At 48.4% G+C, this 71,626-nt stretch overlaps 1 protein-coding gene across 1 annotated transcript; it reads left to right on the forward strand.

Moving 5' to 3' along the window:
* The first annotated feature begins 7,996 nt into the window (after positions 1 to 7,996).
* Positions 7,997 to 46,804, forward strand: LOC140492667 (proteasome subunit beta type-6-like). Its single transcript, XM_072591709.1, has 6 exons — positions 7,997 to 8,176; positions 19,001 to 19,068; positions 20,503 to 20,634; positions 30,954 to 31,083; positions 33,206 to 33,350; positions 46,340 to 46,804. The coding sequence occupies exons 1-6, from the start codon at positions 8,054 to 8,056 to the stop codon at positions 46,465 to 46,467; spliced, it is 726 nt and encodes a 241-aa protein (XP_072447810.1). The 5' UTR covers positions 7,997 to 8,053; the 3' UTR covers positions 46,468 to 46,804.
* The last annotated feature ends 24,822 nt before the right edge of the window (positions 46,805 to 71,626 follow it).

The raw sequence follows: 71,626 nt of genomic DNA on the forward strand, positions 1-71,626 counted from the left end.
ATATAATGCGGTGACCAGAATTTTATGCAATACTCCAAATGTGGCCGCATCAGAGTTTTGTACAGCTGCAGAATGACTTCATAGCTCTGAAATTCAATCCCTCTTCCAATAAAAGCTAACATACCATACGCCGCTTTAACAACCCTATCAACCTGGGTGGCAACTTTCAGGGATCTATGTACATGGAAATCGAGATCTCTCTGCTCATCCACATACCAAGAATCTTACCATTAGCCCAGTACTCTGATTCCTGTTGCTCCTTCCAAAGTGAATCACCTCACACTTTTCCACATTAAACTCCATTTGCCACCTCTTAGCCCAGCTCTGCAGCTTATCAATGTCCCTCTGTAACCTGCAACATCCTTCAGCACTATCCACAACTCCACTGACCTTATTGTCATTCGCAAATTTACGAACCCAAACTTCTACGCCCTCATCCAGGTCATTTATAAAAATGGACACAGCAGTGGCCCCAAAACAGATCCTTGTGGTACACCACTAGAAAATAAACTCCAGGATGAACACTTCCCATCAGCCACCACTCTGTCTTCTTTCAGCTAGGCAATTTCTGATCCAAACAGCTAAATTGCCCTCAATCCTATGCCTCCATAGTTTTTGGAATAGCCTGTAGTGGGGAACCTTATCAAACGCCTTACTGAAATCCATATACACCACATCAACTGCTTTACCCTCATCCAACTGTTTCATCACTTTCTCAAAGAGGCAGTAAGGTTTGTAAGTCACGACCTACCCTTAGCGAACTACCATGTTGACTATCCCCAATCAAATTATTCCTTTCTAAATGATTATAAATCCTATGTCTTATAATCCTTTACAAAACTTTACCCACAACAGAGGTAAGGCGCACTAGTCTATAATTACCAGGATTGTCTCTACCCCCCATTCTTGAACATGGGAATAACATTTGCTATCCTCCAATCTTCTGGCACTATTCCTGTATACAATGATGACATAAAGATCAAATCCAAAGGCTCTGCAATCTCTTCCATAGCTTCTCAGAGAATCTTAGGATAAATCCCATCTGGCCCAGGAAACTTCTCAATTTTCACTCTTTCCAGAATTGCTAAAAACGTCCCCTTGTGAACCTTAATCCCATCTAGTCTAATTGTCTGTATCTCAGTATTCTCCTTGACAACATTATCTTTTTATTGTGTGAATACTGACAAAAAATATTCATTTAGCATCTTTCCTATCTCTTCAAACTCCACACACAACTTCCCACTGCTATCCTTGATTGGCACTAATCTTACTCTAGGCATTCTTTTATTTCTGACATACCTACAGAAAGCTTGAGTGTTTTCCTTGATCCTAACTGCCAAAGACTTCTCATGTTTCCTCCTGGCTCTTCTTAACTCTCTCTTTAAGTCTTTCCTGGCTAACTTATATCTCACAGGTGCCCTAGCCAAGCCTTCACTCTTCCTCTTTACATAAGCCTCCTATAGAAAACTCCCAGCAGGGTGAGCTCTCCTTTGCTGTTTCTAACATCAGCTCATATTACCTTTGTAGACAAGTTCTTATCAAACATCCTTTCTGCCACTGTAATGCTGTCCTTGACTAACGATGTCAAACCTCCCCCTCTTGACAAGAGAGTCAACTTCTTTTGTAAACCACGGCTCCCTCACTCAACCACTTCCTCCCTGCCTGACAGGTATACACTTATCAAGGACATGCAGTAGCTGTTCCTTGAAAAAGCTCCACATTTCAATTGTGCCCATCCCATGCAGTATCCTTCCCCATACTATGCATCCTAAATCTTGTCTAATCGCATCATAATTGTTTTACCCCCAGCTATAACTCTTGCCCTGCAGTATATACCTATCCCTTTCCATTGATAAAGTAAACGTAACCGAATTGTGGTCACTATCACCAAAGTTCTCACCTACCTCCAAATCTAAAATCTGGCCAGGTTCATAACCCAGTATCAATTCCAATGTGGCCTTGCCCCTTGTTGGCCTGCCTACACACAGGAAACCATCCTGCACACATTGAACAAAACCTGACCCATCTGAAGTACTTGAACTATAATATTCCCAGTCAATATTTGGAAAGTTAAAGCCCCCATTACAACTACCCTATTATTCTTGCTCCTGTCCAGAATCATCTTTGTAATTCTATCCTCTACATCTCTAGAACTTTTTGGAGGCCTATTCCGGAACCTGCAACAACCATTCCTGTCCATGTCTCTGACATCGAAGTCCCAGATACTAACCCATGCTGCAAGTTTACCCTCCATATTCTGGATGCTCCTGGCATTGAAGTAGACACACTTCAAACCACCTTCCTGCTTACTGTGACCATGAATCCTCACTACTCTCAACCTCCTGGACACTGGAACTACAATTTAGGTTCCCTACCCCCTGATGAATTAGTTTAGACCCTCCCGAAGAGCATTAGCAAATTTCCACTCCCCCAGGATATTGGTATCCCTTTGTTCAGGTGTAGACCATCCTGTTTGTAGAGGCCCCACCTACCCCAGAATGAGCCCCAATTATCCAGGTATAGAACATAGAACATAGAACAGTACAGCACAGAACAGGCCCTTCAGCCCACGGTATCGTGCCGACCATTGATCCTCATGTAAGGTAAACCTAATGTACGAACCCTCAAATTCCTGTGACCAAATGCATGTCCAGCAGTCTCTTAAATATCCCCAATGATCTCGCTTCCACAACTGCTGCGTCAATGCATTCCATGCTCTCTCAACTCTCTACGTAAAGAACCTGCCTCTGACATACCCTCTATAATTTCCGCCAAACAGCTTAAAACTATGACCCCTAGTGTTAACAATTTCTGCCCTGGGAAAAAGTCTCTGGCTATCAACTCTATCTATGCCACTCATTATCTTGTACACCTCAATTAGGTCCCCCCTCTGCCTTCTTTTTTCCAATGAAAAAAAGTCCGAGCTCAGTCAATCTCTCTTCGTAAGATAAGCCCTCCATTCCAGGCAGCATCCTGGTAAACCTCCTCTGCACCCGCTCCAAAGCATCCACATCTTTCCTATAATAGGGCAACCAGAACTGGACACAGTATTTCAAGTGCGGTCTAACCGAGGTTTAACAAGATCTCACGGCTCTTAAACTTAATCCCCCTGTTAATGAAAGCCAAAACACCATATGCTTTCTTAACAACCCTGTCCACTTGGGTGGCAATTTTAAGGGATCTATGTACCTGCACACCAATATCCCTCTGTTACTCCACACTGTCAAGAATCCTGTCTTTAATCCTGTACTCAACTTTCAAGTTTGACCTTTCAAAATGCATCACTTCGCATTTATCCAGGTTGAACTCCATCTGCCACCTCTCAGCCCATCTCTGCATCCTGTCAATGTCCCACGGCAGCCTACAACAGTCCGCTATACTGTCAATGACACCTCCAACCTTTGTGTCGTCTGCAAACTTGCTAACCCATCCTTCAATCTCTTCATCCAAGTCATTAATAAAAATTACAAACAGTAGAGGCCCAAGAACAGAGCCCTGTGGAACACCACTCACCACTGACTTCCAGGCAGAATACTTTTCTTCCACTACCACTCGCTGTCTTCTGTCGACCAGCCAATTCTGTATCCAGACAGCTAAATTTCCCTGTATCCCATTCCTCCTGACCTTCTGAACAAACCCACCATGGGGAACTTTATCAAATGCCTTGCTGAAGTCCATATACACCACATCCACCGCTCAACCCTCACCAACTTGTCTAGTAACATCCTCAAAAACCCTCCCTCCTGCACCATCCCCTGTAGTCATGTATTCAACTCCTCTCTCTCCCTATTCCTCACCTACCACCACATGGCATGGGCAACAAACCACAGATAAGTTCCGATGAAGGGCTTTTGCCTGAAACGTCGATTTTCCTGGTCCCTGGATGCTGCCTGACCGACTGTGCTTTTCCAGCACCACTCCAATGTAGACTCTGATTTCCAGTATCTGCAGTCTGCACTTTTGCCCAACAAACCACAGATAACAATTCTGTTTGTTCTAGCTCTCAGCTTCCACCCTAATTCCCAGAATTTCTGCATTAAGTCCCCATCCCTTTTCCTACCTAGTCATTAGTGCCTGTGTGGACTACGGCTTGGGGCTGCATTTCTTCCCCCTTAAAGATCCCCAAAACACGACCTGAGACATCATGAACCATGGTAACTGGGTTATCTGTGGTTTGTTGGGCAAAAGTGCAGACTGCAGATACTGGAAATCACCCCTGGTAAGATTCCACCCCCCGCCTCCCCAACCCCCCCAGCAACAGTATCCAAGATGGTATACTCACTATTGAGGGGAATGGCCACAGGGGATCCCTGCACTGCCCGCCGGTTCCCTTTCCGTCCCTGATGGTAACCCATCTGCCTTTTCTTGTATCTGAGGTATGACTACCTCCATGTAACTCCTCTCAATAGCCCCCTCAGCCTCCTGAATGATCTGAAGTTCATCCAGCTCCAGTTCCTTAATGCTGTTTCTGAGGAGATGGAGTTGGGTGCACTTCCTGGTGATGAAGTCTGTGGAAACCCTAGTGGTGACTCTTACCTCCCACATTCTACAGGAGGAGTATTCAACTGCCCTGACCTCCAATCCCACTGTTCTGAATCACCAAAGAGACTGTTGAAAAAAAATCTAGTGACCTTACCAATCTGGCGCACAGAACCCTTTTTTTGGTTAGAGGAGGAGGATGGGTGGGAGACACTACCTCAATAGTGTTTTGGGTAAAGCAGCTGCCCAAATATATAACCTCACTTACTCAATAGTCCCATGTCTGTTCCTGCTCAGTGAGTGCTCTGCCTACACATGAGGTCAGTTTTTAAAGGATTAATTTACCTTCTCAGCAGCCCCCTGGTCCTCGTTCTCAATGCACCTGCTGCAGTTGCATAAATAGGGGCCGCTGGACCCATAAGGTAAGTTTTTAAAAGATTAATCTATCTTTCTGGCAGTCCCCGGTCCTCACTCTTACTCATTTGCTATACATATAAGTGCGTCATTGTTGGATCTGATTGTTGTATCAAATCACTATTTTTATTCTATCATAACATTTAAATGAATTGATTAGTGCTATAAAGTGGTACAAAGTTAAAAATCACAACACCAAGTTATAATCCAACAGATTTATTTGGAAGCACTAGCTTTCAGAGCACTGCTCTTTCATCAGGTAGTTGTGAAGCAGGAACTTGTGCAGGACCTTAACAGGACCTCAGCATCACAATTACCTGAAGAAGGAGAAGCGCTCCGAAAGCTAGCGTTTCCAAATAAACCTATTGGACTATAACCTGGCGGTGTGTGATTTTTAACTTTATCCAACCCAGTCCAACACTGGCTCCTCCACATCATAAAGTGGTATTGCTTTGCAGTAATGTGCTCCCTGATGTAGTTTGAATTCTGCTAAGATGTGTCTCCAGATCTAATTTCAACACCAGTTTCAAATGGATGCAAGCCTACAACTCCCAAGGTGAGGCGAGTAGGATTGCCCAGATGTAAACACAGCGTTCGATCTGATTGTAACATCCAGGAATCCTGCAAAAATTATAGTCAATGACAATTGAGAAATTCTATTGGTTAGATTTTGCCTCACTTGGCAAAAAAATGTTGGCTGTGCTTATTGGAGGTCAGTCATTTCAACTCCAAGGTATTTTTGTAGGAGTTCCTCAGGATAGTGTCCATGGCCCAGCTATCTGCATCTGCTCCATCAATCATAGAATCATAGAATCTCTACAGTATGGAAACAGGCCATTTGGTCCAACAAGTCCACACTGACCCCCTGAAGGGTATCCCACCCAGATCCATTCTGCAATTGGTCTATATTTCCCTTGACTGATGCACTTGGCCTACACATCCCTGAACACTATGGGCAATTTAGCACAGTCAATTCACATAACCTGCACATCCCTGGACTGTGGTAGGAAACCTGAGCACCCGGAGGAAATCAACGCAGACATGGAAAGTGGGGATGCACAATAGTTAGCCCCAACTGCAACTCCTCCGACACTGAAACAATCCATATTTAAATGCAGCTCACACATCCCATGTCAAATACGGATTACAATTTCCTTATTCAAACAGAAGAAGTCGAGTAGATTGACACCTGGTATGAGCAGTTGCCTTATAATATAATGTTGAAACAGATTGGGTTTATTTCCACTGGAGTTCAGAAGAGTGAGCATCTTGACACCGTTGATGTGGAAAGGATGTTTCCTCTTATGGCTGAAACAAGGTTATTTGTTTAAAAGTTGGCATTCAAATGAGGAGGTTTTCTAGAGTAAGCATGCAGGTGCATCCGGTGGTAAAGAAAGCAAATGGTATGTTGGCTTTCATTATGATATAGAAGTCATGATTTGGAGATGCTGATGTTGGACTGGGGTGTACAAAGTTAAAAATCACACAACACCAGGTTATGGTCCAACAGGTTTAATTGGAAACACTCGCTTTCGGAGCACTGCTCCTTCATCAGGTGGTTGTGGAGGGCTTGATCGTAACACAGAATTTATAGCAAAAATTTGCAGTGTGATGTAACTGAAATTAATTTTTCAATGTATAATTTCAGTTACATCACACTGCAAACTTTTGCTATATATTCTGTGTTACGATCGAGCCCTCCACAATCACCTGATGAAGGAGCTTTGCTCTGAAAGCTAGTGTGCTTCCAATTAAATCTGTTGGACTATAACCTGGTGTTGTGTGATTTTTAACTTCATTGTGAAAGGTTTCGAGTACAGGAGCAGGGATATGTTGTTACAGTTATACAAAGACTTGGTGAGGCCACACCTAGAGTATTGTGTGCAGTTTCAGTCTCCTTTTCTGAGGAAGGATGCTCTTGCTCTCCACTGAGTGCAGTGAAGGTTTCCCAGGCTGATTTTAGGGATGGTGGGACGGACGAATTGACTAGGTTAGGATTGTTTCTGCTGGAGTTCAGACGAGTGAGAGGGGATTTCATAAAGACTTATAAAGTTCTAACAGGATTAGATAGGATAGATGCTGGGAGGATGTTCCTGATGGTGGTTGTGTCCAGAACCAGGCATCACAGTCTAAGGATTCGGGGTGGACCATTTAGGACAGAGATGAGGAGGCATTTCTTCACCCAAAGAGTGGTGAACCTATGGAATTCATTACTGCAGGGAGTAGTGAATGCCAAAACGTTGAATGTATTCAAGGGGCAGTTAGATGTAACTTGAGGCGAATAGGATCAAAGGTTATAGGGAGAAAGCAGAATTCGACTGTTCAGTTGGATGATCAGCCATGATCGTGATGAATGGTGAAGCTGGCTTGAAGGGCTGAATGGCCCTATCTTCTATGTTTAGAGTCTTCTCTGACGAATTAGAAACATAGATCAACCATGCTCTGATTGAATAGCAGAGCAGACTTGAGAGGCTGAATGGGTTTGTTGGCCCTCTGGCAGTGCATTGCAGATCCTAACCATTCGCCGTGTGACAATGCTCCTCCTCATGCCCTCTGCCCCTCCATCCTTCCATTAACGGGAACAGTTTCTCCATCCTCTGTATTTAATTGGATTACACCCTCTGGCGAATTATCTCCCTCAATGTCAAATTGTTCTTTCGATAATCATCCTGGGAAACACTTTGGGAACACTTTACTGTTAAGTGCACATTCTGGTCAGGGAGTTCTTGTGATTAAAATATTGATCAAATATGATGTGGAGATGCTGGTGTTGGGCTAGAGGTGGGCAAGGTCAAAACTCATACAACACCGAGTTATAGTCCAACAGGTATATTTGGAGCACTGCCCCTTCAACAGGCGCCAGTGAGCGACCCTTTGACTTTTTCCTTATAAATTCAGTGACTAAGGTCTTCCTTTCTCACTAGCACCTGATGAAGGGGCAATACCCCAAACGCTAATATTTTCAAGTAAACCAGTTGGACTATAACCTGGTATCATGTGATTTTTGATCTTATTCAGCAATTAAACTACATTTCCCGGCAAACCCCACGGCACCTGGTCCTCCGCATTCCCGGCAAGCCGTACGGCGCTTGGTCCTCCGCGTTCCCGGCAAGCCGTACGGCGCTTGGTCCTCCGCGTTCCCGGCATCCTGTTTGTGTCCATGCAGATGGCGACCTTGTTTGAGACCGTGGCGCCGGCTATGAGCCGTCACTTCGTCCCCGATCCAGCTCTGTGTGGGTCCAGTCTCTACCCTGAATGGATGAGCCCGGAAGTCAGCACGGGAGTGAGTATGAGAGCGGGGTCCCAGGGCGGGAGGCTGCAGTTTGTGGGTCCCCCCCCCCCCCCCCCCCCCCGATGATGCAGCAGTTTTTTGGGAACATGGAATGGGGCTGGCGGGGCTGGTGAGGGGATGGTGAGGGGCTGGTGAGGGGGGCTGGTGAGGGGATGGTGAGGGGCTGGTGAGGGACTGGTGAGGGGGGATGGTGAGGGGGGCTGGTGAGGGGGGATGGTGAGGGGGGATGGTGAGGGGGGATGGTGAGGGGGGCTGGCGAGGGGGGATGGTGAGGGGCTGGCGAGGGGGGATGGTGAGGGGCTGGCGAGGGGGGATGGTGAGGGGGGATGGTGAGGGGCTGGTGAGGGGGGATGGTGAGGGGCTGGTGAGGGGGGCTGGTGAGGGGGGATGGTGAGGGGGGATGGTGAGGGGGGATGGTGAGGGGGGCTGGCGAGGGGGGATGGTGAGGGGGGATGGTGAGGGGGGATGGCGAGGGGATGGCGAGGGGCTGGCGAGGGGGGATGGTGAGGGGCTGGTGAGGGGGGCTGGTGAGGGGGGATGGTGAGGGGGGATGGTGAGGGGGGATGGTGAGGGGGGCTGGCGAGGGGGGATGGTGAGGGGCTGGCGAGGGGGGATGGTGAGGGGCTGGCGAGGGGGGATGGTGAGGGGCTGGCGAGGGGGGATGGTGAGGGGCTGGCGAGGGGGGATGGTGAGGGGCTGGCGAGGGGGGATGGTGAGGGGCTGGCGAGGGGGGATGGTGAGGGGCTGGCGAGGGGGGATGGTGAGGGGCTGGCGAGGGGGGATGGTGAGGGGCTGGCGAGGGGGGATGGTGAGGGGCTGGTGAGGGGGGATGGCGAGGGGGGATGGTGAGGGGGGATGGTGAGGGGGGATGGCGAGGGGATGGCGAGGGGCTGGCGAGGGGGGATGGTGAGGGGGGCTGGCGAGGGGGGCTGGTGAGGGGGGATGGTGAGGGGGGATGGTGAGGGGGGCTGGTGAGGGGGGCTGGTGAGGGGGATGGCGAGGGGATGGTGAGGGGGGATGGTGAGGGGGGATGGTGAGGGACTGGTGAGGGGGGATGGTGAGGGGATGGCGAGGGGGGATGGTGAGGGGGGATGGTGAGGGACTGGTGAGGGGGGATGGTGAGGGGGGATGGTGAGGGGGGATGGTGAGGGGGGCTGGTGAGGGGGGATGGTGAGGGACTGGTGAGGGGGGATGGCGAGGGGGGATGGTGAGGGGATGGTGAGGGACTGGTGAGGGGGGATGGTGAGGGACTGGTGAGGGGGGATGGTGAGGGGCTGGTGAGGGGGGATGGTGAGGGGGGATGGTGAGGGGATGGTGAGGGACTGGTGAGGGGGGATGGTGAGGGACTGGTGAGGGGGGATGGTGAGGGGCTGGTGAGGGGGGATGGTGAGGGGCTGGTGAGGGGGGATGGCGAGGGGGGATGGTGAGGGGGGATGGCGAGGGGGGATGGCGAGGGGCTGGCGAGGGGGGCTGGTGAGGGGGGCTGGTGAGGGGGGCTGGTGAGGGGGGATGGTGAGGGGGGCTGGTGAGGGGGGCTGGTGAGGGGGATGGCGAGGGGGATGGCGAGGGGATGGTGAGGGGGGATGGTGAGGGGGGATGGTGAGGGGGGATGGTGAGGGACTGGTGAGGGGGGATGGTGAGGGGATGGCGAGGGGGGATGGTGAGGGGGGATGGTGAGGGACTGGTGAGGGGGGATGGTGAGGGGGGATGGTGAGGGGGGATGGTGAGGGACTGGTGAGGGGGGATGGCGAGGGGGGATGGTGAGGGACTGGTGAGGGGGGATGGTGAGGGGGGATGGTGAGGGGATGGCGAGGGGGGATGGTGAGGGACTGGTGAGGGGGGATGGTGAGGGGGGATGGTGAGGGGATGGCGAGGGGGGATGGTGAGGGGCTGGCGAGGGGGGATGGTGAGGGACTGGTGAGGGGGGCTGGTGAGGGGGGATGGTGAGGGGCTGGTGAGGGGGGATGGTGAGGGGGGATGGTGAGGGGGGCTGGTGAGGGGCTGGTGAGGGGGGATGGTGAGGGACTGGTGAGGGGGGATGGTGAGGGACTGGTGAGGGGGGTGGTGAGGGGGGATGGTGAGGGGCTGGTGAGGGGGGCTGGTGAAGGGCTGGTGAGGGGGGATGGTGAGGGGCTGGCGAGGGGGGATGGTGAGGGGCTGGCGAGGGGGGATGGTGAGGGGCTGGCGAGGGGGGATGGTGAGGGGGGATGGTGAGGGGCTGGTGAGGGGGGATGGTGAGGGGCTGGCGAGGGGGGATGGTGAGGGGCTGGCGAGGGGGGATGGTGAGGGGCTGGCGAGGGGGGATGGTGAGGGGCTGGCGAGGGGGGATGGTGAGGGGGGCTGGCGAGGGGGGCTGGTGAGGGGGGCTGGTGAGGGGGGATGGTGAGGGACTGGTGAGGGGGGCTGGTGAGGGGGGCTGGTGAGGGGCTGGTGAGGGGGGATGGTGAGGGACTGGTGAGGGGGGCTGGTGAGGGACTGGTGAGGGGGGATGGTGAGGGGGGCTGGTGAGGGGGGCTGGTGAGGGGCTGGTGAGGGGCTGGTGAGGGGGGATGGTGAGGGGCTGGTGAGGGACTGGTGAGGGGGGATGGTGAGGGGGGCTGGTGAGGGGGGATGGTGAGGGGGGCTGGTGAGGGGCTGGTGAGGGGGGATGGTGAGGGGCTGGTGAGGGACTGGTGAGGGGGGATGGTGAGGGGGGCTGGTGAGGGGGGATGGTGAGGGGCTGGTGAGGGGGGATGGTGAGGGGCTGGTGAGGGGGGATGGTGAGGGACTGGTGAGGGGGGCTGGTGAGGGGGGATGGTGAGGGGGGATGGTGAGGGGGGATGGTGAGGGGGGATGGTGAGGGACTGGTGAGGGGGGCTGGTGAGGGGGGATGGTGAGGGACTGGTGAGGGGGGCTGGTGAGGGGGGATGGTGAGGGACTGGTGAGGGGGGCTGGTGAGGGGGGATGGTGAGGGGGGATGGTGAGGGGCTGGCGAGGGGGGCTGGTGAGGGGGGATGGTGAGGGGCTGGTGAGGGGGGATGGTGAGGGGCTGGTGAGGGGGGATGGTGAGGGGCTGGCGAGGGGGGATGGTGAGGGGATGGCGAGGGGGGATGGTGAGGGGATGGCGAGGGGGGCTGGCGAGGGGGGCTGGCGAGGGGGGCTGGTGAGGGGGGCTGGTGAGGGGGGCTGGTGAGGGGGGATGGTGAGGGACTGGCGAGGGGGGATGGCGAGGGGCTGGCGAGGGGGGATGGCGAGGGGCTGGTGAGGGGGGATGGTGAGGGGATGGCGAGGGGGGATGGTGAGGGGCTGGTGAGGGGGGATGGTGAGGGGCTGGCGAGGGGGGATGGTGAGGGACTGGTGAGGGGGGATGGTGAGGGGGGATGGTGAGGGGCTGGTGAGGGGGGATGGTGAGGGACTGGTGAGGGGGGATGGTGAGGGGGGATGGTGAGGGGCTGGCGAGGGGCTGGCGAGGGGGGATGGTGAGGGGCTGGCGAGGGGGGATGGTGAGGGGCTGGTGAGGGGGGATGGTGAGGGGCTGGCGAGGGGGGATGGTGAGGGGGGATGGTGAGGGGCTGGCGAGGGGGGATGGTGAGGGGATGGCGAGGGGGGCTGGCGAGGGGGGATGGTGAGGGGCTGGCGAGGGGGGATGGTGAGGGGATGGCGAGGGGGGATGGCGAGGGGATGGCGAGGGGATGGCGAGGGGCTGGCGAGGGGGGATGGTGAGGGGCTGGTGAGGGGGGATGGTGAGGGGATTGTGAGGGGGGATGGTGAGGGGCTGGTGAGGGGGGATGGTGAGGGGCTGGCGAGGGGGGATGGTGAGGGGATGGCGAGGGGCTGGTGAGGGGGGATGGTGAGGGGGGATGGTGAGGGGCTGGTGAGGGGGGATGGTGAGGGGGGATGGTGAGGGGCTGGTGAGGGGCTGGCGAGGGGGGATGGCGAGGGGGGATGGTGAGGGGATGGCGAGGGGGGATGGTGAGGGGATGGCGAGGGGCTGGCGAGGGGGGATGGTGAGGGGCTGGTGAGGGGGGATGGTGAGGGGGGATGGTGAGGGGCTGGTGAGGGGGGATGGTGAGGGGGGATGGTGAGGGGATGGCGAGGGGGGATGGTGAGGGCCTGGCGAGGGGGGATGGTGAGGGGATGGCGAGGGGGGATGGTGAGGGACTGGTGAGGGGGGATGGTGAGGGGGGATGGTGAGGGGATGGCGAGGGGGGATGGTGAGGGCCTGGCGAGGGGGGATGGTGAGGGGATGGCGAGGGGGGATGGTGAGGGGATGGCGAGGGGGGATGGTGAGGGACTGGTGAGGGGGGATGGTGAGGGGATGGCGAGGGGGGATGGTGAGGGACTGGTGAGGGGGGATGGTGAGGGGGGCTGGTGAGGGACTGGTGAGGGGGGTGGTGAGGGGGGCTGGTGAGGGGCTGGTGAGGGGGGATGGTGAGGGGCTGGTGAGGGGGGCTGGTGAAGGGCTGGCGAGGGGGGATGGTGAGGGGCTGGCGAGGGGGGATGGTGAGGGGCTGGCGAGGGGGGATGGTGAGGGGCTGGCGAGGGGGGATGGTGAGGGGCTGGCGAGGGGGGATGGTGAGGGGGGATGGTGAGGGGCTGGCGAGGGGGGATGGTGAGGGGCTGGCGAGGGGGGATGGTGAGGTGCTGGCGAGGGGGGATGGTGAGGGGCTGGCGAGGGGGGATGGTGAGGGGCTGGCGAGGGGGGATGGTGAGGGGCTGGCGAGGGGGGATGGTGAGGGGATGGCGAGGGGGGATGGTGAGGGGATGGCGAGGGGGGATGGTGAGGGGATGGCGAGGGGCTGGCGAGGGGGGATGGCGAGGGGGGCTGGCGAGGGGGGCTGGCGAGGGGGGCTGGCGAGGGGGGCTGGTGAGGGGGGCTGGTGAGGGGGGATGGTGAGGGGCTGGTGAGGGGGGATGGTGAGGGACTGGTGAGGGGGGCTGGTGAGGGACTGGTGAGGGGGGCTGGTGAGGGGGGCTGGTGAGGGGGGATGGTGAGGGGCTGGCGAGGGGGGATGGTGAGGGGCTGGCGAGGGGGGATGGTGAGGGACTGGTGAGGGGGGATGGTGAGGGACTGGTGAGGGGGGCTGGTGAGGGGGGATGGTGAGGGACTGGTGAGGGGGGCTGGTGAGGGGGGATGGTGAGGGACTGGTGAGGGGGGCTGGTGAGGGGGGCTGGTGAGGGGGGCTGGTGAGGGGGGCTGGTGAGGGGATGGTGAGGGGGGATGGTGAGGGGCTGGTGAGGGGGGATGGTGAGGGGGGATGGTGAGGGGGGATGGTGAGGGGGGATGGTGAGGGGCTGGCGAGGGGGGATGGTGAGGGGCTGGCGAGGGGGGATGGTGAGGGGATGGCGAGGGGGGCTGGTGAGGGGGGCTGGTGAGGGGGGCTGGTGAGGGACTGGTGAGGGGGGCTGGTGAGGGGGGCTGGTGAGGGGCTGGTGAGGGGGGATGGTGAGGGACTGGTGAGGGGGGATGGTGAGGGGGGCTGGTGAGGGGGGATGGTGAGGGGCTGGTGAGGGGGGCTGGCGAGGGGGGCTGGTGAGGGGGGATGGTGAGGGGCTGGCGAGGGGGGATGGTGAGGGGGGATGGTGAGGGGCTGGTGAGGGGGGATGGTGAGGGGCTGGTGAGGGGGGATGGTGAGGGGCTGGTGAGGGGGGATGGTGAGGGGCTGGTGAGGGGCTGGTGAGGGGGGATGGTGAGGGGCTGGTGAGGGGGGATGGTGAGGGGGGATGGTGAGGGGCTGGCGAGGGGGGCTGGTGAGGGGGGCTGGTGAGGGGGGATGGTGAGGGGCTGGTGAGGGGGGATGGTGAGGGGATGGTGAGGGGCTGGTGAGGGGGGATGGTGAGGGGCTGGTGAGGGGGGATGGTGAGGGGCTGGTGAGGGGGGATGGTGAGGGGCTGGTGAGGGGGGATGGTGAGGGGCTGGTGAGGGGGGATGGTGAGGGGGGATGGTGAGGGGGGATGGTGAGGGGCTGGCGAGGGGGGCTGGTGAGGGGGGCTGGTGAGGGGGGCTGGTGAGGGGGGCTGGTGAGGGGATGGTGAGGGGGGCTGGTGAGGGACTGGTGAGGGGGGCTGGTGAGGGGGGCTGGTGAGGGGGGATGGTGAGGGGCTGGCGAGGGGGTTGGCGAGGGGGGATGGTGAGGGGCTGGCGAGGGGGGATGGTGGGGGGATGGTGAGGGGGGATGGTGAGGGGGGCTGGTGAGGGGCTGGCGAGGGGGGATGGTGAGGGGCTGGCGAGGGGGGATGGTGAGGGGCTGGCGAGGGGGGATGGTGAGGGGCTGGCGAGGGGGGATGGTGAGGGGCTGGCGAGGGGGGATGGTGAGGGGCTGGCGAGGGGGGATGGTGAGGGGCTGGCGAGGGGGGATGGTGAGGGGGGCTGGTGAGGGGCTGGCGAGGGGGGATGGTGAGGGGCTGGTGAGGGGGGCTGGCGAGGGGCTGGTGAGGGGGGCTGGCGAGGGGGGATGGTGGGGGGCTGGCGAGGGGGGATGGTGAGGGGCTGGTGAGGGGGGATGGTGGGGGGATGGTGAGGGACTGGTGAGGGGGGCTGGTGAGGGGCTGGTGAGGGGGGATGGTGAGGGGGGATGGTGAGGGGCTGGTGAGGGGGGATGGTGAGGGGCTGGTGAGGGGGGATGGTGAGGGGCTGGTGAGGGGGGATGGTGAGGGGCTGGCGAGGGGGGATGGTGAGGGGGGATGGTGAGGGGCTGGTGAGGGGGGATGGTGAGGGGCTGGTGAGGGGGGCTGGTGAGGGGGGATGGTGAGGGGCTGGTGAGGGGGGCTGGCGAGGGGGGATGGTGAGGGGCTGGCGAGGGGGGATGGTGAGGGGCTGGTGAGGGGGGATGGTGAGGGGCTGGTGAGGGGGGATGGTGAGGGGCTGGTGAGGGGGGCTGGTGAGGGGGGCTGGTGAGGGGGGCTGGTGAGGGGGGCTGGTGAGGGGGGGCTGGTGAGGGGGGATGGTGAGGGGGGCTGGTGAGGGGGGCTGGTGAGGGGGGATGGTGAGGGGCTGGTGAGGGGGGATGGTGAGGGGGGCTGGCGAGGGGGGATGGTGAGGGGCTGGCGAGGGGGGATGGTGAGGGGCTGGCGAGGGGGGATGGTGAGGGGGGATGGTGAGGGGCTGGCGAGGGGGGATGGTGAGGGGGGATGGTGAGGGGCTGGTGAGGGGGGATGGTGAGGGGCTGGTGAGGGGGGATGGTGAGGGGCTGGTGAGGGGGGATGGTGAGGGGCTGGTGAGGGGGGATGGTGAGGGGCTGGTAAGGGGCTGGTGAGGGGGGATGGTGAGGGGCTGGCGAGGGGGGATGGCGAGGGGCTGGCGAGGGGGGATGGTGAGGGGCTGGCGAGGGGGGATGGTGAGGGGGGGATGGTGAGGGGGGATGGTGAGGGGCTGGCGAGGGGGGCTGGCGAGGGGCTGGTGAGGGGGGATGGTGAGGGGCTGGCGAGGGGGGATGGTGAGGGGGGCTGGTGAGGGGGGCTGGTGAGGGGGGCTGGTGAGGGGGGCTGGTGAGGGGGGATGGTGAGGGGCTGGTGAGGGGGGATGGTGAGGGGGGATGGTGAGGGGCTGGTGAGGGGGGCTGGTGAGGGGGGCTGGTGAGGGGGGCTGGTGAGGGGGGATGGTGAGGGGCTGGTGAGGGGGGATGGTGAGGGGGGCTGGTGAGGGGGGCTGGTGAGGGGGGCTGGTGAGGGGGGATGGTGAGGGGCTGGTGAGGGGGGATGGTGAGGGGCTGGTCAGGGGGGCTGGTCAGGGGGGCTGGTGAGGGGCTGGCGAGGGGGGATGGTGAGGGGCTGGCGAGGGGGGATGGTGAGGGGCTGGTGAGGGGGGATGGTGAGGGGATGGCGAGGGGGGATGGTGAGGGGATGGCGAGGGGGGCTGGTGAGGGGGGCTGGTGAGGGGGGCTGGTGAGGGGGGCTGGTGAGGGGGGCTGGTGAGGGGGGCTGGTGAGGGGGGCTGGTGAGGGGCTGGTGAGGGGGGATGGTGAGGGGCTGGTCAGGGGGGCTGGTCAGGGGGGCTGGTGAGGGGCTGGCGAGGGGGGATGGTGAGGGGCTGGCGAGGGGGGATGGTGAGGGGCTGGCGAGGGGGGATGGTGAGGGGATGGCGAGGGGGGATGGTGAGGGGATGGCGAGGGGGGATGGTGAGGGGATGGTGAGGGGGAATGGCGAGGGGGGCTGGCGAGGGGGGCTGGCGAGGGGGGCTGGCGAGGGGGGCTGGCGAGGGGGAATGGCGAGGGGATGGCGAGGGGGGATGGCGAGGGGGGATGGCGAGGGGGGCTGGTGAGGGGGGATGGCGAGGGGCTGGCGAGTGGGGCGTTCGCTGGTGGATGGGGGCAGGTTGGGGAGAGTATGGTCAGGACAGAGTTTGGGTGGTTGTTGATGAGGATTCCACAGGGATTGGTTCTGGGTTCTCTTTTGTTTGTCACTTATATAAATGATTTGGATGAATATAGAAGGTGTAGTTAGTAAGTTTGCGGGTAACACCAACATTGGTGGCATAGTAGACAGTGAAGAAGTTTTTTTAAGAGTACAAAGAACATTGGTGAGGTCACTTCTGAAATACTCCGTGCAATTCTAGTCATCCAGTTATAGGAAAGTTATTATCAAGCTGGAGAGGGTTCAGAAGAGATTTAGCATGATGTTGTAGGGTATGGAAGGTCTGAGTTATGAAGAAAGGTGAGATAGCTTGGGACTTTTCTCACTGGAGAATAGGAGGCTAAGAGGTGGCCTTATAGAAGTTTATAGATAGAATTATTGGTGGTTGTCTTTTCCCTGGCATTGGAGATTTCAAGACTGGGCACATTTTTAAGGTGAGAGGAGAAAGATTTTAAAAAAGACTTGAGGCAAATTTTTCACACAGGGTGGTTTGCATGTGGAATGAACTTTCTGAGAAAGTGGTGGATATGGGTGCAATTACAACGTTTAAAAGACATTTGGACAGATACGTGAATAGGAACCATTTGGAGGGATATGGGCCAGGAGCAGGCTGATGAGACTAGTTTGGGATTATGTTTGGCATGGATTGGTTGGATTGAAGGGTTTGTTTCCATGCAGTAAGTCTCTATGACTATCTATTAATACAAAAGATAAGACAGAAACGTTCACAGCAATCCTCAGCCAGAATGAGTGTGTCTCCCTCCAGTGTTCCTCAGCATCAGAAATGCCAGTGCTCAGCAAATTGGATTCGCTTCATGTGAGTTTTAAAAAATTCATTCACAGGATGAGGGCAGCGCTGGCTAGGTCAGTATTTATTGCCCATCCCTCATTACCAAGAGGGCAATTAAGAGTCAACCACATTGCTGAGGGTCTGGAGTCACGTGTAGGCCAGACCGGGTAAGGACGGCAGTTTCCTTCCCTAAAGGACATTAGTGAACCAGATGGGTTTTTCCAACAATCGACAATAGTTTCATGGTCATCATTAGATTCTAAATTCCAAATTTTACTGAGTTCAAATTACACCATCTGCCGTTGTGGGATTCAAACCCAGATCCCCAGAACATTACTTTGGTCTCTGGATTAAAAGTCTAACGATAATACCACTAGATCATTGCCATATCAAAGAATGGTTGGCGGCACTGGATTCTGGAAAGTCTGAGTCCCGATAACATTGTGGCAATAATACTGAAGGCTTGTGCTCCAGAATCAGCCATGCCCCTAGCAGAGCTGTTCCAGTACTCTGCCAGCATTTGCAGAGAGAAAACCAGAGATAACCTTTTGAGTTTGAATCCAATGTGATACTTTTCTTCAGGACTGAAGGTGTATGGAAAATTAAATCTGACTTTCTATACCGTTGGCTGGGTGGGGGGGATGGGAAGGAATGGGTGGAACAAATGGTGAGATTATCAGAATCTAAAGTTAAAGGCAGTACTAAAAGCTTGGCCAAAATAGGTTTTAAGGAGCATGTTTCCTTTTATACATTTGAATGAGTGTATTATGCCCAGACCAGAATTTATTGTCTGGCCCAATTTGCTATGGAGAAGGTCATAGTGCGTGGTGCCTCTCGTGTGGTGAAAGTCTTCAGTGCAGTTGTTTGTTACTGGATTTGTCATTGCAGTCTTGGGACTCTGCCACCCTCAAGCACCAACCCCCAGCCCCATGAAGGGGCAATTGCACTTCCCCATGATAGCCCTCAAAATTGGAGCCCCCAAGGATGCATTGTTAGACCCTTACTGTATTTTCTCTATACACAACTGTGTAGCCAAATTCCGAACGAGTGCCACCTACAAGTTTGCTGATGACACCACCGTAGTAGGATAGATATTGAACAACAACAAGTCAGAATACAGAAAGGAGATAGAGGGCTTGGTGGCATGGCACAATTATAACAACCTCTGTCAATGTTGGCAAAACAAAAAAGCTGACCATTGCCACAGAAAGGCTGCCATAATCATGAAAGACCCTTCCCATCTTGGTAATGATCTGTTGCAACTTCTTCCATCAGGCAGAAGATACCGAAGCTTGAACATGCGCATCAATAGGTTCAAGAACAGCTTCTTCCCCTCTGTTATTAGACAGATGAATGAACGGTCAAACTTCAAATAATGTTGATCTTGTTTTGCCCTGTGCAGTGTAACCTGTATTCTCACTCTGTCTAAGCACCCTATGATTGTATGTCGTCGCTTATTAGAGTTCCCTGTACTGCTCACAAACAAAAGCTTTTCACTGTGCTTAGGTGCACATGACAACAATAAATCAAATATAATTTTAATTGGTGTTAAATGTAGAGTATGCTGTAAATTGAGCGATTCTGCAATGTCATATTATACTTGAATTTTTCTGACTTTGGATATTTAGTTTCTCTCTCCTATGGCGGATTAATTTGTAAAAATTCTCGTATAAAATTTATCTCTTCTAAAACAGACCACCATAATGGCTGTGGAGTTTGATGGTGGAGTTGTTATTGGTGCTGATTCTCGAACCACCACAGGGTAAGTCTGCTGATTTTGGACATTGCAACATGGGCATGAATCTGATGGACATCATATGGGCCTGAAGTTATACATATATTACTTTAAATTGGTTCTAATATCCAGATTTGATTATTCTTAATGGTTAAATTCATTCAGATAAGCTCCTGAAAGTTAAGTATGGGCCTGACTTTGTAAGAGAAATCCCTTGCTTCTCTTCAGATTGGTAACATGGGACTTTACATGTCTAGTTAAGAGGGCCTTGGTTAATATCTTCAACACTGCAGTGTTTTGAATCCACAAGTTCTTAACATCGTGTCTTGATCAGGGAACTCCTCCATACTGATGATGCTATGATAGTCAGTCATATGGAACTAAGCTACAAAGACAAGTGTCACATCTCCCATGTCAGTAACTAGTTCTCCTTTTCTACAAGTTTGAAGGATACTTTCAACCTGTCATTAATACTGTAAGCAGTGATTTTTCACACCTGGGAAACTTTAGCCAACAACAGTTATGGAGACCAGGAGGCTTCAGTTAGAATGGTACATTGTCTTTGCAAAATATAGTCTTTCGAGTCTGAGGACAAACTTTGGACTGTTGGTGCAATGTCGGGGAAATTTGCAAAACTGTTACAGCTGAACAGTATCCAGGCTGGGAGCTCAGAATAACAAACATTACTTCCTCAAATTTTGTAAACAAGAGCACATTGTGATAGTTAGCTTTTTCCTTTTATTCTCAGTTACTGCTTCATTGAAATTAATCTAGTGTTGGATTTATAATGTAGAACATATTTGCAACACTCGGCATTTTCAGGCACTACCTGTAGGGAATGGGGAAACCAGTGTCCAGACACTTTATGGAAGTATTGCAGGTGAGTAGCTTTTATTAGAAGGAATAAAGCAGTTGGGGATGGGGGCGATAAAGAATCCCAAATGCGAATCTGAATATAAGCAAATTTAATGGGATCAACTGGTGCTATATAAATGGACAGATATTTTCTCCTGTTACGACACAGAGTATACCCTCCTGCAGAACTTAAAATCAGCAACACAGAAAAGACTTATCCCGTGCAGTAATCTGTAAAGATTCAAATGCCCAAGAACTATTTAAAATAAAGATTAGCAACTTTCAGAAATAAAGTACAACAGAGAATAATTAATTAACCGCTATTTACAATTTCTTCCTCTAACCTGTCTTTTACCTTCCCTTCTATAATACTTGTCCGATAAAACTCCCAATTAAGATTTACAATACTCTTCCTAGTTCCCCTTATCCTACAGGCATTTATCTTTCAGACAGTACGTGAGCTCATGTGAAAATAGCCAAATGGCAATTTTGGTGAAATGCAAATTCTTTGTAGGATCATAGAATCCTGATGATATCTCTCTGCCCTTCCTGTGCAATTGCAATCATTAACATTACTTGTAATGCACTACATTTTTTCTCCTCCAGGTCATACATCGCTAATAGGGTAACGGATAAACTGACCCCTATTCATGATCTGATTTTCTGTTGTCGCTCAGGATCTGCAGCAGATACCCAAGCAATTGCAGATGCAGTGGCCTATCAGCTTGGTTTCCACAGGTTGGTTGCTATGTGAATACTATCCAGATTCTGTTTGAAATATGATGAAATGCAGGAATGGATTATGAATGAAAAAACTTTATGAATATAGATTTCTACTGAAAGTTAAGATGTAAATCTGTATTCATTTTGAGCGATATTGGCAGTGCTAGTGGCTGCATTAAGACCCTTGAAGTAATGTAATTGTACCACAGTGAGTGGGATTTAATTCTGTCATGGGGCTGAGTTGAGTGATTGGAAAGATGTTTGCTAAGTTTGATTTTGGATTGCTTGGTGTAGAGAATCCTGACAGCACTGTAGGAGGCAATTTGGTTTGTCAACATGTCTCTGTGGAGCTACCTAATTCATCCTATCCTTGTGCTGCTTCCCTATAGTTTTGGAATTGGTGTCATTATGAATTATTTGCTCCAATTCCTTCTTAAATGTTACTATTAAAACTTCTGCCACTACCAAAGTTGAGTTCAGGTGATATCCTTTGTAGAAGGCCGTTCAGCCCCTCGAGCCTGCTCTGCCTTTCAATAAGACCATGGCTGATCTGCAACCTAACTCCATATGCCTGCCTTGGGCCCATACCCCTATCATTGCTTAATAAATAATTGTCTATCTCTGGTTTAAATTTAATGATTGAAATAGCATTGTTGTAGACCACGCTAGACCTCCCTCAAAATATCTTAAGAGGGTAGTCCAGACTTGTAACCTTTTCCTTTTTTTAATGGTAGGTGTAAAGTGGATATTCCAGGAGTGGTGCAGCTGATCAAACTACTTGGCTTTAAGCAAAATAGAATTTATTTAAACACTACAGATGAAACACAAACAAAGGAAAACAGAATTTAGAATAACTTAACTAAGTACCCGTTCCAATCTCTACAGCATCCCATACATACACCCCTTGGCAAAAGATAAATTCAAATACAGGTTCAAATGCAGGAGAGATTTCAGAGAAAAAAATCAGGCAAGAAGTATCTGTTGAAACATGGGACCTATTTTCACTGTAGCAGCTTCTGACTGCCTGCTAAAATTAAAACGAAACTAGAAGAAACCTGAATTGGGATAAGTTTGCATTAGTATGATATTCATTGTTCATAAGATTATGAAGGAGACCTTGATGCTAAGTCTTACTCCTTCAAAAACGAAAGATATTTTCCTCTGCCCAGCTGGACAGGGCTACCAAACTGATGAAGCTGCAACACAAGGCTACTTATATATCAGGAGAAAGTGAGGACTGCAGATGCTGTAGATCAGAGCTGAAAATGTGTTGCTGGAAAAGCGCAGCAGGTCAGGAGCAGGAGAATCGACGTTTCGGGCATGAGCCCTTCTTACTTTATATATCAGCCAATGGAAAAGTACTGAGTAGATAAAGCTGACAGATCCCACGATCAACAGATCAGATCTAAACGGCGGCACGGTGGTACAGTGGTTAGCACTGCTGCCTCACAGCGCCAGACACCCAGGTTCAATTCCCACCTCAGGCAACTGTCTGTGTGGAGTTTGCACATTCTCCCTGTATCTGCGTGGGTTTCCTCCGGGTGCTCTGGTTTCCTCCCACAGTCCAAAAATGTGCAGGTTAGGTGAATTGGCCATGCTAAATTGTCCATAGTGTTAGGTGAAGGGGTAAATGTAGGGGAACGGGTCTGGGTGGGTTGCTCTTCAGAGGGTCGGTGTGGACTTGTTGGGCCGAAGGGCCTGTTTCCACACTGTAAGTAATCTAATCTCATCTAACTGGTCATTCCCCTGCTCTTGTTTAAGTAGACACTCCCAGACATCAAAAGGGCAGTGTTGTCATAGCACCAGCTGTTATTTGAAGAAGAGTGTTCCATACTATGCTTTACATCTCTCCTGAATGGCCTGGCCCTAATTCTTAAAGTATGCCACCCAGTTCCAGAATCTTCAACCAGTGGTAATAAAGGCCTGGTCTGTCTAATCTCTTCTCATTGCTTAACCCCAGAGGTTCAGCTGTCATCCTGGATTGGTGACGTTTGTCCTTTCTTTCTATTCTCTTTGGCCATTTGTGAGGTCTTGGAAGATTAGATAATAGCCTATGTTGTCCCATTGGTTAAGTAGGGGAGCAAGGATAATCCTGGAAACTACAGGCCTGTGAGTCTGATGTTGGTGAATTATTGGAAAATATTCTCAGCAACAAGAACTATACGCATTTAGAAGCAAAAGGACTTATTAGTGATAGAATGCGTTGTTTTGTGCGTGGGCGATTGTGCCTCACTAACTTGATTGAGGGAAAAGCAGTTTATGTTGTCTACGTGGACATCAGTAAAGACTTTGGCAAGGTCCCTAAAGGCAAGCTGGTACAAAAGGTGAAGTCACATGGTGTCAGGCAAGATAGTCATAGGAGACAGAGGGTAGCAGTGGAAGGGTGCTTTTCAGAATGGAGGGTTGTGGCTAGTGGTGTTCAGTGTTGGGACCTCAGCTGTTTGTGATCTACATAAATGATTTTGTGTGTCCCAGCGACGTTCTCTGAAACATTCTGCAAGTTGGTGTCCTGTCTTCCCAATGTAGAGGAGACCACATCGAGAGTAACAGACACAATAGATTGAACAGTTCGCCAACTTCATGAACCCTTCCACCCTGACCTCCCATTCACCTGGACGTTTCAGAGAACATCTCTGGAACACATGTGCTAAACAACTCCACCGCCCTCTGGCCAAACACTTTAGCTCCCTCTGCCAAGGACACGCAAGTCCTGGGTCTCCTTCACCGCCAAACTCTAGCCACCCGACGCCTGGAGGAAGAATGTCTCTTCTTTTGCTTTGGGACCCTCCAACCACCCAGGATCAATGTGGATTTTACCAGTTTCCTCACTTCCCCTCCCCCCACCTTATCCCAGATCGAACCTTCCAACTCTGCACTGTCCTCCCCAGTTATCTCTTAGTCCCCTTGGGCCACACCCGTATTCCTGATGAGAGCTTGTGATTGAAGTGTCTACTCACCTGCTCCTCTGATGCTGCCTGACTGGCTGCACTACACTTTGACTGCAGCTAGGGTTTTGTATAATTGCAGCACAATGTTTGTATCCTTGTACTCCAGGCCTTTAGACATAAAGGCTGGTATTCCATTTAGTCGTCTTGACTGTTTTCTGCACCTGTGTATCGCATTTTAAAAAAAAGCCAAGTCTCTGTTTATCTTCGTTCCTTTTGAGAAAAATATTTTGGTCTATCCTTTCTCAATCTGAAATGGATAATCTCATACTTGCTTATATTAAAATCTGTCTGCCACAGCTTTGTATATTTACCTAATCTATCAATATCCTGTTGTAATTTTATGCTGTGACCAACACCATCTACAATGCTGTCCAAGTTTGTGTCATCAGCAAATGTGGATAATTAACTTTTTATGCTATCATCTAAGTCGTTAATGAAGATGGTAAACAATTGATGCTGCAACACAGAATCCTGTGGAACACCACTGCCAATTTGAGTCCTTACCCCCATTCCAAATCTCTGTTTCCTGCCACTCAACCAATTTTCTATATATGTAAGTGTGTTGCCCTTAATCTCCTGGGTATTCAACTGGAAAAAATGGACCATGGGTAAGATCCTAAAACGGAGGAATAATAAATGCTGCCCTTTTCATTGAAAATGAGTAAACAGTCAGGAACAGGTGATTCCAATCTCCAAAGTGCAGGGTATTTTTGACTGTTTTTATCTTTCAAATGATGGGAATGCAAATCCAGTGAAACGAGCTGGTGCCTGCATCAATACCAAGCCAGGTATATTCTCTGAGTGGTCTGTGAATGATAAAATGCAGCATTCTTGCTGATAATAATTTAAGTAAAAAGTAATAATGACCTAAAATATGAAAATTTAAACTCCGTATGGTTGGACTTTACATAGAAGCACAAAATAGTATCAGTCTCTACTATTGCTGAGGCCTTACTTGCCTGCTAATTCATCTTCTGAAGTGAAGGAGTTTTAAAAACTCCAATCAGAATTCAGCAACTGGTGATTTCTGTAATCTAGTCTGCTAAATTTGTATCTGTTAAATTGAATCTTATTAAATTATTGGTTACATTTTGCATTCAGATTGAGAAAATACACAGTGGTATGAAAACAGTTAGTTTTTTTTAAATTTCAAAACTAATTAAAATAAGGATGGAGGGTCAGGCGCTGTGTTATTTCTGCATGATGTTAGGTTGGTGAACTCCATTGTGGTTCCCAGTGATCATGTCTGTAGCAAATGATGGTAGCTCAAGGAGCTCCGGTTCAGATTCGATGAGTTGGAGTCTAAGCTTCAGACATTGTAACATATCAGGGAGGCAACAAGTTACCTGGGCGCTACCTACCCCTTAGACTCACTCAAATTCAGCCAGTGGTCAGGGGCAGGATGGTGTGGCTAAGAGTAAGGCAAGTAGAGGGATTCAGGAGCTAGAGTTACAGGAGCCTCAGCCCTTGTCTTTGTGCAACAGGTTCAAGAGTCTTGCTCCCTTTGTGCATGGGAATGGGGACTTCAGAGAGGGTGAGCCGACTGACCATGGCACCATGGTGCAGGGAGCCATTTAAGTGGGGAGAGAGAAGAAAAACGTCTAATTGTTGTGGTTCTGTTCGCCGAGCTGGGAATTTGTGTTGCAGACGTTTCGTCCCCTGTCTAGGTGACATCCTCAGTGCTTGGGAGCCTTCTGTGAAGTGCTTCTGTGATCTTTCCTCCGGCATTTATAGTGGTTTGTCTCTGCCGCTTCCGGTTGTCAGTTCCAGCTGTCCGCTGCAGTGGCCGGTATATTGGGTCCAGGTCGATGTGCTTATTGATTGAATCTGTGGATGAGTGCCATGCTTCTAGGAATTTCCTGGCTGTTCTCTGTTTGGCTTGTCCTATAATAGTAGTGTTGTCCGAGTCAAATTCATGTTGCTTGTCATCTGCGTGTGTGGCTACTAAGGATAGCTGGTCGTGTCGTTTCGTGGCTGGTTGGTGTTCATGGATACGGATCGTTAGCTGTCTTCCTGTTTGTCCTATGTAGTGTTTTATGCAGTCCTTGCAAGGGATTTTGTGCACTACATTGGTTTTGCTCATGCTGGGTATCGGGTCCTTTATTCTGGTGAGTTGTTCTCTGAGAGTGGCTGTTGGTTTGTGTGCTGTTATGAGTCCTCGTGGTCGCAGTAGTCTGGCTGTCAGTTCGGAAATGCTCTTGATGTATGGTAGTGTGTCTAGTCTGTTGGGTTGTGTACAAAATCCCATGCAAGGACTGCACAAAACACCACATAGGACAAACCAGAAGACAGCTAACAATCTGCATCCATGAACACCAACTAGCCACGAAACGACATGACCAGCTATCCTTAGTAGCCACACACGCAGATGACAAGCAACATGAGTTCGACTGGGACAACACTACTATTATAGGACAAGCCAAACCGAGAACAGGCAGGGAATTCCTAGATGCATGGCACTCATCCACAGATTCAATCAATAAGCACATTGACCTGGACCCAATATACCGGCCACTGCAACGGACAGCTGGAACTGACAACTGGAAGCAGCAGATTCAAACCACTACAAATGCCGGAGGAAAGATCGCAGAAGCGCTTCACAGGAGGCTCCCAAGCACTGAGGATGTCACCTAGACAGGGGACGAAACGTCTGCAACACAAATTCCGAGCTCGGCGAACAGAACCACAACAACGAGCACCCGAGCTACGAATCTTCTCACAAACTTTGAAAAAGTCAAATAATTGGGGATAGTATAATTAGAACAGTGACTATGCCTCTATGTGACCAGGAATGAGAGTCCTGAAGGTTGTGTTGCCTGCCTGGTGCTTGGGTTTGGGATGTCTCATCTGGGCTGCAGACGAACTTGGGAGTGGAAGGATAAAGATCTAGTGGTCGTAGTCCACGTAGGTTCAAAAGACATAGACAAAACTAGGGTAGAAGTTCTGCTAAGGGAGTGTGAGCAGCTCGGAGCTAAATTGAAAATCTCCAGATTACTATGAGCTAATTGGCATAGGGTCAATAAGATTAAGCAGGTAAATGAGTGGCTTAAAGATAAATGTGGATAAAATGTATTTGAATTCATGGGGCATTGGCACCAGTACTGAAGAAAAAGGGATCTGTCCCAGTGTGGCGGTCTTCATCTGAACTGTGCTGGGACCAGAGTCCTAATGAATCTCATAACCAGGGATGTAGGTATGGCTTTAAACTAAATGGGGGAAGGGAGGATTCAGTTATAGAGGGGAAATTAGAAAACCCAAATAAAAGGAGGAGGTAAGAGTGCAAGTTAGCGATGTGATGGATGGTTACCAGACAATAATGGTGAGGGACAGAACAGGTGAATATCTTTATGCAACAAGGAATTATAAAAAGGTAGGATAATTTACCAGTGGAACAAATTTAAAAGTTTTATATTTAAATGCATGAAGCATTCGAAATAAAGTGGATGAATTGATCACGCAATTTATATGTAAACATGTACGATATAATTGGGATTGCAGAGAGATTGCTGCAGAGTGACCAGGCATAGGTATTGAATGTCCCAGGGTATTCAGTATTTAGGAAGGACAGGCAAAAAGGAAATGGTTAAAGAGGAAATTAACACAAAGTGACAAAGGATATTAGCTCTGACAACATGGAGTCTGTATGTGTTGAGTTGAGAAATACCAAGGGGCAAAGAACATTAGTGGGTGTCATATATAGACCCCCAAACTGCAGTGCTGATGTTGGGGAATGGCGTTGAACAGGAAATTCGAGATGTGATAAGGGAATATCAGTGATCATGGGTCATTTTAATCTACACATAGATTGGGCAGATCAGATTAGGCACAATGCCATAGAGGAGGAAAGTATGTATGGGATGGTTTCCTTGACCAATATGTGGGGGAACCAACTAGAGAGTAGGCCATCTTAGATTGGGTACTTGGTATAATTAGAAAGGAATCATTTCCAATCTAGCTGTACGAGACCCTTGGGGATGAGCAACCATAACATATCAATATTAGAGAAGTGAAGGTGGGAAAATTGAGGGGATTGAAGGTTGATAAATCCCCAACGCTTGATAATCTATATCCCAAAGTACTTAAGGAAGTGGCTGTAGAAATGTTGGATGAATTGGTCTTCTGCCAGGATTCTCTAGACTCTGGAAGAGTCCCTGCAGATTGGAGGGTAGCTCATGTTACTCTTAATTGTTACGACAAGGCGGTAAACTAAATGCACAAAAGTTCACCCCACCTCGTAATCTCTTAAAATATGAATAACAGAGAATTACTCAAATTCCACTATTTAACAAAAAAAATCAATTTTATTCATTAACTCTTAAAGTGACCATTAAACAACAAGTATTTACAACTCTAAGCCTCCTTTCTCTTAAAGGTTTGTTATCCCACTCTATAACAATCTACGATCCAAAAACCCCTATTAAATTTATAGCACCTTAATGTTTCCAAAGCCAGACAGCAACTGAAGAAGAAGAGACATTGTTGTTTCTTCTTGACTGTTGCATATCCATGGGAAATTGAGTTGTTGTCAGTCCTAGGAATTTGAAGCTGTCTACACTCGTGACCTCTGTTCCTTTGATGTAGATGGGAGTATGTTCTCCTCTATTCTTTCTGAAATCCATGATCAATTCTTTAGTCTTGCCGATGTTGAGAGAGAGGTTGTTATCATTGCATGTCACCAAGCCCTCTATCTCCCTTCTGTATTTTGACTCGTTCAATATCCGTCCAACAATGTTGTCAGCAAATGTGTTGATGCTATTCATTTGGAATTTAGCAACACAGTTATGGGTGTACAGGTGTTTAGTAGGGAGCTGAGGTGGGGGTGGTGGTGGGGGGAAGGTGGGGGAGGGCTCCAGCGTCAAGTGTTATTATGGTTGAGGTGCAGTTACCTATTTTCACTGATTGCGGTCTGTGGGTCAGAAAGCTGAGGATCTTGATGCAGAGGGCGGAGCCAAGAACAAGATCAGTGTTTTGCAATCAATCTGGAGGGGATAATGGTGTTGAAGTCGGAGCTGTAGTCAATGAGCAGGAGTTTAACATAGGTGTCCTTGTTGTTGAGATGAGTGTAGGATTAGGGATATGGCATCCGCTGTGGACCTGTTACCTTGGTAGGTAGATTCTAAGGGATCGAGGCAGGCTGGGATACTGGAATTGATGTGGGCCATGGCAAGCCTGCTGATGCACTTCATGATTATTGAGGACTACTATAGGTAGTCATTCAGGCACATTGCATGTGTTTCCTTAGGTATGAGGATGGTGGTGGTCTTGAAGCAATGGGGACTTCAGCTTGCTGGAGGGAGAGGTTGAAGATGTTAGTAATACCTCCGCCAGTTGGTCCGTAGAGGATCTGAGTACTTGGATGGGGACACTGTCCAGACCTATCACTTTCCTTGGGTTCACTCTCAGGAAGAGAGATCTGATGTCTGCAGTGGTGACCCAGGGAATAGGTGTTGGGGCAGGTGTCACCATGCCGCTGGCATTCTGCTCAAACCGAGCATATAAGGCATGGGGTGTTTCAGGGAGGGATGTGTCTTTGTCCACTATCTTGTTCTGCTTCATTTTATATCCTGTAATGTTGTTTAGACCTTGCCATAGGTGGCTGGAATCTGTCTGTTAGGTTTGGGTTTTTAACTTGCTCCAGTACTGCCTCTTGGCATCCCTGATGACTTTGCGGAGATCATATCTGGAGTTCCAGTATTGATCTGGATCATCTGACTTGAACGCTATCTGTCTGGTTTTCCTGTTTGAATTTCCTGGTTGATCCAAGGTTTACAGATGGGGAACACTCGGATTGACTTATTTTGTATGCAGTTCTCCACACGTTTGCTTCTCACTGTTGAGAAACAGCGACTGCCTCAGAATGTTTCTCTGCCCAAAATGGTTGTTCACAGCCAGATTTTTATTCAAATTAAAATGCTGCTATCAGCAAATTATCAAATCAGGCTACCGTATTAGATACAGGATTTGCCTGGTTCTGGAGCATAGGCCCATTTATTGTCAATAGGTTGAGGTCATTAACTTTTAAAACTTCCAGTCCTTCCTTGGATGGCTGTCAAAGTGTAAGGTATAGAAGAATTAGGGAGAGCTATTTGCACCATGAGGGACTGTTGTCAAAGAGTTTCTCACCTCGTCCCTGCCCCTGAAGGCTCCAGACTATGGTTAACCAGTTGTTAACACAATTCATGAAATGGATGTTTGGTCTCATTCAACTATTTCTGTCCCATGTGTTATGAACCAGGCCAGACCATCTCAAAAATATTTTGAGGTAGCCAAGACCCAACCTTTTCCTATTTTAAAGACAGATATGAAGTGGATATTCCAGAAGTGATGCAGCTGGTCAAACCACTCTGCTCTAAGCGAAACAATTTATTTAAACACCACAGTTGAAACACAAACCGAAGAAAACGGAATTTAGAATAGCTTAACTTGGTGCTTGCCAGCTGTCACTTTCTCTTAAAGGTATAGTACACACGTACAGCTTCATAACACTGTATAATGCATCAAGTGTATTTGTGTCAACATGTTCTCCACTGGCTGAAATGTGCAGGGCATCTACTGTACAAAAACAGTGCTGAAATACTGAGCAGGTCTTGCAGCATCTGTGAAAAGAGAAGCCATGTTGGTGTTTCAAGAGCAGTGTGATTCTGTAGAATATTTATGATCCAATATGTGCAACAGAACATTGATTCTGTAGATGTTGTATTGCCGTGAATGATTAACAGAATATGCTGATTTGGACTTTAAGTCTTACTGTATGACAGAGCAGCAAAAGCTTTAGGAGAAAGTGAGGATTGCAGATGCTGGAGATCGGAGCTGAAAATGTGTTGCTGGAAAAGCGCAGCAGGTCAGGCAGCATCCAAGGAGCAGGAGAATCGACGTTTCGGGCATGAGCCCTTCTTCATTCCCGAAACGTTGATTCTCCTGCTCCTTGGATGCTGCCTGACCTGCTGCACTTTTCCAACAACACATTTTCAGCAAAAGCTTTACACTAGTTAACTTGGTAAAAGGATACACAGGAGACAAATGACTTGCATAGAATGTGAGGGTGCAGGTAGGAGTGAAGGGTCATCTATGAAGATGCATGGAGAAATGCAAACAATGACTCTTAGCTCTTAATTCAATGCCTTGTTTCAATGATGCCGGCTGGAATTCACAGCTAGCTGATCAGTGGCAAGATGCTACTGCCAGGGACCCTGGAGCTCTGTCCCAGGCACTAAAGTATATGTTGGGTATGCCAAGGGTACTGGAGGCCCACAGGATGTCTCTGTGGAGTGAGAATCGTATATATGTCTGCAGGCTAAAAGGACACTGAGGAAGAAAATGGAATTTAACTCACTGTTTTTGGTATCTCTTGACACACTGTTAGTTTCTGTCTCACTTTCTTTACAGCATTGAACTTGATGAACTTCCACTAGTGCAGACAGCTGCTAATTTGTTCAAAGATATGTGCTATAAATACAGAGAAGAGCTGATGGCTGGCATCATTGTTGCTGGGTGGGATAAAAGAAAAGGTGGACAGGTAAGGTTTATAGATTCATTATTAATTTTCTCTGAAATGCTGCAGTTGTAAAGACGTTGTGGGGTGTTGGGCTCTAGCCAATTACCAAAGGAATAAAGTGAAGATAAATGTTTCTGATTGTTACCTTAAATCCCTGACCCATATTTAACTTGGATATTTGAAGTCGTCTTAATGTGTTGTTGTGTCTTCTCTCCATGTTCACCCCTTCAATAATTCTGGGATTCCACCTTCCTTCCCTGACCTACTCACAGCATTGATGCGGTCCTTTTTAAGGCCACACTTGTGACTATTTTATTTCACAGGGGTGTTTTGATATGTGTGTCTTTTTCCTCTGTTGAGGACTTGCCCTCAGTCATTTCTATTCTTGCCCCTTTCCTTTCCCCTCTGAACGTTAACACAGTTCCCCAAGTCCTCACTTTCCACTCCATCAGTATTTGCATTCAAAGGATTATTCTCCTCCATTTCCACCACTTTGAGCATGAATCCACCACCAAACATACGGTTTTGTCCTTTGCTTGCATTCTGCAGCAACTGTTCCTTCCATGATCCCTTTGTCTATTCCTCTGTCGCTCCTAACACTTTCACTACTCCATGGCATCTTCCCATGCATTTGCAGGTAAAACGCTTACCCTTTTACATCTTCATTCCTCTGTGACCAAGATCCAAAACACATCATCTACTCCTGCTCAGTGCATGGTCTCGTCTACATTGCAAGACTAAATGCAAACTGCATAACTGTTTTGAAGAATGTCCCTGCTCTGTTTGTAAGAACAGCCCCTACCTTCCAGTTGAGTACCATGTTGAAACACTGTGTTGATCTTGTGCTGACATTCCTGCTGCAGTATTCCAGTAAAACCTAATGCAGGCTGGAGGAACAGCAGCTCATTTCCCACCTTGGCACATCACAGCCTTCAGGACTCAGTGCTGAGTTCAACAACTTCAGAGTATGAGCACTGCCCTGCATTTTGATGGTGCAATCTTGTGTGCTGTGCAATTGTCTTGTTTCCACGGGTTTGCTCTCTGTAACTTACTTTCTACTATTCACACCTATCGTTAAACACTTACTTTGTATCTTGATCTCTCTTGTATTATCATTAGCATGTATTTATGTTTTACTTTGTGTGTTCACGCCATATATTCTACTGGGCGTCTCTCCCATAAAACCCACAATTTTCTAGCCTCTTCAGTTTTGAAGAGGCGACATTGAATGGCAAGCATTAACTCTGTTTCTCCTGTCACACGTACTGCCAGACATATTGGGTTTCTCTTGCACTTTGTAGATCCATGGCATCCACACTGTGCAGCGATGTTCCTTGTATCCTCATTATTTTGTTATAATTACCACAGCTGATCAGTGTTTGGTGATCCACCTTTCCACCTCTCCAACAATGACAATTTTAGTTCCACTCTCCTCTCCTGTTGTTAAGCTGCTGCTGCTCAACTTTCACACTGTAACTCAACCACTGCTTGTGTCAGAATTTATTTTGACTTAGTATCATAGTGAAATTGACCTTTCTTCTTATCTATTACTGCCAGTAAGTTGGACATGAGGATTGAGATCACTTTTGTGTCTTGTAATTTCTTCCCTAAATGAGTTGTGAAATTGTCACCAATACAGAGATGACAGTAATTCAGGGAGAAGCCTCAGTAACGTAGGTCCGGTGATAAATGTGGCTGTGTTGGCATTATCCACATCCACCAACAACTACTGCTTAAATGAACACCGAAGCCCCAACTCTGCCCATGGGATGAGACCATGGGAAGAATAAAAAGAGAACAGCATGTAGCGCTTTTTAATGAACAGGTGAACAACTTTTTCATTCTGTGAAAAGTGGGAGGGGGAGCAGGATCTGTAGTATGGTAAAAGAAAAAAAAAATCGAACTGACCAATTTCACAGCCTTATCATAGGAAGTGAGAAGTGAAGATCTATTCAGATTCAGTTGCTCTTAACACATTTAAAAATCCATCCATCCTTCTGCTTTACTTTTTCCTCCATTTCTCCCTCTCCTAAATGTATCCATGAGTGGAAGCTATAGTTCACAACTTCCTCCATGTCGTCAGGATTCGTCTGTGAATTAGTGTGATTGCTCTGGGAGTTAATGCCCTTGTTTGTGGTTGTAGGTCTACACTGTTCCAATGGGGGGCATGATGGTACGGCAGCCGTTCTCCATTGGTGGCTCTGGAAGTACCTACATTTATGGCTATGTCGACTCCTCGTACAAACCTGGAATGACAAAGGAGCAGTGCTTAGATTTTACAGCAAATGGTGAGTTCAATGAAGAGTTGTATAGTTGTGAGTTTGTGCTGCAAGTGGAAAATGTTTAGAAATTTCATCTCCCACTCAGAAACATTTATAATTAAAATCTGAAAGTGCCCATTATTATTTAACAAGAAATTTTTCATAACCCTATTTTGGAAGTGTGGTGATGCACTTGAGGGGACAGAATTATTAAACCATCATTGCACCTTTAGTTAAACTGTCGCTTGAGATCGGAATGTGACATTCTTGTAAAAAGCCAATGAGGTTTGAGGAAATGTTCACACTTGCAAAGTACTATTTTGTTTCTACTGAGATTTGAAGCATTATACTAAAAAGTAATGTCTAGGCATACCATATTGTTCAAAATACTGCACACTTACCTAATGTATGAGGTTTTCTGGTCAAACTAAAGAAACCCAAGAGCTTGAAATGCATAGTAGTTGCATTTCTTTTATATATATATATATATAGGTTTTTTTAATTGAAAAAGAAAATTTTAAAGATTTTTTTTACAAAATTACAAAAATAATACAAACTAGTGTATTCCACTTTGCAATATAATAACAACACCAATATTAAATGAAATAAATAAAAAATAACCCACTTACTACTTCTACAAACAACCAAAACCTAAAATAGGATATCATATATTACTAACAGTAAACAACAAAGTAATTAAATGACTAGATACATGCTCAAAATAGATTTACATCAAGTCATAATAGACCCGTATTTATACGGGATTCCTCCTTCTGGGGGCCCCTGAACCAGCCAGAACCATTACCACAGCTAAACAAAAGCTCTAGACAATATGGCCAAAATGTTTGTGTCGATGTAGTTCAAAAAAGGCTGCCATGTTCCATTTTTTGGTGCACCATATACGTGAGGAAATCAAGGGGGATATTTTCCATGACTATCCTCTGCCAGTTTGAAAGTTCTGGGGGGGGGGGGGGGGCCTTTGGATACCCAATTCACTAAAATATTTTTCCTCGCACGAAAGGAGAGGATAGTAAATGATTTCCTCCTGTATACATCCAGGGAGGGAAAATTTGGAGAGCCCAAAAGTAGAGACGTTGGATCGGATCTGATCCAATCTCTGTACCCAATATCTCTGTCAAGGCATTCGCTACTGTATCCCAATACCTACGGATCTTATGGCATGTCCATAGGCAATGCATGAGAGTGTCTATTTACACTCGGGACACATTGAGGATGCTCCTGCCTTGAATTTTGCGAGTCATTCAGGTGCCATGTGAACCCTGTGAAGTATCTTTAATTGAGTAGCCTGAGTTCTGTTACAGATAGAGAGCTTTCTGGCATTTTTCCAGATGTCCTCCCACATTTCTAAAGAAATTTCCAACCCTAATTCTTGATTCCAGGTTTTCTATAATCGTTCCATGTCCTTTGAGACCTTATTATATGGTGAATGATAAAGAGTACTGATCGAGGGTGGCCCCATTGGCCATAACACTCTCCTTTTCCTATCCGATTTGTAAGGATTGGCTATCAGTGTGGTCGTCTTTTGTATAAAGTCTTGTATTTGAAAATACCGAAAGAGGTCCTTGTTAGGCAGTCCAAACTTCTGGCGCAGCTGCTCAAAGGACATCATAACCTCCCCATCAAACAGGTCTGCCAAGCAGGAAATACCTCTGGACTCCCAAGTTTAAAATGTAGCATCCGTTAGCCCTGGCTGAAATCCTGATGCTCCCACTATGGGGGTATTAGGGGAGGTTTTTTGCAGTTTACCCTCGTCTTGTTGCATTATCCTCCAGGCTTTAATTGTATTTAGTACGGTAGGGTTTTTGCAATAGTCCGTAATAACTCTCATCTTGTCTATAAATAATAGATTGATAAGAGGACACTTTATTTTGGAGGTCTCAATGTCTATCCAGATTGGGTCTCTTGTGACCCACAACCAATCAACTACATAAGGTAATAAGGAGCTCAATTGGTAACGCCTGAAATCTGGGAAGTCCAGTCCTCCCCTTGCTTGTGGGAGCTGCAGCTTTTCTAATTTGATAAGGGGCCATTTATGACTCCAAATAAAGGAGCCGAGCCAGCCGTAAAGCTTAGGCAATGCCGGTCTCCACATCATCAAGGGGAGCATTCTCATAGGATATAGAAGACGAGGTAAAATATTCATCTTAACTAAGGCTACGCTGCCTAGCCAGGATATTGGGAGATCTCCCCAGTGTTGAAGGTCCTGCCTTATTTTCTCTAATAAGTGTAAGTAATTAGCTTTATATAACTGACCTAATACTGGAGTAATAAAAGTACCTAAGTACAGAAGACTTCTAGTGACCACCGAAAGGGAAAGCAAGATCCGTCTGGTAAATTAGATATACTGGTAAGGCCTACCAATGGCATTGCCTCCGATTTCATAAAATTGATTTTGTAACCTGAGAACATACCGAATAGATTGACCACTTGAATTAGGCGGGGCATGGATGTCAAAGGATCACTTAAAAAAAGGAGGACATCATCCGCACAGAGAGTAATTTTGTGCTTGCCCAATCCAACCCTCGGAGCTGTTATATTAGGGGTCAGTTTGTACAGCTTCCGCTAGTGGTTCAATTTACTAGTGTAAATAATAATGGTGAGAGAGGACTTTCCTGGCGACAGCTCCTGCCAATGCTAACGCTATCTGAACTTAAACCATTGATGGTCATATAATACTGAAACCCATTTAGTAAAGACCTCTCCAACACCGAACTGTTCCAGTATATAAAAAAGATATGGCCATTCTACCCGATCAAATGCCTTCTCTGCATCTAGGTAGACAACTAAACCCGGTATTGCTCCCTGCTGGCAGGCTTGTATCATATTTAAGTCCCTTCTACCGTTATTAGTTGACCTGCGACCCTTTATAAACCCTGTCTGGTCCTCGTTTATAATGAATGGTAAAACCCTCTCCAGTCTTAATGCTAGCATTTTTGAAAGGATTTTAAAATCCACTTTTAACCAGGATATGGGTCTGTATGAAAAGCAGTCTTCTGGGGCCTTCCCCTTCTTAAGAATGAGAGAAATATTTGCTGCTCTAAATGAAGGCAGGAGGCAGCCCTGACTATGAGTAATTATACATATCTGTGAGTGGCCCAGCCAGTTCCCCTATAAATTCTTATAGAACTCAACCTGCAATCCGTCTGGCCCAGGCGCTTTGCCACTCTGAAGCTGCCTAACTGCATCCTGTATTTCCTGGATTGTCAAGGGGGCATTCAAGATCGACACCTGCTCTGAGGTTAGGCCTGGAAGGACCAAATTTTTAAATAAAGACTCCATCTTCCCAGTTCTATCCTCTCAGTCCTGTGACTTTTACAATTCAAAATAGAACATTCTAAAGGCTGTATTGATCTTTTTACGATTACACATCAGGGTACCAGCACTTTCTCTAATGGACATAATGGCTTGGGGAACCTTTTTCTTTCTGGCAAGGTACGCTCGATACCTGTCAGGCTTGTCTCCATATTCAAATAATCTCTGCTTCGCGAATAACATTTCACCCTTTGCTGTTTGAGTAAGTGCAGTATTCAAGGCTGCCCTAAGGGCTGTGATCCTCTGTAGTTTAGTAATGGAGGGCCTATCAACGTACACAATTTCAGCTGCCTTCAGGTGAGCCTCGAGCAGGCGCGATTGCTCTCCCTTTTGTCTTTTCCGGGTTGCAGAATATGAGATGACCAAGCCTCGTGTATATGCCTTAGTGGCCTCCCACATCATCAAAGAGTTACTGGCTGTACCCGAGTTAATATCCCAGAAGGTTTTGAATTCCTGCGAAAAATACTTTATAAATTTGCTATCCTTCAATAAGAGAGGATCCGTACGCCAATTTCGGGGGCCTATCCCATCATCCCTAGTCTTGACTTCCATATATACTGCGGCATGATCAGAAATAGTTATACCACCTATTTTACAGGACAGCATCGAATTCAAAAGGGTCAAGGGAGCAAAAAAATATCAATTCTGGTATGGCATTTGTGTGGGTTAGAGTAGAAGGTAAAGTCTCTGCCCTGGGGATGAAGACGCGTCCACACATCATCTAGTCCTAGCTCCTTGCTCAGATCCGCCAGTTGCCTACATCTCCGAGGCATGCTATCCATCTGTGGGTCAATAATACAATTAAAATCTCCCCCTATAATTGTATGGCAGATCCCGAAAGCCATTAACTTAGAGAACGCTTCCGTTACAAGTCTAAAAGGGTGTGCTGGGGGACAATAAAAATTTAAAATCCCGAATTCCCCTCCATATATTAGGACTGTGATCAATATATACTGTCCAACTCATCTTTTATCTGGCTTAACATTTGGAAAGGAAGATTTTTCCGAATAAAAATGGTTACTCCCCTACTTTTTGAGCTGAAAGGTGAAAAGAACACCTGACCAAACCTGTTGTAGCTTCCTGTTGTAGCTTTAAGTGTTCCTTATCAAGTAGATGTGTCTCCTGTAAGAGAGGTACATCAACCCTTTCTTTTTTCCTTTTGATTGGCGAATGACTCCCCTTGATATTCCAGGTGTACTACCTAAGCGAATGGTTAGCCATGATCGTCCAGGCAGGCCCAAGATCGTCCAAGCAGGCCCAAGACCCCCCAGGAGGAAGAACCCCACCCAAAAGACATTGAATAAAGACCATAGAAAATTCACATATAAAGAACTCTTTAAAATATTTAAATCAACACAATTAAGTACTACTCCTAAGTAAAAATAACGCACAGCATATTTGAATGGAGACTTTTCCCCTTGCTCCCGGGGGCATTACGACCTACCAATAACCCTGCCATAACCTCTTCCAGCTAGGGCCCTGCCCTCGGCCCAGCCATTACAAAATGGAGTATATAAATTCAAGTGTCTTATAAAACAGGAGTTAAAAGTGAATGATCCACCCCTCCCCACACCATCACCTAGATACGTTTAATAAAAACAATACAAAATAGAAATATATAAAGTTACAAAATTACAATCCCAGCTAATACTAGGCAACTAAATAGAAAGAAAAAACCCCACTCTAGAAAAAACTCTCTCCCACAAATCAGATAAGCCACACAAAGGAGACCAAAGAAAGAGTAAAGAACGCCCCTCTTCCCCCCCCCCCCCCCCAGGGAAAGATGAGTAAAAAAGAGATGGAGAAAGAAAGAACAGTAAACAAAGGGGGGGGGGGGGGGGCAAAATTAAGTTGTTATCCATACAGTTCAGGTCCCTCAGTCTATCTGAGAGCATCCAAGAATTTTTTTACTTTCTCCGGTGATCCAAAGTTATATACGGATCCTCCATGGCTGAAGCGCAGTGTTGCCAGATATAGCATTGGGTATTGAATATTTAAGTTTCTCAGACGCTTCTTCACCTCATCGAATGCCGCCCTCTGGCGGACCACAACTGGAGAGAACTCCTGAAATAGCATTATCTTGAAACCCTTGTATATCATAGCCTGGGGATCCTTCCCCAGGATTCTGGAGGCCTCTAGGAGCATTTGTTTTCCCTTATAACATTGAAGTCAGACTTGAACTGGGTGGGGTGCTTGTCCGACCGGGCCTGCGCACAGCAACCCAGTGGGCCCGTTCCACCTGCACCCGGCCCAGCTCCGACTCCAACTTCAATAATTGTGGGCACCATTGCTCCAAGAAATCCGCAAGCTGGCCTTCCTCCTCCCGTTTGGGAAAGCCCAGCAACCGCATATTTTTCCAACAACCTGTATTCTTGAGGTCGTCAGTGTGCTCCTCCAGGGTCTGGACTCGCTGTTCCAGAGCCTGGACCTGACCCACAGATGACTCAGCAGCAGTCTTCGAGGCTGCAGCCCGTTGTTCCACCCCTCTGACATGCTGCCCGAGTTTTTTGATCTCTCGGTCATGCTTCTGCAGTGTGACCGAGATCGGCTCCCACCTGGACTGGGCCCCTTCAATGGACTGTCGATCTTCTCCTGGAGTTTGACGATCTCGGAGATCAGGCTTGCCTTCGCAGGTAAGTCCCCCAAGGTGGCCGTGGACGTCCCTGCTGCTGTGGGAAGGGATGGGGGAGGGGTCCCTCCCTGTTGCGAGCAGCGGGAGGTTTTGCCCTTAGTCATTTTTTAAAAAACATAGAACATAGAACAATACAGCACAGAACAGGCCCTTCAGCCCACGATGTTGTGCCGAACTTCTATCCTAGATTAAGCACCCATCCATGTACCTATCCAAATGCCGCTTAAAGGTCGCCAATGATTCTGACTCTACCACTCCCACGGGCAGCGCATTCCATGCCCCCACCACCCTCTGGGGAAAGAACCCACCCCTGACATCTCCCCTATACCTTCCACCCTTCACCTTAAATTTATGTCCCCTTGTAACACTCTGTTGTACCCGGGGAAAAAGTTTCTGACTGTCTCCTCTATCTATTCCTCTGATCATCTTATAAACCTCTATCAAGTCACCCCTCATCCTTCGCCGTTCCAACGAGAAAAGGCAGAGAACTCTCAACCTATCCTCGTACGACCTACTCTCCATTCCAGGCAACATCCTGGTAAATCTTCTCTGTACCCTCTCCAAAGCTTCCACATCTTTCCTAAAGTGAGGCGACCAGAACTGTACACAGTACTCCAACTGTGGCCTAACCAAAGTCCTGTACAGCTGCAACATCACTTCACGACTCTTGAATTCAATCCCTCTGCTAATGAACGATAATACTCCATAGGCCGCCTTACAAACTCTATCCACCTGAGTGGCAACCTTCAAAGATCTATGTACATAGACCCCAAGATCCCTCTGTTCCTCCACCTGACTAAGAACCCTACCATTAACCCTGTATTCCGCATTCTTATTTGTTCTTCCAAAATGGACAACCTCACACTTGGCAGGGTTGAACTCCATCTGCCACTCCTTAGCCCAGCTCTGCATCATATCTAAGTCCCTCTGCAGCCGACAACAGCCCTCCTCACTGTCCACAACTCCACCTATCTTCGTATCAACTGTTAAAATTTGATGCAAAATGACTAAGAGTGCTGGGCAAAAGCTATCCTGAATCGTTTAAAAAGTGAGGTGAAGATGGGCGCCCCACTTTGCCCGAGTCTTAGGCAGAGCACTGCAGACTCAGACCTACTGGATTGCTGCCATCTTGGGTCTCCTCGGAGTTGCATTTCTAACTGAGTATCAGTGGTGTGAAAATTGAAGTATTCAGGCAGAATTTGATATGACTAGTTTCTGATCTTGTAGGTCAAGCAAGTAGCCTGTCCTCCAACTTGTGAACAATAATATGACATTTTGCACTACCAAAAAAAAAATCTTAGATTTTCACATTCCATAAAGATTGATGGAGTTTTTCTTTTCCTTACTCCTTTTGAATCACTTTTGAGTTGAATTTGAGGTGGGTGGTTGGAGGAGGCAGAGTAAGGGGTATGGAAGAGGATATGAGTGACACTACTGTCACAACTTAACTGGGGAGAGTGTTGAGAATTGTGCCTATCCTTTCCACAAATCATCAATATATATGTAAAATCCCAATTAGATCAGCAAAATTACCAATTTGCCTGACTGGCTCTATCCAGGACAAAAGCAATTCATTATCAAGTTTGCTTCAGTAACAGTCATAATAACAACTTAACTGGAACAGTAGGAGCAGTAAATCTAATTCATGCAATTTAAATTGTTTTTTCAAAGCCCCTCAACATACACATGCACATGCGTGCACATGCGCACACACACAATAATAATTAAGGCAGAAAAAATGGTTTAACATTGATAAAGAACATTACAACGCAGTACAGGCCCTTTGGCTCTCGATGTTGCATCGACCTGTGGAATCACTCTGAAGCCCATCTATCCTTCACTATTCAATTTTCATCCATATGTTTATCCAATGCCCATTTAAATGCTCTTAAAGTTGGCGAGTCTACTACTGTTTCAGGCATGGCATTCCACGCCCCACTACTGAGTAAAGAAACTACCTCTGACATCTGTCCTATATCTATCCTCCCTCAGTTTAAAGCTATGCCCCCTTGTGCTAACCATCATCATTCAAGGAAAAAGGTTCTCACTGTTCACCCTCTCATTATCTTATCTGTCTCAATTAAGTCACCTCTCAACCTTCATCTCTTTAACGAAAACAGCCTCAAGTCCCTTAGCCTTTCCTCATAAGACCTTCCCTCCATACCAGGCAACATCCTGGCAAATCTCCTTTGAGCCCTTTCCAAAGCTTCCACATCTTCCTATAATGCAGTGACCAGAACTGTACACAATACTCCAAGTGCGGCCACACCAGAGTTTTGTATAGCTGCAACATGACCTCATGGCTCCAAAACCCGATTCCTCTACCCGTAAAAGCTAACTCACTGTATGCCTACTTAACAACCCTATTAACCTGTTTGGCAACTTTCAGGGATCTATATACATGGACACCGAGATCTCTCTGCTCATCTGCACTATCAAGAATCTTACCATTAGCCCAGTACTCTTTATTCCTGTTGCTCCTTCCAAAGTGAATCACCTCACACTTTTCCACATTAAATTCCATTTTCCACCTCTCAGCCCAGCTCTGCAGCTTATCTATGTCCCTTTGTAACATGCAACATCCTTCGGCACTGTCCACAACTCCACTGACCTTAGTGTCATCTGCAAATTTACTAACCCATCCTTCTACACCCTCATCCAGGTCATTTATAAAAATGACAAACAGCAGTGGCCCCAAAGCAGGTCCTTGCAGTACCCAACTACTAACTGAACTCCAGGATGGACATTTCCCATCAACCACCACCCTCTGACTTCTTTCAGCTAGCAATGTCTGATACAAACCACTAAATCATCCTCAATCCCATGCCTCCTTATTTTGTGCAGAAGCCTACCGTGGGGAACCGTATCATCGCCTTACTGAAATCCATATTCACCACATTAACTGCTTTACCCTCATCTACCAGTTTGCTCACCTTCTCAAAGAACACAGTAAGGTTTGTGAGGCACGACCTACTCTTCACAAAACCATGTTGATTATCCCTAATCAACTTATTCTTCTCGAGATGATTTTAAATCCTACCTCTTGACTGATTTCTTTGAGAAGGTGACCAAACAGGTGGATGAGTAAAGCGGTAGATGTGGTGATAAAGGTGGCACAGTGGCTTAGTGCTTAGCACTGCTGCCTTACAGTGGCAGGGACCCGGATTCAATGCCAACCTTGGGTGACTGTGTGTGTGTGTGGAGTTTGCACGTTCTCCCTGTATCTGCGTGGGTTTCCTCTGGGTACTCTGGTTTCCTCTCACAATCCAAAAATGTGCAGGTTAGGTAGATTGGCCATGCTAAATTGCCCCATAATGTTCAGGGGTGTGTTGGTTAGGTGTATTAGTCAGGGGTAAATGTAGGGGAATAGGTCTAGGTGGGCTCCTAGAGGGTAGCTATGAACTTGTTGGGCTGAAGGGCCTGTTTCCACACTGTAGGGATTCTGTACATTTCAATTGTGCCCATTCCCTGCAGTTTTCTTCCCCAGCCTATGCATCCTAAATTTTGCCTAATCGCATCATAATTGCCTTTCCCGCAGCTATAACTCTTGCCCTGTGGTATATACCTATCTCTTTCCATCGCTAAGGCAAACATAACCAAATTGTGATCACTATCACCAAAGTGCTCACCTATCTCCAAATCTAACACCTGGCTGGGTTCATAACCCAGCCTCAAATCCCAGCCTCTCCCCTTGTTGGCCTGTGTATGTACTGTGTCAGGAAACCATCCTGCACACATTAGACAAAACATGACCCATTTGAAGTCATCGAACTTCAGTTCCAGTCAATATTTGGAAAGTTAAAATCCCCCATAACAGCTATCCTGTTACTCTCGCTTCTATCCAGAATTATCTTTGCTATCCTTTCAACTACATCTCTGGAACTATTCAGAGGCCTACAGAAACTCCCAACAGGGTGACCTCTCCTTTCCTGTTTCTAACATCAGCCCATACTACCTCATTTGACGAGTCCATAAACATCCTTTCTGCCACCAAAATACTGTCCTTGACTAACAATACCACAATTCCCCCGTTTTTACCATCTTGTCTGTTTACTGAAACATCTATATCCTGGAACCTGCAACAACCATTCCTGTCTCTGCTCTACCCATGTCACCGAAATGGCCACAACATCGAAGTCCCAGGTACCAACCCACGCTGCCAGTTCACCCACTTTATTCTGGATGCCCCTGGCGTTGAAGTAGACACACTTCAAACCACCTTCCTGCTTAGCAGTGGACTCTTGTGACCTTGATACCTCATTTCTGACCGCACTACTCTCAACCTCCTTGATACCAGTACTCCAACGTAGGTTCCCATTCCCCTGCTGAATTAGTTTAAACCCTCCTGAAGAGCATTAGCAAATCCCTCCCCCCCCCCCCCCAGGATATTGATATCCCTTTGGCTCAGGTGTAGACCACCCTATCTGTAGTGGTCCCACCTATCCCAGAACTAGCCCCAATTATCCAGGTATCTGAAACCTTCCCTCCTACACCGTCCCTGTAGCCACGTGTCCGACTCTCCTTTCTCCCTATTCTTCACCTTGCTAGCATGTGGCACGGGCAACAAACCAGAGATAACAATTCTGTTTGTTCCAGCACTAAGGTTCCACCCTGGCTGCCTGAATTTCTGCCTTAAATCTCCATGCCTCTTCCTACCTACGCCATTAGTGCCTAAAGGGACCACGACTTGGGGCTGTTCCCCTTCCCCCTTAAGGATCCTGAAAACACGATCCGAGACATCATGAACCATGGCACCTAGGAGGCAACACACCATCTGTGTCTCTCTCTCTTGTTCCCACAGAACCTCCTGTCTGTCCCCTAACATTGGAGTCCAAAATGGCTAATGCTCTGCTTCTCTCCCTCCTTCCCTTCTGAGCAACAGGGACAGACTGTGCCAGAGACCTGTACCCCATGGCTTATCCCCCAGTAAGTCGTTCCCCCACAACAGTATCCAAAACAGTATACATGCCGTTGAGGGGAATGGCCACAGGGGATCCCTGCACTGCCTACTGGTTCCCTTTCAGTTCCCTGATGGTAACCCATCTGGCTTTTTCTTCTACCTGAGGTGTGACTACCTCCATGTAACTCCTCTCTATAACCCCCTCCGCCTCCCAAATGATCTGAAGTTCATCCAGCTCCAGCTCCAGCTCCAGTTCCCTAACATGGTTTTCGAGGAGCTGGAGTTGGGTGCACTTCCTGCAGATGCAGTCAGCTGGGACCCTTACCTCTCACATTCTGCAGGAGGAACGTTCAACTGCCCTAGCCTCCATTCCCACTGTTCTAAATTCCCAAGAGACTGTAGAAAAATAAAGAATAAAAAAAAATCACTAGGTACCTGACCAATCTGGCGCACACAACCTTTGTTTTTGGTTTGAGGTGGAGGATGGTGGGAGGCACTACCTAAGTAGTGTTTGGGGTAATGCTGCTGCTCAGTGTGCATCCGCCTATTCATGAGTTTATAAATCAGTGATTCACCTTCCTGTCAGCCTCCTGGTTGCCATTCCCGCTCTTCCTGCTGCTGAAACAAAAGAAAAAATAAATCCCACAATCCAAAGATGTGCAGTTTAGGTGAATTGGCGATGCTGCATTGCCTGTAGTGTTCAGGATGTGTAGGTTAGGTCCATTAGTCTGGGGTAAATACAGGATAATAGGATTGGGGAATGGGTCTGGGTGGGTTACTTTTCAGAGCACCAGTGTGGTCTTGTGTCGAATGGCCTGTTTCCACATTATAGGGGTTCTGTGATAATAAGATGGAAAAAGAATACACAAGCAAGCAAAGTTCAAATCTCCAGGCCACAAGATGGAAAGCTATTTGCTCCTCTCAGTCCTTTTGAATTTTTCAACAATGAGATACTGGGAAGCAGCCACCCGCAGGGATATCAAACAGTGACTGGTAGCTCCACATGGTTGTTATTGTGGACAAGTGGGCGGGGGCAAGGTGTATCTCCCTTAACCATGGGACCTACAGCACTGTCCCGGCCAGACACTAATGAACAGCATGGGGCTCAGTGGTTAGTACTCTTGGCCACACAGCACCAGGGATCCAGATTCAATCCCACATTTGGGGAACTGTCTGTGTGGAGTTTGCATGTTCTCCCTGTGTCTGCGCAGGTTTCCTCACACAGTCCAAAGATGTGTAAGTTTGGTAGATTGGCCATGCTAAATTGCCTATAGTGTTTAGGGATGTGCAGGCTAGGTGGGTTAACCATGGGAAATGCAGGGAAAGGGTAAGGGAAACAGGTCGGCGTGGACCCATTGGGCCAAGTGGCCTGTTTCCACACTGTAGGGATTCCATTATTCTATCAGTTACTGTTGCCTTCACAGTGGCAGTCATCCTTTGATTTAAAGGTTGGTCTGGTGAGCTTGAGTCTGTTATATAAATTGTTTCTTTTAAGCTGAGTTGGATTTTTTTGTCTCTTTTACCCACAATGAATGTGAAATGCTATCTGTCTGCAGGATTCAGATATTTTCTACTCTTTACTGCACTTGGCACTTCCAACTTTGTAACAATCTGCAGCTGAAATAATCAGAGCTGTTACCAGGAAATTGTGTTTAACTTCAATGATTCTTGATACTGTTCAGGCTCACAATTTCCCTCTTTAGTTTCATAAAGCAAAATTATATTGCACAGCTCAACATTATACAACACTTGCATTCATGTTACAAAGTTTTCATGTTTTTTGGTACTGGGCTCCTTGATTTTACACGTTTTGGTATTTAGTAAATGCTTACTTTTTGTTGTAGTTGGTGAGTGTAATGGATTACAAATCCAATCTCAGCCTGCCAGCATAACAGAGAAGGCTAGCTCTTAATCCAAAATGTGAAGGTAAACTATTCAGACAAATTTTCTCCTCCTTATCATTCAGTGAGCATATCTAAAATATTTTTGAGTGAAAACAGGATGTAACTTTGTTGTCAACTGAAAGTGATGGGTTGTGCTAGATACTAAGTCAATTACTTGAGGAAAAGTAACAGTTTAAACAAAAAGGTCATAATGTAAAGAGATTCTTCCATCTACTTCATTCTATTCCATTTTCTGTTTGTGTCTTAGCTCTTGCACTTGCGATGGATCGAGATGGGTCAAGTGGTGGGGTGATTCGCTTGGCAGCTGTCTCTGAGAAAGGAGTCGAGCGCAGCATCATCTCTGGGCGCCAACTGCCAAAGTTTCAGTCTTCGTGAAGTGGCTGGAAAGGGCAGTTCATTACTTGATTTCGATATTTCTTCATTGCTGTCAATTAGATTTCATGTGATGTATTATGCAGCAGTGTTGTTTCAAGGGTGCCAGTAGCAACCTTCAGGAAATATTAGAAATGAAATTATTCAAAAGAATATTGTTTGAATGTTTGTTTCATGATGCTATGGTTACTATTGTATTAGGAACTGTTATGCTTAAAGAAATCTGAGCACCCAGCAATTAAACAATAGAACTATGCCACAGGATTTCATTGTTTTATACAAAAGAAAACCTGTTTTTTAACCAATAAGATTTAATAAAGTAAGCATAACTTATGCAACACCATAGCTGTTGAACATTTCTGTTATAACCTCAGCTGTAGTGTTTATTTCCCCTGTAACTTATGAACAGCCCACACTATCTAACAGCCTCATGGCTGTGGATACCTCAGCTGTTTGTTTGCTGACTGCTTTAAGCCATTGATGACTTTCTGAATCCTGTGCCCCATTTCTTTTATGGTTAATTCCTAAAACTGCAAGTTAGTATTCTTAAAAATATAAACTTAAATGAAGCTTTTGTAACACTATAGTTTGCAAAGTTCAGAGATCTGATTTTGCTTCCTTGCTGACTCTGCGAATAAATAGAACCGTATTGGAATGTATGAAATGGAGGCCCACGGGGGTTTTTGCTATTTCAGCCATTCATTCTGATCATGATTGATGTTTCGGCTCTGTAATCCTTAATAATCTTGACTGACAAAAATATGCGTGTGTTTTGAATTGAAATTAACCTCTGCTTCAACGGCTTTTTTGCGGGTAGAGAGGGTTTCTGATTTTTATGCATCTTTTGTGAAGAAGCATCATCATCGAACAGACTTGCTCTAATTTTAAGGTTCGTCTTGCTTCTCCCCAGCAGAGGAAGTAGCTTTTCTCCTTTTACCTTATCAAATACTTTATTCATTTTAAGCATCTTGATTAGATTGACCCTTAAATTTCAGTGCTGCAGGGAAGACAGGTCTGTGTCTTTGCAGTCCAGTTTGCCGTCTGTAATCCTCTAAAAGACTGATTCATTCTACCTGAGGTAAGAAGTACTTCCGAGATGGTCTATATAGAGCTAGTGTTTAGCTGTAACAGAATTTCCATTTCTAAAGGAAGACATTCCATTAAACATTTTAATTGAGTTTAGTTCCTGGCTACTAACATGAGGTTTGACTGATATTAGGAATTGCTCTTTGGGACCTCAACATTGATTTCAGATCCATGACATCTTAAGACATTCACTCAAGTAGCCTGTTAGGAAATTTCCTGCTGATCACCACCTAAAGCCAAAGTCCAAGCTCTGCTGTCAACCTCAGCTGATAAACATGGAGAAGTACTGGATTAACAATACTTGGATGAAGCAGTGAGGGTGGCATGACACAATATTCTCTGGTTGGGTAGAGTGGATGTGTAGTGCCAATACTTATACAAATACTACAATAGGAGACCAAGAGATTGAAAAAAAACCTAATCTTGTCCACACAATTTTGCCAATCACAAGTGTCCCTGACCATGGCAATGACAGTAGTAGTAATCACTGCGCGTTCATTTCAGGAGAAAGTCTCAACTTGACATTGGGGCAAGCTTTGAACTCTCCCCATTAATCTTAGCCTTCAGCCCTTCATGGATACTATCAGTGGTGAACTGTATTCAACTGCAGTCTGTAACCTCATGGCTAGGCATATTCTCCACTCTATCATATGAGCAATTAGGGAGATCAGATATACTAAAAGTGAAGTTTCAATCTGGTGAAGTTCTGATGCAGGACTGTTGGCATGCAATGCAGTAGAAGGAGCATGCAATAGACAGAACTAAGTGATTCCATAACCAATAATCAGATCAATGTTTGCCAGTTCCAATACTGAAGGCTGGTGGCCAATTAAATGCTGGAAAAGGAGGCGTCACATATATTCACTCTGCAACGAAGGAGGAATCACAACATTAGTGCAAAAAACAAGCTTTTGCATCCATCTTCAGCCAGAGGTACAGAGTGAATGATTCATCTTGGCCTCGTCTAAATAGGAACAAGAGTCAGCTGTTCATACCTTTGAGTCTACTCCACCAATCAATTGGATTATAGCTGATCCAACATTCTTCATGTATTTTTCCTGTAACTCTTGATTCCTCTACTGGTCAAGAATCTACCTATCAGCCTTAACTAGACACGGATCTGCACCAACCATCCCAGACCTCCCAGCTCTTTGTGGTAAGGAGTTCCAAAAGCTCCAACCGTCTGAAAATATAAATTTCTCCTCATCTTAGTCTTAAATTGGTACCCCTTTATTTGGTGACTATGCCTTCCAGCCAATCCAAATTACTCTTTGTGATTTCAAAAATAAATGCTGGAGGCACTGATACTGCAAAAGCAATGGGTTCTGACACCGTTTCCAGTAACAGCAGTGAAGATTGCACACTAATCATACCCAGTAGGAGAAAGTGAGGACTACAGATGCTGGAGCTCAGAGTCACGAGCACAATGCTGGAAAAGCACAGCAGGTCAAGCAGCATCTGAGGAGCAGGAGAATCAACGTTTTGGGCATAAGCCCTTCATCAGGAATCAGCAAAAACAGTACACAAAAGGCAAACTGCTTAAACATACTGGAGATTTTTTTTGAGGATACAACTCCTAGAATAGACAAGAAGAAAACCATAAGATGTGGTATATTTGGATTGGCAGATGGCCAGTCATAAGATATTTGTGGGCAACTTTAAAGTAGATGGAATGGGGGCAAAGGTTAGCATAATCAAGGATTGTTTGACAGAAAAAGAGAAAGATGGAAATAAGTGGGTCCTTTTCTGAGTAGCAGACAGTGACGAGTGGGATATCACAAGGTCCCAGCTATTTGTGATATATATATATATAAATAACTTAGATGAGGGAATCAAATGCAACACTTCCAAGTTTGCGAATTGAACAAAATTGGGTGGGTGATGAGGAGGAGATATAGAGGCTTCAAAGTGGTTTAGACAAGTTAAGTGAGTGGCAAATAAATGCAGTCAAACCATGTCTAAATATGAAGTTATGCACTTCAATGTGAAAGGCTGAAAGGAAGAGTTCTATAGGTGATGTATCAGGAAGTGTTGTGACGATGCTGCTCATTTAACAAGGTTGTGTTGTCCTCTATTTTTTCAGAAGTGTTGTATGAGGCAGACTGGCCAAAATGTCTGGATTTATCTACTTCAAGAAGCTTTTAAGATTAAAAAAAATTAGGAAAAGGGGAGTGGCCAGTTCCCCCAGCTCTGCTTTTCTCTGGTTGGATTTATTATGGTTTTAGCAAACAGTCCATTTTTTGAGGCTGCTGGTCAAAGAAACAGTTCCATGCTGATCCTCCCTCTGAGATGATTAGTAGCTCAGGTTGAGCACTAGCCATTTGGGTACAGAACTGGCTCAAAGGTAGAAGACAGAGGGTGGTGGTGGGGGGTTGTTTTTCAGACTGGAGGCCTGTGACCAGTGGAGTGCCACAAGGATCGGTGCTGGATCCTCTACTTTTTGTCATTTACGTAACTGATTTGGATGTGAGCTTAAGAGGTACAGTTAGTAAGTTTGCAGATGATACCAAAATTGGAGGTGTAGTGGACAGCGAAGAGGGTTACCTCAGATTACAATAGCATCTTGACCAGATGGGCCAATGGGCTGAGAAGTGGCAGATGGAGTTTAATTCAGATAAATGCGAGGTGCTGCAGTTTGGGAAAGCAAATCTTAGCAGGACTTATACACTTAATGGTAAGGTTCTAGGGAGTGTTGCTGAACAGAGACCTTGGAGTGCAGGTTCATATCTCCTTGAAAGTGGAGTTGCAGGTAGATGGGATAGTGAAGAAGGCGTTTGGTATGCTTTCCTTTATTAGTCAGAGTACTGAGTGCAGGAGTTGGGAGGTCATGTTGCGGCTGTACAGGACATTGGTTAGGCCACTGTTGGAATATTGCGTGCAATTCTGGTCTCCTTCCTATCGGAAAGATGTTGTGAAAGTTGAAAGGGTTCAGAAAAGATTTACAAGGATGTTGCCAGGATTAGAGGATTTGAGCTATAGGGAGACGCTTAACAGGCTGGGGCTGTTTTCCCTGGAGCATCGGAGGCTGAGGTTTACAAAATTATGAGGGGCATGGATAGGGTAAATAGGCAAAGTCTTTTCCCTGGGGTCGGGGAGTCCAGAACTAGAGGGCATAGGTTTAGGGTGAGAGGGGAAAGATATTAAAGAGATGTAAGGGACAACTTTTTCACATAGAGAGTGGTGCGTGTATGGAATGAGCTGCCAGATGATGTGGTGGAGGCTGGTACCATTGCAACATTTAAGAGGCATTTGGATGGGTATATGAATAGGAAGGATTTGGAGGGATATGGGCTGGGTACTGGCAGGTGGGACGAGATTGGGTTGGGATATCTGGTTGGCATGGATGGGTTGGACCAAAGGGTCTGTTTCCATGCTGTACATCTCTATGACTTCTGAATGTAGGTTTACTTGTTGAGCTGGAAGGTTCATTTTCAGACGTTTTGTCACCACACTCGGTAGCATTTTCACTGAGCCTCCGGATGAAGCACTGGTGGTGTAGCCCTCTTTCTATTTTTGTGTTTGGGTTTCTTTGGGTTGGTGATGTTATTTCCTGTGGCGATGTCATTTCTTATGGTGATGTCATTTCCTGCTCTTTTTCTTGGGGGTGGTAAGTGGGATCCAAGTCAATGTGTTTGTTGATAGGGTGCCAGTTGCAATGTAATGCTTCTAGGAATTCTGGTACGTGTCTCTGTTTGGTTTGTCCTAGGAGGATGTGTTGTCCCAGTCGAAGTGGTGTCTTTCCTCATCCATATGTAAGGATACTAGTGAGAGAGGGTCATATCTTTTTGTGGCTAGTTGACATTCATGTATCCTGGTTGCTAGTTTTCTGCCTGTTTGTCCAATGTAGTGTCAGTTATAGTTCTTACAAGGTATTTTGTAAATTAATTTTGCTTGCCTGTATAGGGTCTTTCAAATTCATTAGCTGTTGTTTTAGTGTGTTGGGGGTTTGTGGGCTACCATGTTGCCAAGAGATCTGAGTAGTCTGGCAGTCATTTCCAAGATGTCTTTGATTAGGGGAGAGTGGCTAGAGTTTCTGGACGTGTTTTGTCTGCTTGTTTGGGTTTGGTGCAGAGGAATCGGCAGAGTGTGTTCATTGTGTACCCGTTCTTTTTGAATACCCTGTATAGGTGATTTTCCTCTGCTGTTCATAGTTCCTCTGTGCTGCATGTATGGTAGCTGGTTGAAATAATGTTCTAATGTAGCTTTGTTTGTGGATGTTGGGATGATTGCTTCTGTAGTTCAATATTTGTTCCATACATGTTATTTTCCTGTCGATGCTGGTTTGAAGTTCCCCACTGGCTGTTCGCTCGACTGTGACATCTAGGCAGTTTGTTGTTGTTTTCCTCCTCTTCAGTGAATTTTATGTCAGTAAGGGTATTATTGATAGTCTTGAAGGTTTCCTCTAATTTGTTTCATTTAGTGATGACAATGGTGTTATCCACATAGCGGACCCAAAGTTTGGGTTGGATAGTTGGCAGAGCTGTTTGTTAGAGTCTCTGCATTACTGCCTCTGCCAGGAACCCTTATATAGGAGATCCCTTGGGTGTTCTGTTGGTTTGTCTGTAGATTTTGTTGTTGAAGGTGAAGTGAGTGGTAAGGCATAGGTCCACTAGCTTGATGATATTGCCCTTGCTGATGAAGTTGGTGGTGTTTGGTGCATGTCTTTGGTTCTTCTAATAGTGTAGTCAGTGTTTCCTTTGCCGGGTTGATGTTGATGGATGTGAACAGGGCTGTTACATCAAAGGAGACCATTATTTTATCCTCTTCTATCTTGGTGTCTTTGGTCTTCAGGAATTCTTGGGTGGAGTGGATGGAGTGGTGTGAGTCTTCTACTAAGTGTTTTAGTCTTTGGTAAAGCTTCTTGGCCAATCTGTAAATTGGTGTTCCAGGTAGCGAGACCATAGGTCTGAGGAGGGCTCCTGGTTTGTGAATTTTGGGTAACTCATAGAAGCCTGGTGTGTTGGATTTGTCTGGTTTCATTGTTTGGAAATCTTATTCTAAGATTTCTGAAGTTTTTTGAGTAGTGCTGTGATTTGGTTCTCTAGTTGTGGGGTCAGGTCTATTGCCACTTGTTGGTAAGAATTAGTATTTGCAAGTAGTGCATTCACTTTCTCAATGTAGTCTCTTTGATTTAAAATAACCGTCAAGCATCCTTTGTCTGAGATAGGATAGCAATTTTTTAATCTTCTTTTGCTATTTCTAGTGCTTTTCTTTCTTGTATAGAGTGTGTTACTTTCCTTTTTCTTGCTTAATGTTGGTGTGACAGTCTGTCTGATAGTTTTCTGGGTTTCCTTTGACAGTTGATTGTCTTTCAGTGTTGTTTCTAATGCTGCTAAGAAAGATTTCTTGTCCACAACCTGGAAATTGTAATTTAATTCTTTTACTATGATGGCTTTTTCAGTGTCTGTTAAGGGTCGGTCAGATAAGTTTTTTTATCCTTGTTTCTGTGTTGTCAGTGTTGTTATTTTGTGTAAGTTTGTCATTTTTTTTCTACAGGTCTAGTTTTTATCATTTCTGTGTTTGTTGCTATCTAATGTCTATTGCTTGTTATACTGTATCTGTCCATTCATGGTCTGTTGCATTTCTGAGTAAAGATTTTTGGCACAATGTTTCCTGGTTGTATTTAAGGAGTCAGTTGTGGGCATCATTAATCATTTCTTTCAGCATTCTGTGGCCATTTTGTTCTGCCAATCATTTGGCTAGTGGGGTGTTAAGGGGAGGTTTGTAGTATTTAGGTACTTAGGCAGTACATTTAGGTAGTATCTGTTTCCACAGGCATTCGTGTAGGAAGTACAGCTATTCATGGGTGGCGCTCTGTTGGATGGTATTGGTTTCCTGTTTTCAGGCCAGTTTTAGCATATTGCACTCTTAGGTGTTAGCAAGTTTTGAGAAGATTTGTAGCTCAGGTTGAAGTTCTGGATGTAGGTTTACTCGCTGAGCTGGAAGGTTTGTTTTCAAATGTTTCGTCATCATACTAGGTAGCATCTTCAGTGAGCCTCCGGGTAATTCACTGGTCATGTAGCCTGCTTTCTCTTTGTGTGTTTGATTTTCTTTGGGTTGGTGATGTCATTTCCTGTGGTGATGTCATTTCTTATTCTTTTTCTCAGGAGGTGGTAAATGGGATTCAAGTCACTGATAAAACTACGCAGTGATGTCAACAAGTTTCATCCCACCATCAAACTCACCATGGACTACTCTCTACTATCTGTCTCATTCTTGGACACATGCATCTCCATCAAGGACGGACACCTCAGCACTACACTCTACTGCAAACCCACAGACAACCTCACAATGTTACACTTCTCCAGCTTCTACCCAAAGCATACTAAAACAGCCATCCCCTATGGACAAGCCCTACGTGTACATCGGATCTTCTCAGATGAGGAGGAACGTGACGGACACCTGGAAGGACTCAGGAATTCCCTCAAGAATGGGGTACAATGCTCAACTCATCGACCGCAGTTCCAACGTGCCACAGCAAGGAACCTCAGGAGACAGAGACGTGCTGCAACCGACAGGGTACCCTTCGTTGTCCAGTACACCCCAGGAGCCGAAGAACTATGCCATGTTCTTCGTGACCTGCAACACATTATCAATGCGGATGAGCACCTCGTCAAGTCCTTCCCCAAACCTCTACTGCTTGCCTTTAAACAACCATCAAACCTCAAACAGAGCGTTGTTCATAGCAAACAGCCTGGCTTTCAGGCCAACTCCATCCAACTCGGTCACGGTAGGCGCTGCAAGACGTGTCAGAGTGTGGACATGGATACCATCATTACGCGTAGGGACACCTCCCACCATATACATGGCAGGTACACATGAGACTCAGACTCAGTCTATCTTATACGCTACAGGCAAGGATGCCCTGAGGCGTGGTACATTGGGGAAACCGAGCAGGGCGACAGCAACAGATGAATGGGCATCACACAACAATCAACAGACAGAAGTATTCCCTCCCAGTTGGAGAACACTTCAGCGGTCCAGGACATTCGACCTCGGACCTTCAGGTGACCATCCTCCAAGGCGGACTTCGGGACAGGCAGCAGCGAAAAGTGGCCAAGCAGAGGCTGATAGCTAAGTTCCATACACATAGGGAGGGCCTCAACCAGGAACTTGGGTTCATGTCACACTACAAGGTGACCACCATTGCACTATACATACACACAGACATTCCTACACACACACACTCACACACACACACACATATGCACACCTAAACACACACAGACACTCACACACACTCCTACAGACACACGCACACTCACATTCACACATGCACCCTCTCACAGACTTAGCCCCCTTACACTCACACACACACTTATACACTCTCTCACAGACACTCATAACCCCCCCACCCCAGACACACAGACACACTCCCACACTCATACATGCACCCTCTCACAGACCTCGACCCATTTACACTCACACACGCACCTATAGACTCTCTCACAGACACTCACAAACCCCCATCCCAGACAAACACACACACACATGCACGCACACATATACAAATACGTTTGTGGGGTGAATTTGTACTTGCAGAGTTACATTGTACTTTGCTCAAAAACTGCATGAATCCATGTAAGACTCTGTTAACTCAATTTTTTAGATTAGAATCAGTCTAAACATTATGGCACAGACAGGGAACACAGGGGGCTAACACCTTCAACCTATTAACATCCTCTCTGGCTGACACCAATTGTTACAATTAACTTGAGAATCTAACTTTTAAAAAAGTTTTGTGATTTACACATGAAAGAAATGAAACTATTATGGTCATTCTAACAGATGAGAGACTCAACAAACAATCAAGTTATTATTCAATGTATAATTTCAGTTACATCACACTGTAAACATTTGCTATAAATTCTGTGCCTTACAATTGTGTCCTCCACAACCAGCTGATGAAGGAGTGTCGCTCCGAAAGCTAGTGCTTCCAATTAAACCTGTTGGACTATAACCTGGTGTTGTGTGTTTTTTAACTTTGTACACCCCAGTCCAACACTGACATCTCCAAATCATGAGTGTTTTTTAAAATATATTTTTATTGAAAAAAAAGTTTTTAAAAATATTACAACAAATATAAAACAATGCAATTCAAAACAATGCAAAGAAAAGAACACAAAAAACCCAACCTGCCCTCATGTACAAATAAATAATATGTAGAAAAATATATAATAAAAAACTCAACTAATTATTTAACTAAATAATTAATAACTAACAACAAACTAATAGATAGTAATAACTCAATGCAACCAAACAAGACATTCATACATTCGCAGTTCCTTCTCCTTGGATATTGGACTCGTAAAACACAACAGTTATGCTTATATAAAAGTCCTTGTTAGTGTGGTAGGTAAATCTGTGTCCAGGTATTTCAAAAAGGGCTGCCATGTCTTATAAAAACTCTCAGTTTTGTGGTGTACCATATTTGTGAGAAAATCATGGGGAATATTCACCATAACAATCTTCTGCAAACCCGACAGGCCCAGGAGGTTTTCGGATATCCAACCTAGCAAGATATTCTTTCTTGTTTTGTTGAAAAGTTTTTTTATGCGCATCTGCAGGAAACACACTGGGCAGGCCAAGAAGAAGAGAGATCAGGTCCTTCTCCACCCCGACACCCAAAACCCTCTCCATTGCACCCGCCACAGTACTCCAGTATGTTTGAAGCCTAGCACAGGACCAGAGACAATGTGTAAGAGTGCCCGTGCAGACTTTGCACTTGGGAGACATGTTGAAGATATCCCTGGTTTAAATTTTGACAAACAATCCAGAGCCAAATGGACCTTACAGAGAATCTTCAACTGTAAAGCATAGATCCTATTGCAAATTGATAAGTTCTTGCGTTTTCCCAAATATCTTGCCACGCCTCTGAGGAGACCTCAATGTCTAGCTCTCTCTCCCACCCCCTGCAGAGTCAATCAAACTCATCTGAGGGGACACCCCGCAATTGACGATATAAAGTGCTGACAGAAAGTGTACTCTTAGTACTGAGCATCTTCCCCTCTAGGTCAGATTTGTAGGGATCAGTCAAAAGTGTAGTTCTTTTTTGAATAAAATCCCTGACTTGAAAAAAATGAAAGCAGTCCCTGTTAGTGCATATTTCCGTGCTAACTGATCAAAGGACATCATTGCATCTCCCTCAAATAAATCGTCCATGCAAGACACATCCCTAGCAGCCCAATGTTTGAATCCTGAATCTATCATCCTTGGTTGAAAAGCTAGCATGCCCACAGTAGGTGTAAAAGAAGATATTTTGCCAATATTGCCTTCCCTCTGCCAAATTGCCCTCCATGCTTTAATAGTATTGATAACTATTGGGTTCCCTAATTGTCCTAATTTTTTCCAAAAACAGCAAGCTAGTAAGATGACACCTAGCCTGGGAGGTTTCGATAGCTAACTATATTGAATGAGGGTCCCCACAGGCCACTCATAGGTATAGCCTCTGATTTTGCAAAATTAATCTTATACCTTGAAAAGGTGCCAAACGCACTGATGCGTTGTGTGAGGCAAGGCACCGAAACTGTTGGGTTTGACAAAAACATTAGGACATCATCTGCTTATAGCAAAATCTTATGTAATTTTGACCCCACTTCTGAAGCTGATATATTGGGATCCCTATGAATGACCTCCACCAATGGTTCAATCCCCAATGTAAAAAGCAATGGCGAAAGGGGACAGCCCTGCCGACTGCCCCTAAAAATGTAAAAATTGCTTGATCACACCCCACTGGTGATGACCGCAGTGAGAGGGTCTCTCTAGAGATCCTTTACTCATTTTATAAAGACTTCGCTCCAGAGTATAGAAAAGGTACGGCCACTCAACTCGGTCAAATGCCTTCTCTGTATCTAGAGAAATCACTCATCCCTGTATTGACTGTTGTTGATATGCTTGAATTATGTTAAGCATCCTCCTAACATCTGTGGCCCTTTATGAAGTCCGTCTGGTCCTCTTTAACAATAGAAGGTAACACCGTCTCCAGCCTTAACACAAGAGTCTTCGAGAGGATTTAAAGTCCACATTTAAGAGTGAAATGGGCCCTGTATGAAACAGTCCTCTGAGACCATCCCTTTTTTAAGAGTAAGTGAAATATTGGCCTCTCTCAGAGATGACGGGAGACAATCATGACTGTATGAGTCATTAAACATGTTGAGCATCGGCCTGACAGTGTGTTTATAAATTCCTTATAGAATTCACTGGTAAGTCCATCAGGATTGGGTGCCGTTCCACTCTGAAGGTGCTTCACAGACTCCTGCACTTCTTGCATACGGGGCATTGAAAAAAGACTTTTTGAGGGGTCATGCCTGGGAGTCCAGATCCTTAAGAAAATGCTCCAATTTGGCCCGCCCCTCCTCACAACCCTCAGATTAGTATAACAGAGTAAAATCCCTGGAATGCCACATTAATCTATTTGGAGTTGCATGTTAGGTTCCCAGACTCTTCTCTAATTACTATACAGGCTTGATGGGCACTCGTTTTCCTGGCAAGATATGCTAAGTCTTTGCCTGACCTGTCACCATGGTCATATAAGCTTTCCTTTCCAAAAGTAAGCTCCTTCTTTACTGTGTGTGTGGAATTCAATGCAGACCGCAACGTTATAATCCTCTACCGTGACCAACGAGGGCCTGTCAAGGTAAGCCTTTTTGGCTGTCTTCAACTGTACTTTGAGGAGATGTTGCTGATAACCCTTCTGCCGCTTCCGACTGCTAGAGTAGGATAAAAGTAAGGGTTAGGATTATGGTTAGGGTTAGGGTTGGGTTAGGGAGGCCCATGCGATAGAGTCAGGGTTAGGGTTAGAGTTTACGGGTGAGGGTTAGGGTTAGGGTTAGGGTAAAGGTTAGGGCTAGGGTTATGGCAAGGGCTAGGGATAGGGTTAGAGCTAGGGATACGGTTCGGGTCAGGGCTAGGGCTAGGGCTAGGGTTAGGGTTAGGGTTAGGGTGAGGGAGGAAGGCCTGTGCGATAGGGTTAGGGTTCGGGTCAGGGTTAGGTTTAGGGTCAGGGTTAGGGATAGGGTTAGGGTTAGGGTTAGGGTTAGTGTTAGGGAGGGAGGCCTGTGTTAGGGTTAGGGTTAGGGTTAGGGTTACGGATAGGGTTAGGTTTAGGGGTGAGGGTTAGGCTCAGGATCAAGTTTAGGGTCAGGTTTAGGATTAGGGTTAGGGTTAGGGTTAGGAAGGGAGGCCCGTGTTAGGGATAGGGTTAGGGTTAGGGTTAGGGTTTGGATTAGGGCGAGAAACAGAGGGCGTGAAAAAGAGGGCGGGAGGCAGACGGGCTGAAACAGAGGGGCTGAAACAAGGTATAGGAAACAGAGGCGAGAAACAGAGGGCGAGAAAGGGAGGGTGAGAAGCAGAGGGGCTGAAACAGTGGGGCTGAAACAGAGGGGCTGAAACAGAGGGGCTGAAACAGCGGGTAAGAAAGGAAGTGTGAGAAACAGAGAGGCTAAAACAGAGGGGCTGAAACAGAGGGGCTGAAACAGTGGACAAGAAACAGAGGGCCTGAAACAGAGGGTGAGAAACAGAGGGCGAGAAGCAGAAGGCGTGAAACAGAGGGCGAGAAACCGTGGGCAAGCAACAGAGGGCCTGAAACAGAGGGGCGGAAACAGAGGGGCTCAAACAGTCGACGAGAAACAGATGGGCTGAAACAGAGGTGCTGAAACAGAGGGGGTGAAACAGAGGGCAAGAAATAGCAAGTGAGAAACAGAGGGGCTGAACTAGTGGGCGAGAAACAGAGGGGCTGAAACAGAGGGGCTGAAACAGTTTCCGAAACAGAGGGCGAGAAACAGAGGATGAGAAACAGGGCGAGAAACAGAGGGTCTGATACAGAGGGGCTGAAACAGAGGGCGAGAAACAGAGGTGCTGAAACAGCGGGCGTGAAACAGTGAGCGAGAAACAGAGAGCGAGAAACAGAGGGGCTGAAACAGAGTGCGAGAAACAGAGGGCAAGAAACAGAGGGTGAGAAACAGAGGGTGAGAATCAGAGGGTCTGAAACAGAAGGTGAGAAACAGAAGGTGAGAAACAGAGGGTCTGAAACAGAGGACGAGAAACAGTGGGCGAGAAACAGAGGGGCTGAAACAGAGGGGCTGAAACTGTGAACGAGAAACAGAGGGCCTGAAACAGAGGGGCTGAAACAGAGGGCGAGAAACAGAGGGGCTGAAACAGAGGGGCTGAAACAGAGGGGCTGAAACAGAGGGGCTGAAATAGAGTGGCTGAAACAGTCGGGCTGAAACAGAAGGCGAGAAACAGAGGGGCTGAAACAGAGGGACTGAAACAGAGGGGCTGAAACAGTCGGGCTGAAACAGAAGGCAAGAAACAGAGGGCGAGAAACAGAGGGGCTGAAACAGAGGGACTGAAACAGAGGGTAAGAACCAAAGAGTGAGAAGCAGAGGGGCTGAAACAGAGGGGCTGAAACAGAGTGGCTGAAACAGAGGGGCTGAAACAGAGGGGCTGAAACAGTCGGGCCGAAACAGAAGGCGAGAAACAGAGGGCGAGAAACAGAGGGGCTGAAACAGAGGGGCGGAAACAGAGGGTAAGAAACAAAGAGCGAGAAGCAGAGGGGCTGAAACAGAGGGTGAGAAACAGAGGGCGAGAAACATAGGGGCTGAGACAGAGGGGCTGAAACAGTGGACAAGAAACAGAGGGCCTGAAACAGAGGGCGAGATACAGAGGGGCTGAAACAGAGGGCGAGAAACAGACGGTGAGAAACAGAGGGCGAGAAACATAGGGGCTGAGACAGAGGGGCTGAAACAGTGGACAAGAAACAGAGGGCCTGAAACAGAAGGTGAGAAACAGAAGGTGAGAAACAGAGGGTCTGAAACAGAGGACGAGAAACAGTGGGCGAGAAACAGAGGGCCTGAAACAGAGGGGCTGAAACAGAGGGGCTGAAACAGAGGGGCTGAAATAGAGTGGCTGAAACAGTCGGGCTGAAACAGAAGGCGAGAAACAGAGGGCGAGAAACAGAGTAGCTGAAACAGAGGGACTGAAACAGAGGGGCTGAAACAGTCGGGCTGAAACAGAAGGCAAGAAACAGAGGGCGAGAAACAGAGGGGCTGAAACAGAGGGACTGAAACAGAGGGTAAGAACCAAAGAGTGAGAAGCAGAGGGGCTGAAACAGAGGTGCTGAAACAGAGGGGCTGAAACAGAGTGGCTGAAACAGAGGGGCTGAAACAGAGGGGCTGAAACAGTCGGGCTGAAACAGAAGGCGAGAAACAGAGGGCGAGAAACAGAGGGGCAGAAACAGAGGGTAAGAAACAAAGAGCGAGAAGCAGAGGGGCTGAAACAGAGGGCGAGAAACAGAGGGCGAGAAACATAGGGGCTGAGACAGAAAGGCTGAAACAGTGGACAAGTAACAGAGGGCCTGAAACAGAGGGCGAGATACAGAGGGGCTGAAACAGAGGGCGAGAAACAGACGGTGAGAAACAGAGGGCGAGAAACATAGGGGCTGAGACAGAGGGGCTGAAACAGTGGACAAGAAACAGAGGGCCTGAAACAGAAGGTGAGAAACAGAAGGTGAGAAACAGAGGGTCTGAAACAGAGGACGAGAAACAGTGGGCGAGAAACAGAGGGCCTGAAACAGAGGGGCTGAAACAGAGGGGCTGAAACTGTGGACGAGAAACAGAGGGCCTGAAACAGAGGGCCTGAAACAGAGGGGCTGAAACAGAGGGGCTGAAACAGAAGGCGAGAAAGAGAGGGCCTGAGACAGAGGGGCTGAAACAGAGAGCGAGAAACAGAGGGGCTGTAACAGAGGGACTGAAACAGAGGGGCTCAAACAGAGGGCGAGAAACAGAGGGCGAGAAACAGAGGGGCGGAAACAGAGGGACTGAAACAGAGGGGCTGAAATAGAGTGGCTGAAACAGTCAGGCTGAAACAGAAGGCGAGAAACAGAGGGCGAGAAACAGAGGGGCTGAAACAGAGGGACTGAAACAGAGGGGCTGAAACAGTCGGGCTGAAACAGAAGGCGAGAAACAGAGGGCGAGAAACAGAGGGGCTGAAACAGAGGGACTGAAACAGAGGGTAAGAACCAAAGAGCGAGAAGCAGAGGGGCTGAAACAGAGGGGCTGAAACAGAGGGGCTGAAACAGAGTGGCTGAAACAGAGGGGCTGAAACAGAGGGGCTGAAACAGTCGGGCTGAAACAGAAGGCGAGAAACAGAGGGCGAGAAACAGAGGGGCTGAAACAGAGGGGCAGAAACAGAGGGTAAGAAACAAAGAGCGAGAAGCAGAGGGGCTGAAACAGAGGGGCTCAAACAGTGGACGAGAAACAGAGGGGCTGAAACAGTCGGGCTGAAACAGTGGACGAGAAACAGAGGGCCTGAAACAGGGGGCCTGAAACAGAGGGCAAGAAACAAAGAGCGAGAAGCTGAGGGGCTGAAACAGAGGGGCTCAAACAGTCGACGAGAAACAGAGGGGCTGAAACAGAGGTGCTGAAACAGAGGGCGAGAAACAGCGGGGCTGAAACAGAGGGGGTGAAACAGAGGGCAAGAAATAGCAAGTGAGAAACAGAGGGGCTGAACCAGAGGGGGTGAAACAGAGGGCAAGAAATAGCAAGTGAGAAACAGAGGGGCTGAACCAGAGGGCGAGAAACAGAGGGGCTGAAACAGAGGGCGAGAAACAGAGTTTCTGAAACAGGGGGCGAGAAACAGAGGATGAGAAACAGGGCGAGAAACAGAGGGTCTGTTACAGTGGGGCTGAAACAGAGGGCGAGAAACAGAGGTGCTGAAACAGAGGGGTAGAAACAGAGGGCGTGAAACAGAGGGCGAGAAACAGAGTGCGAGAAACAGAGGGGCTGCAACAGAGGGCGAGAAACAGAGTGCGAGAAACAGAGGGCGAGAAACAGACGGTGAGAAACAGGACGAGAATCAGAGGGTCTGAAACAGAAGGTGAGAAACAGAAGGTGAGAAACAGAGGGTCTGAAACAGAGGACGAGAAACAGTGGGCGAGAAACAGAGGGCCTGAAACAGAGGGGCTGAAACAGAGGGGCTGAAACTGTGGACGAGAAACAGAGGGCCTGAAACAGAGGTCCTGAAACAGAGGGGCTGAAACAGAGGGGCTGAAACAGAAGGCGAGAAAGAGAGGGCCTGAAACAGAGGGGCTGAAACAGAGAGCGAGAAACAGAGGGGCTGTAACAGAGGGACTGAAACAGAGGGGCTCAAACAGAGGGCGAGAAACAGAGGGGGAGAAACTGAGGGGCGGAAACAGAGGGACTGAAACAGAGGGTAAGAACCAAAGAGCGAGAAGGAGAGAGGCTGAAACAGAGGGGCTGAAACAGAGGGCGAGAAACAGAGGGCGAGAAACATAGGGGCTGAGACAGAGGGGCTGAAACAGTGGACAAGAAACAGAGGGCCTGAAACAGAGGGCGAGATACAGAGGGGCTGAAACAGAGGGCGAGAAACAGACGGTGAGAAACAGAGGGCGAGAAACATAGGGGCTGAGACAGAGGGGCTGAAACAGTGGACAAGAAACAGAGGGCCTGAAACAGAAGGTGAGAAACAGAAGGTGAGAAACAGAGGGTCTGAAACAGAGGACGAGAAACAGTGGGCGAGAAACAGAGGGCCTGAAACAGAGGGGCTGAAACAGAGGGGCTGAATCTGTGGACGAGAAACAGAGGGCCTGAAACAGAGGGCCTGAAACAGAGGGGCTGAAACAGAGGGGCTGAAACAGAAGGCGAGAAAGAGAGGGCCTGAGACAGAGGGGCTGAAACAGAGAGCGAGAAACAGAGGGGCTGTAACAGAGGGACTGAAACAGAGGGGCTCAAACAGAGGGCGAGAAACAGAGGGCGAGAAACAGAGGGGCGGAAACAGAGGGACTGAAACAGAGGGGCTGAAACAGAGGGCGAGAAACAGAGGGGCTGAAACAGAGGGGCTGAAACAGAGGGGCTGAAACAGTCGGGCTGAAACAGAAGGCGAGAAACAGAGGGCAAGAAACAGAGGGGCTGAAACAGAGGTGCTCAAACAGTGGGCGAGAAACAGAGGGCCTGAAACAGAGGGGCTGAAAGAGAGGGCAAGAAACAGAGGGGCTGATACAGATTGGCTGAAACAGAGAACTAGAAACAGAGAGCGAGAAGCAGAGGTGCTGGAACAGAGGGCGAGAAACAGAGGGCCCAAAACAGAGGGCGTGAAACGGAGAGCGAGAAACAGAGGGGCTGAAACAGAAGGCGAGAAACAGAAGGTGAGAAACAGAGGGTCTGAAACAGAGGACGAGAAACAGTGGGCGAGAAACAGAGGGCTTGAAACAGAGGGGCTGAAACTGTGGACGAGAAACAGAGGGCCTGAAACAGAGGGCCTGAAACAGAGGGGCTGAAACAGAGGGGCTGAAACAGAGGGTAAGAACCAAAGAGCGAGAAGGAGAGAGGCTGAAACAGAGGGGCTGAAACAGAGGGGCTGAAACAGAAGGCGAGAAACAGAAGGTGAGAAACAGAGGGTCTGAAACAGAGGACGAGAAACAGTGGGCGAGAAACAGAGGGCCTGAAACAGAGGGGCTGAAACAGAGGGGCTGAAACTGTGGACGAGAAACAGATGGCCTGAAACAGAGGGGCTGAAACAGAGGGGGTGAAACTGTGGACGAGAAACAGAGGGCCTGAAACAGAGGGCCTGAAACAGAGGGGCCGAAACAGAGGGGCTGAAACAGAAGGCGAGAAAGAGAGGGCCTGAAACAGAGGGGCTGAAACAGAGAGCGAGAAACAGAGGGGCTGTAACAGAGGGACTGAAACAGAGGGGCTCAAACAGAGGGCGAGAAACAGAGGGCGAGAAACAGAGGGGCGGAAACAGAGGGACTGAAACAGAGGGGCTGAAACAGAGGGCGAGAAACAGAGGGACTGAAACAGAGGGGCTGAAACAGAGGGGCTGAAACAGAGGGGCTGAAATAGAGTGGCTGAAACAGTCAGGCTGAAACAGAAGGCGAGAAACAGAGGGCGAGAAACAGAGGGGCTGAAACAGAGGGACTGAAACAGAGGGGCTGAAACAGTCGGGCTGAAACAGAAGGCGAGAAACAGAGGGCGAGAAACAGAGGGGCTGAAACAGAGGGACTGAAACAGAGGGTAAGAACCAAAGAGCGAGAAGCAGAGGGGCTGAAACAGAGGGGCTGAAACAGAGGGGCTGAAACAGAGTGGCTGAAACAGAGGGGCTGAAACAGAGGGGCTGAAACAGTCGGGCTGAAACAGAAGGCGAGAAACAGAGGGCGAGAAACAGAGGGGCTGAAACAGAGGGGCAGAAACAGAGGGTAAGAAACAAAGAGCGAGAAGCAGAGGGGCTGAAACAGAGGGGCTCAAACAGTGGACGAGAAACAGAGGGGCTGAAACAGTCGGGCTGAAACAGTGGACGAGAAACAGAGGGCCTGAAACAGGGGGCCTGAAACAGAGGGCAAGAAACAAAGAGCGAGAAGCTGAGGGGCTGAAACAGAGGGGCTCAAACAGTCGACGAGAAACAGAGGGGCTGAAACAGAGGTGCTGAAACAGAGGGCGAGAAACAGCGGGGCTGAAACAGAGGGGGTGAAACAGAGGGCAAGAAATAGCAAGTGAGAAACAGAGGGGCTGAACCAGAGGGGGTGAAACAGAGGGCAAGAAATAGCAAGTGAGAAACAGAGGGGCTGAACCAGAGGGCGAGAAACAGAGGGGCTGAAACAGAGGGCGAGAAACAGAGTTTCTGAAACAGGGGGCGAGAAACAGAGGATGAGAAACAGGGCGAGAAACAGAGGGTCTGTTACAGTGGGGCTGAAACAGAGGGCGAGAAACAGAGGTGCTGAAACAGAGGGGTAGAAACAGAGGGCGTGAAACAGAGGGCGAGAAACAGAGTGCGAGAAACAGAGGGGCTGCAACAGAGGGCGAGAAAAAGAGTGCGAGAAACAGAGGGCGAGAAACAGACGGTGAGAAACAGGACGAGAATCAGAGGGTCTGAAACAGAATGTGAGAAACAGAAGGTGAGAAACAGAGGGTCTGAAACAGAGGACGAGAAACAGTGGGCGAGAAACAGAGGGCCTGAAACAGAGGGGCTGAAACAGAGGGGCTGAAACTGTGGACGAGAAACAGAGGGCCTGAAACAGAGGTCCTGAAACAGAGGGGCTGAAACAGAGGGGCTGAAACAGAAGGCGAGAAAGAGAGGGCCTGAAACATAGGGGCTGAAACAGAGAGCGAGAAACAGAGGGGCTGTAACAGAGGGGCTCAAACAGAGGGCGAGAAACAGAGGGCGAGAAACAGAGGGGCGGAAACAGAGGGACTGAAACAGAGGGTAAGAACCAAAGAGCGAGAAGGAGAGGGGCTGAAACAGAGGGGCTGAAACAGAGGGCGAGAAACAGAGGGCGAGAAACATAGGGGCTGAGACAGAGGGGCTGAAACAGTGGACAAGAAACAGAGGGCCTGAAACAGAGGGCGAGATACAGAGGGGCTGAAACAGAGGGCGAGAAACAGACGGTGAGAAACAGAGGGCGAGAAACATAGGGGCTGAGACAGAGGGGCTGAAACAGTGGACAAGAAACAGAGGGCCTGAAACAGAAGGTGAGAAACAGAAGGTGAGAAACAGAGGGTCTGAAACAGAGGACGAGAAACAGTGGGCGAGAAACAGAGGGCCTGAAACAGAGGGGCTGAAACAGAGGGGCTGAATCTGTGGACGAGAAACAGAGGGCCTGAAACAGAGGGCCTGAAACAGAGGGGCTGAAACAGAGGGGCTGAAACAGAAGGCGAGAAAGAGAGGGCCTGAGACAGAGGGGCTGAAACAGAGAGCGAGAAACAGAGGGGCTGTAACAGAGGGACTGAAACAGAGGGGCTCAAACAGAGGGCGAGAAACAGAGGGCGAGAAACAGAGGGGCGGAAACAGAGGGACTGAAACAGAGGGGCTGAAACAGAGGGCGAGAAACAGAGGGGCTCAAACAGAGGGGCTGAAACAGAGGGGCTGAAACAGTCGGGCTGAAACAGAAGGCGAGAAACAGAGGGCAAGAAACAGAGGGGCTGAAACAGAGGAGCTCAAACAGTGGGCGAGAAACAGAGGGCCTGAAACAGAGGGGCTGAAAGAGAGGGCAAGAAACAGAGGTGCTGATACAGATTGGCTGAAACAGAGAACTAGAAACAGAGAGCGAGAAGCAGAGGTGCTGGAACAGAGGGCGAGAAACAGAGGGCCCAAAACAGAGGGCGTGAAACGGAGAGCGAGAAACAGAGGGGCTGAAACAGAAGGCGAGAAACAGAAGGTGAGAAACAGAGGGTCTGAAACAGAGGACGAGAAACAGTGGGCGAGAAACAGAGGGCCTGAAACAGAGGGGCTGAAACTGTGGACGAGAAACAGAGGGCCTGAAACAGAGGGCCTGAAACAGAGGGGCTGAAACAGAGGGGCTGAAACAGAAGGCGAGAAAGAGAGGGCCTGAAACAGAGGGGCTGAAACAGAGAGCGAGAAACAGAGGGGCTGTAACAGAGGGACTGAAACAGAGGGGCTCAAACAGAGGGCGAGAAACAGAGGGCGAGAAACAGAGGGGCGGAAACAGAGGGACTGAAACAGAGGGGCTAAAACAGAGGGCGAGAAACAGAGGGGCTGAAACAGAGGGGCTGAAACAGAAGGCGAGAAACAGAAGGTGAGAAACAGAGGGTCTGAAACAGAGGACGAGAAACAGTGGGCGAGAAACAGAGGGCCTGAAACAGAGGGGCTGAAACAGAGGGGCTGAAACTGTGGACGAGAAACAGAGGGCCTGAAACAGAGGGCCTGAAACAGAGGGGCTGAAACAGAGGGGCTGAAACAGAAGGCGAGAAAGAGAGGGCCTGAGACAGAGGGGCTGAAACAGAGAGCGAGAAACAGAGGGGCTGTAACAGAGGGACTGAAACAGAGGGGCTCAAACAGAGGGCGAGAAACAGAGGGCGAGAAACAGAGGGGCGGAAACAGAGGGACTGAAACAGAGGGTAAGAACCAAAGAGCGAGAAGGAGAGGGGCTGAAACAGAGGGGCTGAAACAGAGGGCGAGAAACAGAGGGCGAGAAACATAGGGGCTGAGACAGAGGGGCTGAAACAGTGGACAAGAAACAGAGGGCCTGAAACAGAGGGCGAGATACAGACGGTGAGAAACAGAGGGCGAGAAACATAGGGGCTGAGACAGAGGGGCTGAAACAGTGGACAAGAAACAGAGGGCCTGAAACAGAAGGTGAGAAACAGAAGGTGAGAAACAGAGGGTCTGAAACAGAGGACGAGAAACAGTGGGCGAGAAACAGAGGGCCTGAAACAGAGGGGCTGAAACAGAGGGGCTGAAACTGTGGACGAGAAACAGAGGGCCTGAAACAGAGGGCCTGAAACAGAGGGGCTGAAACAGAGGGGCTGAAACAGAAGGCGAGAAAGAGAGGGCCTGAGACAGAGGGGCTGAAACAGAGAGCGAGAAACAGAGGGGCTGTAACAGAGGGACTGAAACAGAGGGGCTCAAACAGAGGGCGAGAAACAGAGGGCGAGAAACAGAGGGGCGGAAACAGAGGGACTGAAACAGAGGGGCTGAAACAGAGGGCGAGAAACAGAGGGGCTGAAACAGAGGGGCTGAAACAGAGGGGCTGAAACAGTCGGGCTGAAACAGAAGGCGAGAAACAGAGGGCAAGAAACAGAGGGGCTGAAACAGAGGTGCTCAAACAGTGGGCGAGAAACAGAGGGCCTGAAACAGAGGGGCTGAAAGAGAGGGCAAGAAACAGAGGGGCTGATACAGATTGGCTGAAACAGAGAACTAGAAACAGAGAGCGAGAAGCAGAGGTGCTGGAACAGAGGGCGAGAAACAGAGGGCCCAAAACAGAGGGCGTGAAACGGAGAGCGAGAAACAGAGGGGCTGAAACAGAAGGCGAGAAACAGAAGGTGAGAAACAGAGGGTCTGAAACAGAGGACGAGAAACAGTGGGCGAGAAACAGAGGGCTTGAAACAGAGGGGCTGAAACTGTGGACGAGAAACAGAGGGCCTGAAACAGAGGGCCTGAAACAGAGGGGCTGAAACAGAGGGGCTGAAACAGAAGGCGAGAAAGAGAGGGCCTGAGACAGAGGGGCTGAAACAGAGAGCGAGAAACAGAGGGGCTGTAACAGAGGGACTGAAACAGAGGGGCTCAAACAGAGGGCGAGAAACAGAGGGCGAGAAACAGAGGGGCGGAAACAGAGGGACTGAAACAGAGGGGCTGAAACAGAGGGCGAGAAACAGAGGGGCTGAAACAGAGGGGCTGAAAAAGAGGGGCTGAAACAGTCGGGCTGAAACAGAAGGCGAGAAACAGAGGGCAAGAAACAGAGGGGCTGAAACAGAGGTGCTCAAACAGTGGGCGAGAAACAGAGGGCCTGAAACAGAGGGGCTGAAAGAGAGGGCAAGAAACAGAGGGGCTGATACAGATTGGCTGAAACAGAGAACTAGAAACAGAGAGCGAGAAGCAGAGGTGCTGGAACAGAGGGCGAGAAACAGAGGGCCCAAAACAGAGGGCGTGAAACGGAGAGCGAGAAACAGAGGGGCTGAAACAGAAGGCGAGAAACAGAAGGTGAGAAACAGAGGGTCTGAAACAGAGGACGAGAAACAGTGGGCGAGAAACAGAGGGCCTGAAACAGAGGGGCTGAAACAGAGGGGCTGAAACTATGGACGAGAAACAGAGGGCCTGAAACAGAGGGGCTGAAACAGAGGTGCTCAAACAGTGGGCGAGAAACAGAGGGCCTGAAACAGAGGGGCTGAAAGAGAGGGCAAGAAACAGAGGGGCTGATACAGATTGGCTGAAACAGAGAACTAGAAACAGAGAGCGAGAAGCAGAGGTGCTGGAACAGAGGGCGAGAAACAGAGGGCCCAAAACAGAGGGCGTGAAACGGAGAGCGAGAAACAGAGGGGCTGAAACAGAAGGCGAGAAACAGAAGGTGAGAAACAGAGGGTCTGAAACAGAGGACGAGAAACAGTGGGCGAGAAACAGAGGGCCTGAAACAGAGGGGCTGAAACAGAGGGGCTGAAACTATGGACGAGAAACAGAGGGCCTGAAACAGAGGGGCTGAAACAGAGGGGCTGAAACTGTGGACGAGAAACAGAGGGCCTGAAACAGAGGGCCTGAAACAGAGGGGCCGAAACAGAGGGGCTGAAACAGAAGGCGAGAAAGAGAGGGCCTGAAACAGAGGGGCTGAAACAGAGAGCGAGAAACAGAGGGGCTGTAACAGAGGGACTGAAACAGAGGGGCTCAAACAGAGGGCGAGAAACAGAGGGCGAGAAACAGAGGGGCGGAAACAGAGGGACTGAAACAGAGGGGCTGAAACAGAGGGCGAGAAACAGAGGGACTGAAACAGAGGGGCTGAAACAGAGGGGCTGAAACAGAGGGGCTGAAATAGAGTGGCTGAAACAGTCAGGCTGAAACAGAAGGCGAGAAACAGACGGCGAGAAACAGAGGGGCTGAAACAGAGGGACTGAAACAGAGGGGCTGAAACAGTCGGGCTGAAACAGAAGGCGAGAAACAGAGGGCGAGAAACAGAGGGGCTGAAACAGAGGGACTGAAACAGAGGGTAAGAACCAAAGAGCGAGAAGCAGAGTGGCTGAAACAGAGGGGCTGAAACAGAGGGGCTGAAACAGTCGGGCTGAAACAGAAGGCGAGAAACAGAGGGCGAGAAACAGAGGGGCTGAAACAGAGGGGCAGAAACAGAGGGTAAGAAACAAAGAGCGAGAAGCAGAGGGGCTGAAACAGAGGGGCTCAAACAGTGGACGAGAAACAGAGGGGCTGAAACAGTCGGGCTGAAACAGTGGACGAGAAACAGAGGGCCTGAAACAGGGGGCCTGAAACAGAGGGCAAGAAACAAAGAGCGAGAAGCTGAGGGGCTGAAACAGAGGGGCTCAAACAGTCGACGAGAAACAGAGGGGCTGAAACAGAGGTGCTGAAACAGAGGGCGAGAAACAGCGGGGCTGAAACAGAGGGGGTGAAACAGAGGGCAAGAAATAGCAAGTGAGAAACAGAGGGGCTGAACCAGAGGGGGTGAAACAGAGGGCAAGAAATAGCAAGTGAGAAACAGAGGGGCTGAACCAGAGGGCGAGAAACAGAGGGGCTGAAACAGAGGGCGAGAAACAGAGTTTCTGAAACAGGGGGCGAGAAACAGAGGATGAGAAACAGGGCGAGAAACAGAGGGTCTGTTACAGTGGGGCTGAAACAGAGGGCGAGAAACAGAGGTGCTGAAACAGAGGGGTAGAAACAGAGGGCGTGAAACAGAGGGCGAGAAACAGAGTGCGAGAAACAGAGGGGCTGCAACAGAGGGCGAGAAACAGAGTGCGAGAAACAGAGGGCGAGAAACAGACGGTGAGAAACAGGACGAGAATCAGAGGGTCTGAAACAGAAGGTGAGAAACAGAAGGTGAGAAACAGAGGGTCTGAAACAGAGGACGAGAAACAGTGGGCGAGAAACAGAGGGCCTGAAACAGAGGGGCTGAAACAGAGGGGCTGAAACTGTGGACGAGAAACAGAGGGCCTGAAACAGAGGTCCTGAAACAGAGGGGCTGAAACAGAGGGGCTGAAACAGAAGGCGAGAAAGAGAGGGCCTGAAACAGAGGGGCTGAAACAGAGAGCGAGAAACAGAGGGGCTGTAACAGAGGGACTGAAACAGAGGGGCTCAAACAGAGGGCGAGAAACAGAGGGCGAGAAACAGAGGGGCGGAAACAGAGGGACTGAAACAGAGGGTAAGAACCAAAGAGCGAGAAGGAGAGGGGCTGAAACAGAGGGGCTGAAACAGAGGGCGAGAAACAGAGGGCGAGAAACATAGGGGCTGAGACAGAGGGGCTGAAACAGTGGACAAGAAACAGAGGGCCTGAAACAGAGGGCGAGATACAGACGGTGAGAAACAGAGGGCGAGAAACATAGGGGCTGAGACAGAGGGGCTGAAACAGTGGACAAGAAACAGAGGGCCTGAAACAGAAGGTGAGAAACAGAAGGTGAGAAACAGAGGGTCTGAAACAGAGGACGAGAAACAGTGGGCGAGAAACAGAGGGCCTGAAACAGAGGGGCTGAAACAGAGGGGCTGAATCTATGGACGAGAAACAGAGGGCCTGAAACAGAGGGCCTGAAACAGAGGGGCTGAAACAGAGGGGCTGAAACAGAAGGCGAGAAAGAGAGGGCCTGAGACAGAGGGGCTGAAACAGAGAGCGAGAAACAGA

Source organism: Chiloscyllium punctatum, chromosome 21 (genome assembly GCF_047496795.1).
Source record: "Chiloscyllium punctatum isolate Juve2018m chromosome 21, sChiPun1.3, whole genome shotgun sequence".
NCBI classification, from domain to species: Eukaryota; Metazoa; Chordata; class Chondrichthyes; order Orectolobiformes; family Hemiscylliidae; genus Chiloscyllium; species Chiloscyllium punctatum.

Excerpts from the sequence above, each read along its gene's own strand:
- LOC140492667 (XM_072591709.1), top strand. The coding sequence starts at position 8,054 with ATGCAGATGGCGACCTTGTTTGAGACCGTGGCGCCGGCTATGAGCCGT. Across the intron at positions 8,177-19,000 it reads GCCCGGAAGTCAGCACGGGA|ACCACCATAATGGCTGTGGA; the intron begins GTGAGTATGAGA and ends CTTCTAAAACAG. Across the intron at positions 19,069-20,502 it reads GATTCTCGAACCACCACAGG|GTCATACATCGCTAATAGGG; the intron begins GTAAGTCTGCTG and ends TTTCTCCTCCAG.